The sequence below is a fragment of the Drosophila nasuta genome, chromosome 3 (assembly GCF_023558535.2).
Source record: "Drosophila nasuta strain 15112-1781.00 chromosome 3, ASM2355853v1, whole genome shotgun sequence".
In the NCBI taxonomy this organism is placed as follows: Eukaryota; Metazoa; Arthropoda; class Insecta; order Diptera; family Drosophilidae; genus Drosophila; species Drosophila nasuta.
Window position 1 is genome coordinate 54,365,016 of NC_083457.1, and position 72,089 is coordinate 54,437,104.

Below are 72,089 nucleotides of genomic sequence, written 5' to 3' on the forward strand. Positions count from 1 at the left end.
CTAAAGCCACATATGGGCAGAAAGAAGCAGAAGGGGGCGTGGGCAAATTAATAGCAAACTTGTAGCTGGCAGCTTGTAACCTGTTGCCAGGGATTTCTAAGCAACTTCAGCCAGAGCTTCAGTGGCACGATTGATAAGCTGCGTGCTGCGTGGCCATGTTCAATGTCCAAATGCTGGCACAACATGTTCTGGAACTGGTCACACACACACACACACACACACACACACTGGCGCATGAAATCAGTGCGAAAATTTATGTTGGTCTGATGGAATTTTAATGTGTGTTGCCTGCCAATGAGGAAGCGATTTTTGCATGCGCCGCTTTTGGCTTGCCGTTAAATGCCGTTTAATTGCGTTGCAAAAACCGTTTGCTTTTAATTGGTCACAACTGGCGGCACTCACAGTCAGTGAAATGACCAAGCAACCAGCCAGACGCCGCTTGAGTCTCTGTGCGCACATTATAAATGCCAGGCAGATAACTCAATAAATGTACAGATTAGTTACAAGCGCAATCAATCAGCGTCAAAGGCAAAGAGCCGCCACTAAATTGTCGGTGGCAAAATAATTACGAATCTATGACTTTATAATGCCAACGACGATCCAATCCTTTCTTTCCATCTTTCTTTCTTTCAATTGCTATGCAACAAATTGCAGGCGCTAAACAAACTGACCAAAACTGTATTCTTTGTGGCAAGTGCCACACAACTGCTTGCTGCTCGTAATTTCGCGTTTCGTTTTAGCCTTTCACAAAAGAGAGGCTCAACTTTGTTGTTGACAACGTTGAACATGGAAAACTGAAACAGCTTTTGTCGTCACGTCTCAGTCTCCTCCTCTCTCTGTCTTGTATCCACGTCATCGCATCTGATGTCCAATGTCCGACTGTTGGCAGCCCGTTGATCATCAGCGTATGTGCTGTGCATTTTTTACGAGCCTTGGGATAACTCTGTGGCCGCAGATGCAGCCGCAGTCTGTGAAAGGCAAAAATTAAAATGCGCTTATAAAGCAATAAAATTCAACATAATAATAATAACGAATAATGACAACATAATGAAAAAACGTCCATAGATACAGATACAGATACAAAAGTAGAGATGCGCTTGCAGCTGGCATAAAGTGTTGAATTTGTGAGTGCGTTAAATGAAAGGTAATTGCACTTACTTTCTAGTAACTCTTCGATTATAAATGTGTGTGTTAACTAATTAAATGCAGTCTCCGAAATGTATCTCATGCTGTACTTCACAGTTACAGATTGCAACAATATACTATATATAGATATAGTATAAAGCATAATAGTATATAGTATAAAGAATAATGAAAATATATTTATAGATACAGATAAAGATACAAAAATAGAGATGCGCTGAGAGCTGATATAAAGTGTTGAATTTGTGAGTTCGTTAAAAGAATGATAAGTTTACTTACTTTCTAGAAGAGAGAGAAGAAACTCAAGTATCTTTTGGATTATAAATGTGTGTGTTAACTAATTAAATGCCGTCACCCAAATGTATCTCATGTTGTACTTCACAGTTACAGATTGCAAATGTATGCCATAGCATAAAACTGCACGTTTACTCAACAATATATTATATATCGATATAGTATAAAGCATAATAATATATAGTATAAAGAGTAATGAAAATATATCCATAGATTCAGATACAGATAAAAAAAAGGAAATGCGTTTAGAGCTGATATAAAGTGTTGAATTTGTAGGATGCCTTAAATGAATGATAATTTTACTTACATTCTAGAAAAGAGAGAAAAACTCAAATATCTTATAAACTAATTAAATGCCGTCTCCCAAATGTATCTCATGACGAACTTCACAGTTACAGATTGCAATGTATGACATAGCATAAAAAAGAATAATGAAAATATATCCATAGATACAGATACGGATACAAAAATAAAGATGCGTTTAAAGCTGATATAAAGTGTTGAATTTGTGATAATTTTACTTACTTTCTAGAAGAGAGAGAAAAAACTCGAGTATCTTATAAACTAATTAAATGCCGTCTCCCAAATGTATCTCATGGTGTACTTCACAGTTACAGATTGCAAATGTATCTCACAGGCTGTCAACGGCAATTTGCCATAACATAAAACTGCACGTTTACACTAATACTCCACAATATACTATATATAGTATATAGTATAAAGCGAGGTGCACAGCAGGTGAGCTGCCCACTCGCCCCATGGTCAGAGCAGACCTTCACTTTTAGCTCGCATGCACAACACACAACACAACACACAACACACAACATAAATGACAAGCGTCTGGCGCCTGCCATTCAACACACGAATGCGAAAACGAATATGAATATGAGTCTGAATAACGAATAACACTCACTGCCAGCAATCGCTTTTCCTATTAGAGTTTTTCATGTTTTCGATTAAGTCTTCCATCAACTGGAGCGCATCAGAAGAGCAACTTGCAACGCAACAAGCGACAATACAAAAAAACAAAAGCAAATATTAATTAAATAATATAAACATTATATTATGCAGCTACCATATAATCTTCTCTCTCTCTCTGTGTGTTTCTTTTCTTATTCCCAGGGAGAAGCTTCAGCGGAAAGAAACTTCATCAAAATTTCACAGCACGTTTTACCGTTTGGAGGCGTTGCACATTTGCCGCTGACTGGGCGTGGCTGACTGTGTATCAGACGTAGCGTAACCAACTTGATACATTTTAATTTACTCGGCTTAATTAATTTCTTCAGCGCAGTTTCCAGTTGCCTTTTTTTTCTGTTGCCAATTCTGTGCTTAGCAATTTGGCGTTTTAATTAATTCTTTCTAAGTGAAAGAGAGCCTGTCCGCCTATCTGTCTGTCTCTCTGTCTGTCTCTCTGTCTGTCTTTCTCTCTGCCTCTCTGTCTGTCTCTCTGTCTTTCTGTCTGTCTCTTTGTCTCTTTGTGAAATGGGTCGCTTGTCAGCTGTTGGGATGCTGTTGATGTTGATGTTGATGTTTGAGCTGCACATTCGAAATTGACTTTTCGTCAAGCTCAATTGTGGCAGCCACAAATTTCTGTGGCACCAGGTGGCAAGCTGTGTGTTGACCCTAACGTGAGCTTGGGCCATAAACAAGCCAGCCTAATCAGTTTGCCCATTAGGCTGGCCGAAACGTCAACACTTTGCAGTCGGCTCGGCGATAAAAACAAAGTGGGCACAGCTCTTTCTAGCCAAATGGCAGTTCGTCAGTCGTCAGTCAATGGGAATGCGAATGCGAATGTATCTCGCAGATATATCGCAACGTGCATTCAGTCGATTTATGTGCGAATTCTGTGGCTCAGTTGCAGTTGACTGTGTGCTTTGTTGGCGCTTTGTATGCAAACTGTCAATCAAAGGCAGTCGTCGACGTCGCGTCCGTTGCCTGACTGCCTTCCTGATGCTAATCAGCGTACTGTCCGCCAGTTTATGTACTCGCCGTGGACTTTTGGTTGCCTGCCACAAGTTATGGCGCCATTAAAGCACTGAGCAGCTGCAAGGCAGAAGCAACTGCAGTTCCAACTCTGACTCTGACTCTCGAGTCTCGTGACATGTCACACACACACTCACACCATCCCAACACACATGTCAGCAATTGGCAATTGAAAAGTCTCCTTTGACACAGCGGGCGGCCGTTTTATTAAGCTACCGAATCAAAGTGGAAAATATCAAACAAAATTGATTTACGTCTCGGCCAGACAAGAGAGCGACAAGGCAAATAGCAAGCAACGACAAAAAAAAACAAAAAAATAAGCCCAAAAGGCAGCAAACATTAAATGCAAATCACGCTGCGATGTGGTTAACACTTTGAGGCGAATGTATCTAACAGATACTAAAGATTTGTAGCCAGGGCACAACGAAGGCAAAGTAACTTGGCAATCAAATGCATTTATTTTGCATATAATTGAAATGATAATTTCAGTGTGCAGCCAAGTGTTTTGTTGTTGTTGTTGTTCTTACTAATACCATTTCGATGTTGTTGTTGTTGTTGTTGCTGTTGTTGTTGCTGTGGGCGTTAAAGAGTCGTTGTAGCTGCGGCTATGGCTGTTGTTGCCTTTTCAAAATGTCAACTTGTGCAGTTCTGTCAGATAAATCAATCAAGTTGATTAGTTTTTTGTGTTGCAGCAGGTAATTAGCGAGGCCCGACTCAGCTCTCGACTCGACTCGACTCAAGTGTCTGTCGGGTGTGACTTTGCTCTATAAAAAACAGACACACATTCACAGCTGTATCTTTTGTATCTCCTCAGCAAGGCGGGTGGAAAATTATAGAGATAATTCAAGGTTAGAAGTCGGCAAATCGGAATTGTTTTAATTTCATGTGTGGATTGTTTGCAATTGCCAATTGCCAATTGGCAATTGTGAATTGCGATTGCCAATATATAAAATTTGCCAAGTGAATTGCGGTTAGTCACAACTGCAGCCAGCAAAGAGCTCACTACACTCTCAGTCTCAATCTCAGTCTCAGTCTCAGTCTCTGTTCTTAACTTTTTGCTGGCAGCTTAAAAAGCGAGCGTATCTGCTACTTTCCATCTTTTTATGGCTAATGTGCAGCAGGCATAAGTGTATCTCGATCCCCGTCGTTTTTGCTTCGACTCCAACCGGCGACGGCTAATGTGGAGATATAAAATTTTAAGAGCATACCCAAAAAATATCTATCTCTATCTTCTATACTCGCATGTATGTATCTATAAGCTCTTTTTTTTCCTTTTGGTGGAGTGCCTAGACAGACGGGCGACTGTTGAATCAATTTCGTTATTAAGCTGGCAAAAAGCACAAGCACAAGCAAGAATTGAAAGAATGTTGTCTATAATCCGTTTATGGCTTTAATTGCAGCTTAAAATTCAACAAAATTGACAACTCAAACACTGCGGAACAAGTGGGAGAAGCTTACGGATTGCCATTGGGTAAGTAGACATGTGACTTGCATTGTGCAAAAGTGAAACGAATTCGTCACAGCAAAAATCAAAAATACATAAATAGAAAAAAAAAAGAAAAAGATACCGAAGCCTCTTTACCATCAGCGAGGTATAGAGTTCCTACGTGCGCATTGCAATAGTCGTAGGAACTTAATACCGTGCTCTTGGAGGGCTGTCGACCAGCAAATACGAAAATCTAGAAAAGTGATCAACTAACTAACAAGTGATTAAGTGTATAAGATATACGGAAAAATACGTTAAAAGAGCTATTGAAAAAATATTTAAATAAATTACATATTTTATTATTGTTATATTCTACATATCTGTGATAAAGATTAATAAAAATAATACTTGACACTACTTGCCTTATAGATGAAAGTGGATAACTTGAGATTAACTTTGCACCATACAGACTTAATGGCAGACGCTCTTCAAGAATACATATAATTTACATAAATTTCCTGTAGACACAAGTTTATAATACTCTTCAAATTCATGGATAGCGGGTGTAATAAATAAAATTTTCTGATTTTTATACCTGCTACCCATAGGGTAGAAGGGTATTATAACTTTGTGCCGACTGGAAATATATGTAACAGGTAGAAGGAGACATCTCCGATCCTATAAAGTATATATATTCTTGATCAGCGTCAACAGCCATGTCCGTCAGCGATCTAGCCATGTCCGTCTGTCCGTCCGTCCGTCCGTCCATCCGTCCGTATGAACACCTAGATCTCAGAGACTATAAGAGATAGAGCTATAATTTTTTTTCGACAGCATTTGTTATGTTTGCACGCAGATCAAGTTTGTTTCAAATTTTTGCCACGCCCACTTCCGCCACCGCAAATCAAAAAAATCTAATAACAAGCGTTATTTTATAGCTAGAGTTGCGAATTTTGGTATATACAATAATAACTATAGTAGTTATGATTCCTGATTGCGATCAGACAAAAATTGTCGAAGTTATTAAAGAAATGGGCAAAAACGCCTACTTACTAGGGGTCTGAGTTTCTTTAACCGACAATCCAGTACAATGTGCCGTCTATGGTATATTTTGAATTGTGTATTAAATTGATATACCAAAAATACCATTTGGTATTTTTAGTATTTTTTTAGTATATTCGGTATTTTTTGAGCGGGTAGCGGGTATTTCACAGTCGAGTACACTCGACTGTAGCTTTCTTACTTGTTATTAACAATAATTGGAATATTCAACGATTTGTGATAACAACTAACTAATAAAAATAATATTTGGCACTTCTTGCCTTGCAGATTAAATTGGATAACTGAAGATTAACTTTGGACCAAAGTATTAAGATTTGTTTAGATACATTTGCATATTTCATATAAGCTTGTATGCTAAATAATATGAATGTGCTTTACAGATTTTGTATTGTCATGAGTCGTTGACAGTTTTATGCCTTTACTTTGTGTTGTACTTTACCCAATTTTGATGTCTCGTAAATGAAGTCTTTATTGGAATGTCAAATCTCAATGAAAGCTACATTGTAAAAAATTTAAATTTAGCCTTTCAAACTTTTAGTGCTATTCTATTATAGGTATCAATAAAATTATAAAAACCAAATCTTAAACAAACAATGATAGTAATAAATTCAAATTTTTTATGACCTTCATAAATTATTCTAAATTATGAGTTGCAGTTTGATAGTATCAATAAAACTCACTCACATCTCGTCAAATTTCTTTTGTTTCGGTATGGAAATATCGAAACCCTTTCTTTAGACAATAACAATTCTAAGACGGCATCTTTTTCGGCACATCATATATCAAATGTTGAGGTCCCGACATTGAGTAGGGTTGCCCATTCGATGCCTTTCGATGCGAGTATCCTGCGTGTATCCTGTGGGTCAGACTGCAAACAAAGAGAAGACAAATTGATGTGCAAGTTTCTTGGGAGTTCATCAACCTTTTGCCCGCGTTGCCCCTTGTCTTAGAGAGGCGCATAGAACCCTTAGCTTAGGGGCAACTCTATGCTTGCCACATACAATATGCAACTTGCAACCCCTTCAGCCCTTTTCCGCATCGAGCTGCCTATCGCTTGCACTTTATCTGTGGGCAAGGCATTTGCATTACAACGTTTAATTGCGAATTGCGAATGCAACGTAGATGCACGATGAACGAAGGATGCGTTTCACGCACCCGTTACGTAATTGATAACGGTTCATTTGGCCGACATTTGCGGATTTGCCCTGCGTATCTAGTTGATTAACGGCAAACGGCAAAGTAAACCCGCTCAGGGTTCACCTCATGTATTTACTCAGCCATCAGACAGCAAACCGAATGTCCCGTTCGATTTTGATGAGTTTTGCTGCAACGAAGCGTTAAGTTATGAATATGCAAAAGGTGCGGTGAAGGGGGGGGAAGCCATACAGGATTGAAAGATGACCCCGAGGAATGTGCAATTGATGAAATGTTCCTAAAGATCAAGATGATTTTCGCTAATCTAGCAAAAATTGTGATTTTACTATGTTAAACGCATACAAATTACATTTCTTAGTTTACTAGATTTAAAGTCTAAACTAATTAATTTTTAGCAATAAATTTCAACAAAAGATGTGAATGGAATAAATATTGATAAAAAATTTATTTTGTCTTGAGAATTTATTTATTTTAAGATTATTACTTGTGAAAACTTTCAATAAGTTATAAGTTAATAAAAAATTTAAAATTTTTGTAAATTCTGAAGATTTTCTTTAAATATTCTTTTTACTTCAAAATATAATATACAACAATTGCAATGTAATGTACATGAGATTAACGAATAAACAATAAATTTAAAAAGTTTAGTATTTCCAATTGAAAATAATTGAAATAATTGGAAAGCTATTTAATGTATTTTTTGTTATTATTTTTGTTATTCATTTTTTTATTATTTAGCGACGATTATTTCTTGTTATTAAACTGAAAAATGTTTACAAATTTAATAAAGTTTTTAAAGCAAGTTTTCTCCACTTAACTATTATTAATACCAAATAATATTTTATTGATCAAAATAAACGGTTTGTTAAACCAAAGGAAACCAAACGAAATCGTTGCGAGTTGTTAACTTTAACTTTAAGCGAAAGCATTAGTTAGATAATCTGGAACAGAGGACAATAAAAATTGAGTCGTTATAATTTTATTATTTTTGGCCTAAAGCATGTGCAGCTTGTGCAATTAAAATAAAACTGTAACGACGGGAAGTCTTCTCTGGCAATAAAAACAATGCCACAAACTAACCAACTACTCGTATGCAGCACGCTATCATAAATTGCGAAAAAACGCTGAACAGTAAGCATGAATGTAGTGTCGTCTCTCTTTCGCACTGTAATTGCAATTCCCAATTAGACTTAGATAAGTTTCACACCACATTTTCTAACACGCTTCAAATTTAAATTCAAATTCACATTCACAGTCGAAAAGTGCGCAGTTTGGCCGTTACAAGCGCTAGGACATAAAACGTAGTACGCTTTTCCGGCAATAGATGGCAGCAGATGGCGCGTTAAATACAAAATTTATCGCCGCGGGGTTGCAATGCAAAACACTTTTCACTTTTTTTTCGTTTTTTGTGTTTTGTTTTGGGTGCAGCGCTCACTCAACTCAACTGAGCTGAGCTCAGCTCAGTTCGTGGTGCCACACACTCATGCCACACACTTCACACACAATCTGCTCGCAGTCAAATTCAGACAACGTTGCACATAAAAATCAATTAACTTGCAATGATGTTGCAAATTTGTAGCGTTAGCGTTTGTTGTAATGAAAATCGCCAGCATTTATTGGATTTGCCAAATGCCAAGCAAAACAAATACGAGTAGAGAGGATGAAGGCAAAACAGGATGAACATGAAGAGGGGCAACCTGAGCTTTGACAGCCGTTTTTGCGTAGACGTTCAAATGAAATGGGAAATGGAAATCGATGGGGCTGCCGCTGTTTCAGTCGTCGGACACCTGCTGCGCCTTTGTCCCATTCCAAAAGGCGTCTCTTGTTGCGCGTCTGTGACACTAATCTCCGCCAGCATCGTCTGGCTGGCGCATCAATTATGTTAATTTGTCGCAGCAATTACAAGCACTTTTCTGTTGAAATTAAACTATGCGCTCAGATTCGATATTTTAAGACATCGTTTGACAGTTTTGTGGCGCGGCTAATGAAATGGAATGCTGCTCTCTACGATAATAAAGATAAATGATATTATGGCTAGGTTTAACATGAAATTTAATCAATTTTCAATTCGCATGCGACGTCATATATCACACGATTCCCACTCACTTTAAACTTCACTCAAAGGCGAGTTTAGCGAAGACACAAACCTGTAAATCACTGCATTTCCCTAGCAAGGTTTCACTGCGATGTTTTCTAAGGACCTGAGAACAGTTTCGCAGCGAGGCGAATAGAAGAACATCGCTCAAAATCATAGCATTTCCCCTGCGAAGCGTTGTCACTCAATGCGCACGAATAGCACTCAAAGCGAGAGAAACACGACACAATACAAATACAATACAAAAAGTAGGCGGAGCGCACTCGTCACACGCGAGTGAGCAGCTCAGCAGCAGCAGCGACAGCTGGCGACAGAAAACATCGCATAAACATCGCCGACGAGTGAAATGCCAACCACATGCGAGCGTGTTTGCTGAGTGAGTTTTTCGAGTGGTTTGGCTTTGAGCCAGTTAAGGGAAACCCTCCCTCAATCGCAGCGCAGTGGACAGCGAACAAAACAAAAAAAAAAAGGGAATGGAATATGGAATAGAATAGAATAGAATAGAGAACCCAACCCTTTGGCTAACCCTTAAACGTTGACACTTTTGTGCTGACCACACATTCCATCCACATGCCGCAGAGAGCGGGAGAGACAGCGATGTGAAGCGACGGCGACGTGAAGCGAAGCGAATGGCAGGAAAAGCGATAGAGCACCATTTCCATTTCCCTTTTCCCATATTCAGTTGGCTGAGTTGTTTTTAGTGCGTGCGTCGTTTGTTTGTGTTGCGTTGTGTTCTGTTCTGTTCTGTTTAAGCCTTTGGAACTCACCTCGCACATCCTCCCGCAACCCCTAAAACTCGTGCCTAACTGCGTAGCATAACGCGCTCAACCCTTTCCGTGTGTGTGCCCAAAAAATCGAACAAGTTTTGAGCGTGCCACAAACAACAACAACAACAACAACAACAACAATGGGCACGCAGCTTTTGCTTTTGTCTTCTTTTCTCAAGTGCCGGTCAAATTGATGCGTTTTTCCGCGACGGCGACGGCGGCAACAACTTTCGACACAAACACAAACAGTTTGCCGGCGTCGCTCGCGTTGAACAGAGAAACCCCAAAAGAGTTCGGCAACAGCGTCCGATAACGATAACGATAACCCCGATATACCTCAAAGGGTTAAGCATGTGGATGTGTGTGTGTGAGTGTGAGTGTTTAATAAAAGTGCGTAAATTTATTAAGCGGAAAATCAAAAGGGAGAAAAATCCAATAAAAATCAAATCCGAATTCAACGAGTTGAAGGACAATGGAAGTGAGTCATTTAGACACAGGCTGAAGGACATCACGAACTCAAATGGTAAATGAAAGAATCTTGAACGCGCAATTAAGCAATAAGAATTGACTTTCAATACATTTAGCATAATGAAGTTATCGGACTTAACAACTATTATAAATTCGAATTAAACTATCTAAAAATAAAACAGCAAAGCTTTCAAAGAGAGACAAAAGACAGAGTCTGAAACAACAACAAATGAACGGCAAAAACTAAAACCGATTGTCGCTTTTAATGACATTTTAATGAGCCGCAAAATGAGCACCGATTTGGACTGAAAATTAATTAATTTAATTAAAAATATGCATGCGTGTATTTTGTTGCTGTTTTTTGCTATACAAATTGCTATTGTTGTAAATTCATCATTCGATATTAGTTTATTTTAATTGCCTTCGTCGAGGCAACAACAACGAAAAAAAAAACAATTTGGACTTTGTCAAGCGAATGATTATTACATTTTGTGAATGGCCGAGGAGAGACACAATAGTTTATAGCCCCCCGCACCAAATAAAGCGAAACCAGATTAAAACGGCTATTAAACGTGAGCTGTGAGTGCGAGATTAATGATCGCAACCTCAACCAAAAATGGGAGGGAGATTGAGAAGAGAAAGAGTTCGAGGCTGGCTAATAAAATCACTTGCAACATTCAAGTTAATTAATCAGGAGCCAAGGAAACAGAGTCTGACATGTGAGACGCGTCTCCTCAACTCGCACGCTCCAACTTTATCACTCATACGCCATGTGAGCTGCTGCGTTCGCCTCTGGCAATCACTTGCTAAAATGCACACAATTACATTTTCAAAATGGCGTCAAAAGTGCAATACACAAGCCAAAAAAAAAACAAGCGATGTGAAATAGAGGAATTGCAGAAGCCGCAAAAAGAAAGACGACAACAACAACAACAACAACAAGCAGCAAACTACTTGCATTTGCTCGCATATTGAGAGGGAGGTTCATCAGGGGGTAGTATGAGTTACAGGGGTTGCTCTGGCTGCTCTGGCTGCTCTTGCTGCACTCTCGCATTCTGCAGAGAGAGCGAAGCACAAACTGAGTTTAATTATATCGAGGCTAACGAGTTTTTAGATGGCGCACAGCGACTCAGCGAACCGTTAATAAGCATTTAATTACTCAGAGCGTGCGAGCGAGCGAGTGAGTGCAAAGCGCCAGAGCGAGAAGGTGCGAGGGAGTGCACAATAGTACAGAGAGAGAGCGAAAGAGTGAGAGAGAGCGAATGCGAATGCGAAACACATCATCAGGCAAGAGCTCAACGATATGACGATGACACTCTCCTCTGTTTACCTCAGTCGCTGCTGTTGTTGTTGCTGCTCTTGTTGTTGCTGTTGCTGTTGTTGATGCTGTTGTCGTTGCTGTTGCTGCTGGCGCTGCGCCAGCGTTGCTACCTTCGCGCAGACGCTTGTCTTGAAAAGGGGGCGGAGTTTTTTTTTCCATTTCTTTTTTAGATATCAACTCTGCGCGCCACTTGACGTCCACCCACCAAACAGCCCTCCGCCTGCTGTCAGCCCCCTCCTCCCTCCTCTCTGCCTTCAGCCACCTTCAACCTCAGTCGCAGCCGCAGCCGCAGTCACAATCGCTATCACAGCCGCCCTTCTGCCGCTGCCTTCTGACGCTGCCGTTGCCAGGGCAAATAAAAGTTTCATGTACAATTTTTTTTTCCATCTCTCTTCCACCCTTCCCCCTTGCTACATGCGCTCTCGCGGCGTCGCCTTTGCTCTCAGGCGCTTTGGCAAATTGTAGCCATATTGGATTTTTAGTACATTTTGTTGTTGTTTTCTGTTTATTTTTTGCGCCTTCTTTCCAGTTGTATTTTTTTTGTGACTCAAATGCCGGTGGCTTCTGTGGGTGGTGCGCGAGGCGAGTCACCCTCATTTTGTGGCAGGGTGTCAGCGCATTTTTTCCCTTAAATCGCTCCCCTTCCCCTTCACCCATCGTTGTTGTTGCTTGCTTTTTTTTTGTATTCATGGCGTTTGCACATAAATTTTGTACATAGTGTGCGGCACGTGTATTGATGCCTGCTGTTGGTATTGGTGTAAGTGTGTGTGTGTGTGTGTGTGAGTATGTGTGTGTAAGTGTATGTGTGTGTGTGTGCGTGTTGCTTGCTGTTGCTAGGTGAGCTTTACAAACACTAACACTCTGCAATATTAAGTATACGTATTTTTATTCGCGTGACGCCTTCATTTGTGGCTTTGATTTACTTGCTGCTTAGATGCCGCTCTCTCTCACTCTCTCTCTCTCTCTCACTTTGCTATGCTCAGTCTGCTTTTGCACTTCTGTTTTCCCCACTTTTCTTTTTGTTTTTTTTGAGTGTTGAGCGCAACTCAACAACAAATTCGCTCGTTTGCTTCATTAGAAAAAATTGCCAGCTGCGCAGCGCAGTCGACGTCGACGCTGACGTTGTCCTGCGGTTAACGTCGCTGCCGCTGCGGCTGCTCCATTTTTATTTTCAACACCAACAAACTGCCATTAATTTGCATATATGCACCAGTGTGTGTGTCGGAGTGTGTGTGTTTGATTCTTTTTTTTTTTTTGGCGGTTTGCGCAACCACCAACACAACACAAGCCAACGACCAGGGCCATGGCCAATGCCACCCCCTTTCCTTGCCATTCTTCTCCTCGTTGTTGCTCTGAGTTGGACGCTGTCGACGTCGCGTCGCTTTGCCTTGCTCTGCATGGATCGTGCGCCGGCTACAAGTTCGTGCCCAGGCTCCGTGGTTTATCCTGTCGTTTGGCCTTGTGCAGTATGACAACAGCAGCCGCTGTTGCCAGTTGCCAGTTGGCAGTTTGCAGTTAGTTGCCGCAAGAGCGCGACAAATAAATCTTAGTCATAGTCAGCAGCAGGCTGTCCAGTTAGCCAGTCATCCAAACAGTCAGTGCCACAGTAAACCCCCAGTAAACCTGACACTTGCAGCAGCCAGAGCAACAGCAGCCACATCGAGACAACGAGACAACGAGACAACGACGACGACTTTGCAACTTGAAATTGATTTATGGCGCAAATTTTATTGTCTGGTTCGGGACTGGAAATGTGTGTGTGTTGGTTTGGCTGGTGTCTGGTCTCAGATTCAACTTGTTAGCTGAACTAACTGAAACTGTAAAAAGTGCGTATGTGTTGGTGAATTGTGCGCGTTTGTTGTTGTTGACTGAGTAGGGACAACACAAAAAGCGGAGGGAGGGAAATCAAATCAAATCACTGAGTGCAACTTTGTACAGCAAATCGTTATAAATTTTAATGGCGCGCGAGTTGCGAATAAAATCATAAATTCCAAAAACAAATAAACAACTGATCTAAGTGACAACTTTCGCTGCGACAACAACAACAACAACAACAACGAGAATCACACACACTCAGAATGGTCAACAAGTAAGTCCTAATAACTGCATAGTTGAAGCGTGACTCTTGTGATAATTGAATTTATATTTTAATACATATTAATAACATTAATTGGTTGCATCATTGTATATTTATGTCATTTAAAGTTCAGTGTTTGCTTCTCTCGCAAAAATTTGATAATTGAATTTACATTTTAATACATATTAATAACATCAATATGTTTGTATAATCATTATATATTTATGTCATTTAAATGATGCGCTATTAAAGCTCAGCAAATTATATATTTATGTTTGCTTCTCTCTGCTATTATTATGATTAATTTATAACAAATTTGCACTTGTATTCATTGGCTATTTTTAAAACGGATTTTCTGCTTTCGGTTTTTAAATAATTCCTGCGTTATATTGTTTGGCTATTTGCTAACCAGTTTGTTGTTCAATTGATTATTTATATATTTAAATCAATTTCATTTAATACACATGACATTTGCCTTTGCTTTTATCATTTTGTTATTAAGTTAAGTCCCTTTGGGAGTTCAAAGTGAATGTCAACTTGTTTGCACCTGTTTCTCTGATTTCTTAATGGAAATTGCATATTTGCTGAAAGAGAGGAAAACAACTTCGAACAATCTCACTATCGAATTAAATTGCTGGCTTGATTTTTCAACCTGTTCAATATTGATATTTCATCAGTTGAAGGTAAAAAGAGAATAATCACAGAGAGAAAAAGAAAAGAGTTCGTTGTGTACTTTGGTAAAGCGCATTACGGCATTCGCATTACGATGCCCAGCCGCTTATCAAGGACCACTTAAAAGCCGCCTCAGCTTCCCTTTACTCCTCCTCCTTCTCTTCGAGTCGAGTCGAGTCCAATCTGTTCAGAGTTTACTTTTTTGGGTGGTGCAGATTTCAGAACTGGACTTTTGACTCTCGGGGGATTTTGCAGCTTGGTAATGAAATGTTTCGTCATTAAAAAATACACACGAGGAGAGAAAGAGCGCAAGCAAAAAAAAAAAAAAGCAAAGAAAAATATGTTCATTTTGTGTATAAACAAGAAGAACAAGTGAAATGCGCTCTCATATGTATTTATGATCATCATCATCATGATGAAGTTCTCTGTGTGTGTTTACTGCGTAAATAAAGGCGTGTATTTCTGTCTGTGGCTGTGTCTGTGTCTGTGTGTGTATGTGTGTATGTGTGTATTAATTTATTGCTTGCATCAGGTGACGGTGACCCATTTAAAATTTGATGAAGCCGCCCTGAAATGCTCTTTGTGGTTGAGAGAGATGAGAAATGATTGCTGGGGAAACTGCAGCGAGATAAATTAATAAGAACTGCAGCAGAGATTCATTTCATCATTTCTTCATTTCTTCAATTAAATTCCCTTTTTTCGAGAACCTTATCAACATTCATCTGCATGTTTGGCATTCATTAGTAAAACTTTCCATTCAAACTTTTCTCTCATCAAGCAAACACTTTGACGGCCAACTTCTTTTGCATTTAATTTCATTTCATCTGCAGTCTGATAGCTTTATGAATCAATTGCCGCCCCCACCTTCTCCTCCTCTTTAAGTCTCTTGGAAATTTATTCCTTTTAGTGGCATTCACTCTTTTCAGTCAATAATCCTTTTTGCCTTTTCTTTTGCCTCTTTGTTCAACCACTTCTTCTTCTTCTACTGTACCTTTTGCTTTGTGCTCGCTTTGCTTTTAATTTTCAGCTGATTTTTTGATTAATGCTTCTCTATCTATATCTCTCTCTCTCTCTGTCTAAGTGTTTTTTGCTGACCGTTCTCGAGAGTTTTATGCAAATCGCCAGCACTTTAATTAGAAATAAAAAGGAGCAAAGAACTCCATTTGCTGTAAGGGGAGCAAGAAAAATGCCGTTAATTTGGCAACTCGCCGTTGCAAGTTTTGTCTTCCAACTTTTGCTCATTATGCTGATGATTTTTTCTCCTTCATCTTGTTGTTGTTCTTTTCGGGCTCTGTCGTTTTGTTTGTCATTTATAAATTGGAAAAGTTTTCTTAAGCAAATTATGGCATTTTTTTGTTTTTGGTGTTTGGAAACCCTTTGGTTTCCCTCTTTTCGGGTGGAAATTCGTTGCGCCTCGCCTCTCGTCATAAGACGAATTTATCTGCTGTAAATGCAAAGTAGCATCGCAACTGCGGCTAAGACCCTTTCGTCCTTGCCACAGCAGCAAAAATACTGAATACAGAACAGACATACAAATTAAAGGGGGATTATCATCATTTCATCTTGTTGCCCCGACTCCGCACTCCGACTCTTTTACTCACTCACGAAAGCAAAGCAAAAACCCTTCTCTGGCCATCGCTCAGCTGACGTTTCTCAACGTCACATGGCTGTTTTGTCTGCCACTTTTTTCAGTTCTTCCTTTTTTTGTATTTTGTATTTCCTACTGCGACTCAGATTTGCCTCTTAAGATTCGGACTTCGCCAGACGGCATTGAGGTAGGCAAGGGTTAAAATTGAGGCTTCAGGTTCCCAAGCGACAGCGACAACGACGACGACTTCGAAGACGACGACGACGACTTTTGCATCCGTTTGGTGCATTCAACTTTATGCCTTTGATTTATTGTCGCTGCCCCCCTTTCCGCTGGCAAGGCAACGAAGCCAAAACAATGGATGCGATGCGATTCGACTGAGAGAGAGAAACAAGCCCCTGTTCTTAAGCCAACTGTCTTTCTGTCTTATGTCTGTTTTCTGTTGTCTGTTGATCTGTAAGTAGGTCTATAGGCTACCGTGGCACTTTCGGTTTTCAGCCGCATTCACAAAACAAGAAGAACAACAAATACACGCTGCGTGGGTTTAGCACCGACAATGTCTGTGATTGTATTGTTATTGCTATTGTCTCTTTTGTGTCTGTGTCTGTGACTGTGTGTTCAGCTTCCTTTTTGCCTGCCCTGATGATGTAATAAATATATGCGGCGACCCTTTTGTGCAGCATGTGAAAATGGGAACATGTGTTCTTTGCCGCAAAAACACTCAACGATGTCGACGACTCGTCGAAGAAGGGAAGTGCCATAAATACTCGTTGAAAATCTGTTGATTAGTGAGCAAATAAATTCTTGTCTATTTTGTGGTCATCTCTCTCACAGATTATGTAATAAAGATAAGCAGAGAACTAAAGGAAGAACTGCAACAGACTCCTTGACTCTGTAATTAGCCAAGTGGCATGATGTTTTTCTGGGCGTGTGAGTTTCAATTTCATTCAGCAATTCGAGACCCTTTTGTGTGTGTGTGAAATCAGTGTCTGCCATGAATTCTAATGGTTTTCAGCAACTGCCAAAGTTTTGCCTGTTTTTGTCGGTTTTTGTGTGCTGCAAAAGTAGACCACAAAATTGTTGGTATTGCTATCACACTGCAACAACTTCCCCTCCTCCACAAAAAAAGTGCAAACAAATTACCACACAAATTGTGACAAGCAGCACAACAAAGTTTCTTTTTTTGTGTGGGGCGGAATAGCGTATACGCCGCGTTGTCTGTCTGCTTTAGCAGATGTGCAGCTGACAAATGCCAAGAGTTGTTTCTGTTTTGTTTTTGTTGTGGTCGTGATTGACTTGCCGCAACTTGATTGATGATTCTTCTCTTGTCTTGTCTTGTCTTGGCGCTGTGCGTTGTGCATTTGGTTCAAAAATCCAACTCGAATTGTTAATTGAATCAAAATTCAAAGTATTGACTCCAAGATGAATGCCAGGTGTTATTTATTGGACTGCGCTGTTTATGCTTGAAGTGAGCATCACTTTTGTTTACTCAACATGATTAATTTGGTGCATCACTTGAAGCTACTTTCAATCTACATTTGCTTTTTTGGGTATACTTCATTGAATTGGCATTCAATATTGCATAATAATCATATAATAAGATGTTTATTATAAAATAAATTAAAATACAAATATATTATACATAACAATATGATTTATTTTCATACAACTTTTTAAATACTTAATTGTTATTATTATATTTCAAAGTTTTTAATTGTGGTTGCATAATATTAATATAAGAAGGTGTTCACTACAAAATACATTTGAATAAATTTGAAATTTAAAACATTACCTTATTTATCTAAAGCTGTTTTATTTCAAGTAAATCTCATTACCATTTTAGCAATTAAACATTTAAAATCATTTATAATTTTGATTATATTTTAATGGCTTATTCCATAGCCTTCTTTTCTATATATTTAATGCTGCTCTTGAAGTACTTTTCTTAACATCCAAAGCACATTCTATTCCAAATTATTTTAGCAATTAAACATTTAAAATCTTTTACAAGTTTGATTATACTTAAATGGCTTATTCCTTAGCTTTCTTTTCTATATATTTTATGCTGCTCTTGAAGTACTTTTCTTAACATCCAAAGCATATTCTATCCCAAATTATTTTAGAAATTAAAAATGTAAAATCTTGTATAATTTTGATTATATTTTAATGGCATATTCCTTAGTCTTCTTTTCTATATATTTCATACTGCTCTTGAAGTACTTTTCTTAACATCCAAAGCACATTCTATCAGAAATTATTTTAGCAATTAAAAATGTAAAATCTTTTATAATTTAGATTCTATTTAAATGGCATATTCCTTAGTCTTCTTTTCTATATATTTTATGCTGCTCTTGAAGTACTTTTCTAAACATCCAAAGCACATTCTATCCCAAATTATTTTTGCAGTGCACTTTGGCATTTAATTGACGGCCAACGCTGCTCGCGATCCCGTCTCTCACATCAATCTTGTATCAGAATTCTTCACTTATTATTATTGCATGCAAATAGCAGCAACACTAAATGGCAGCAACACCCACAAATTATAATTGCAGCTGTTGCAGGCAGCAGCAGCAGCAAGTGGGTGTCGCAGAGAGAGAGAGAAACAATGCAATTGCCAATTGGTGTGATGATGATGTGAACTGAATGAGATTCACTCACAATATTCACTCCAACAGTGAATATTCACTCACTCACTCAACGTTTTCCCCTTTTCGATGTGCATTGTGCGCTGTCATGCGCAAATCGAGTTGTGTTTTGCTGTGGCAAATTTCCATGAGCTTTGAGCGCCTGGCGCAAATGTCACCTTCGATCGGCAGCTGAGTGAAACCAGCCCGCCCCATGTTGCAGTTGCTGTTGCTGTTGTTGCAACAAGAAACAAGAGTAGGCGCATCCAAGTCAAAAGGAAATGTCAGTCAGGCGACAAGCCCACAAACTGCTGCCACAACACAACAGTTGTTCTAGGGCTAATCCAGAGTCAGCAAAACACGTGCAACAGCAACTGCAACTGTGGCAGCAACTGTGGCAGCAGCAACTGTGGTGAGTTCAGCTGGCTACAAAGCTGCAAGGCAACAAAAGTCGGGCAACATGTTGCAGTTGCAGTTGCTGTTGCAGCAGCGACAAGCAGCAACTGCAACTGCAGTCGCAGCTGCTTGCTAAATTGCAATTTCACAAGCTCTCGACGCCAGCAGCAACTGCGACCGAAGCAGCAACGACAACGACAACGACAGCAGCGGCAGCGACTGCAAAAATTGTGCCGCCCGGCCTACAAGTCCAAAGCTGACGTTGCTGTTCGCTGTCGATTCCGATTGCGAGTCCGACACCGACAACGAAACAGAGACGGAGACCGAGAGTCGCTTTTTTAGCAACCCAGTTGCTGTTTGCCGCATTCGCATTTCGGCTTTCGTGCCGCGCGGCAGCCAAAAAAAAAGCAAACTAAAAGCCCAAGAGAATTCTCTACAGAACTTTTTTGCACGCGTGTGATTCAATCGAATACGAAGTTTAAGTATCCTAGCGGGAACTCAACCCAACTGTGTGTGTGTGTGAGAAACTGAACTGAAAACTGAAACAAAACTAAAACTAAAAACTGAAAACAGAAAACTGAATTGTTGTTCCATAATCGTGCCGTTTGCCAATTGGCGACGGCAAAAGTTTTGTGACCTTTTTTTGGCGGAAACATTTCGAGAGGAAATTGCATTTTGCACTTTGCATTTTCCACTTTTGCACATCGCATTTTGCATTTTGCATTTAACATTTCTCAAAGAGTCAAGTTCATAATTTTGACTCTGTGAACATTTTGTGAGTCGACTTGTTAAATATTCAAAACAAAATTGGTGAGTTTTAACTTATTAACTCGAAAAGCAACTGTGAAACAATATTAATTCTGAATATAACTTAATTAAAATTGCTTTATATGGAAATAATATTCTTATAAATTTCTAAGCAGAAGTCGAATCATATTTTAGCGCCAATTATATACAATTTTATATTTGCGCCATTTATATCAAATATTATATCAACAAAGTGTAGATTTTATTTATGGAAAATTATATTTATATAAAAAAATAAATAAATATGGCAATTCAACGTCATCGAGACTTTTATGAATACAAATATTTTGGTTATTTATTTAGTTTAGTATTTAATAAAAATAGCTCTTAGTCAGCATTTATCAATAGTTTATTCATCTGTGTACAATGCAAACCATAAATTTGCTTGTCATATTTTCTAAAAAAAAAAACGTCGATTTATTTATTACTTTAGTGTCTGGTTCTATGCTATAAATATATTCAAATAAAATGTGTATTTAATATGAAACAAATTTGTTGTGCAAATTCATGCAAGTTGCCATAAATTGGGAGACAAATTCCAGCTAAAAAGTTTTAGTTTCAAATATCATAACAAAAGCATTTTAAATTCGAATTGACAAGCTTAAATTTATAAATTTTCACAAACAATGCGTAAAGCGTTGTTTTGTGTACGATTTATTTATTTGCAAAGCATAAAAGAAAAATCGTTTAATTATTCTATTAATATTCAATTGGCTGTCAGAGCTCGTTTAGTTTTCGAAGACAGAGACGGAGACAGCTTAAGCTTAAGAAACCACATATCATCAGCAACTACGAAATTCTGTTGACTGCTTAGCAGCTGTCTAACAATCAGTTTCAAGATAAATGTCAAGCGGCCAAGCCAACTTCTTCTTCCGGCTGTGGTCGACTTCCAAGTCGAAATTCCCAGTCTCAGCCTCAGTCTGAGTCTCCGTCTTCGTCTTTGTAGCACACATGCGCAGCGAAAAGACCCCGAGTTCGACCCAGACCTCGACACTAATACCTCGAAACGAGTAATCACAATGCAGACACAGAATACACAACACATACAGATACTCGCATGTTGTTGGCTACGAGAGCCATAATCGTCAGCTTCCTTTTGGTCAGCGCCATGGCGCTGCTTCCTGCACGACAACACAAACAACAACAACAACAACAACAACAACAACGAGAACAGCAGCAACAACAATAATAAATAATGCTAGAGCATTGCAGTTGGCATCTCTATCTCTGTCTCTGTTCGGGGCTGTCTAATATAATTTTGAAATAACTCAACTAAGCAGCCACTACTCGAGTGGAGATGAAGACAAAGTCTTTGGGCCAAAAGCATGTTAGAAAACACAAACACAATGATTGCACTCGCAGTCGCAGTCGCAGTCCAACAACAAAGTTAACAGTTGCCCAGTTGCCAGGCGGTCGTCTTATTGAGCCACAGCCAAAGCTAAAGCCACGCCAAACAAAACAAAACAAAGTAAAAAGCAGCTAACTAAACTAACCAACGAGACGCAAACAACGACAACAACAAATGGGGAAAAAAAAAGGGATAAGCCGGAAAGCAACACGGAACCCAAATTAATACAATAATTGAAGCCAATTTAGTGTAATTTTCTTCAATTTCGTTACTGCTGCTGCTGCTGCCATTGTTGTTGTTGTTACTGTTGTTGTTGTATTGCTGTCTAGCCATTGACTTTGCCAACTATTATCGCATTTGTTTGGCATTTGGCCACTTCACCATCCCTCTCTCTCTCTCTTTCTCTCGATCTATCTATCTTCTTCCTTGCTCTCAAATAACTTCAACTTCATTTTCCAGAGCCATTCGCTTGTTCTCCTCCAATTGCAGCTGCAAACACACCCAAAACTTAAGTTTATTCACACATTTTAGTGTGCTCTGTTTTTGGTTTTTTATCGTTACCTAATTAAATTAAGCCAAAAACAAACAGGCTGCAGTTGCTCTTTGGCCAGGTGAAAGTGGCATCCACTCCAGCTGAGACCTTTCACAAACACACAAAAAAAAAGTGTTCGCGGTCATAAAAACCACCAGTTCGATAGAGAATTTAGTTTTATTGTGAAAGACTGTGGAAAATAAATAAAAATAAAAAATAAATAATACATGTATAAACAATTTATGCTCAAATTTTATGGTCGAAATAACATTCAAAAATTAAATGCAAATAGTAATAGGAAACATAAAAAAGTGCCATAAAAGCTGCAACTCAATAATATCTTTGTTGAGTCTCATGCATATTACTATTATTATAATTTTTATTAGCCAGCATTTCTTATGTCTAAAGGTATAGAAATTGTTGTACAACTTTTATAAGATATCAAGTTCTTAAGTTTGCTCTTAAAACTAACCATGACTGCAACTTTTATAATATCTCGCGTTCTTAAGTTTCCATTTAAAACTAACCATGACTGCATTAAACATCGCTATAAAAGAGTGTTTGTTATTAACATGTTCGCTCTCGTCAGCGTTAAGTAATCTTGTCACACGTCAATTCGAATCTCTCAATTCCATTTACAATGTAAATGCTGAACACATATTTTTTTAATCAGAGAAACCTCAACTCTCGAGTGAGCCAAAAATAACATGGCAACATGGGCAAATACAAGTATTAATAAAAACTGAAAAACTGAAATTAAAATTTGTGTTTTCCTTTTCATTTTTGCTATTTCCATTTTGTTTTTTTTTCCTTTTTTTTTTTTTGTATTTGTGTGTTGCGCTGCTTTTGCGAAAATTGTTTCAGTTTTTCGCGCTGCCATCGTTGTTGTAAATTGTAATTTGAAAAACATCACCGCAAACTGTCAAAATGCACTGACATTTACAAATTATTTTGCTGGCAGCAGCCGTGGGGTGCCCCTGCAACACAGCAGCGGCAAATGAAATGAAACCCATTGGCAGCAGCTTTGGGCAGAATGTTGAATGCGGACCGCGTTGCGCGCTTTTTGACGCTTTGAAATGCGAAATGCGAAATGGAAGCGGTCACCGTTAATTTGCGTCAACGGGCTAATAAAGTTTCGTGTCGCCTTTTTGCTTTTGATTTGGCTTTTTGGCATTTAGCGATATACACATGCGAGTATCTATATGTTTTTGGCTATTTGGGGACAGCAACGACGACGACAAACTTGCCTAATGCACAGCTATAGATACATGCAAAGTATCTTTGACTGCATCTGGCGAGTTATAGCCGTGTCTCTGCGGTATGCCAAATGGCCAACTAGCAAATTAGCCAAGGCAATCACACACATATGAAATGCTGACATTTCAATAGCTAGAAAGGAGCCTGGTAGATACTTCCGCTGACTGGACAACAACAACAAAAAAAAGAGCAAAGGGCCGCATCTGCATCTTTTAGTTCAACTTTGTAGCTGCCTGAGGCTCTTTATAAAATTCCGATTACCCATTAATTGCCTTTGATTGCGCACCTGAGCTGCTGTTGCTGTTGCTGCTGTTGCCGTTGCAACAAAGTATCAATGAACCTTCCTTGCGCCGCGGGCGATGCAACCGAATAAGTGAGGATCGTTTGTCGTTGTTGTTGTTGTTGTTGCTGGTCGTTGCGCAAGGTGCAAACTGGCTGCATAGATTGGACCTGAGACTGAGACTTGAACTGAGCCCTAGCTGTGCCCACATCTGCCTATCTCACTGCCAGGCTGTCTATCCATCCGTCCGTCCGTCCGTCCGTCCGTCTGTCCGTCCGTCTGGTTTATGGGTCTGCGTGCCTAGGAGTGGCCGTGCCTAATAGCAGATGAGTACACAGACGAAGCACGAAGATAAAGCAGCAGTGAGCAAAGCAAGAATACCAACCAAATATGTACAACAACAACAACAACAAAAAAACGAGAGAAAAAATGAATTATGATTTGACGGTAGGCATTTAATGGATGGCCATGGATCTTTGACTCGAAAATATTCTCGTTTGGCGCCAACAAATTGACAGCTGTAAGCGTCCGTCTCTCTCTATATATAGCTGCCTCTCTCTTTCCAGTCACTGCCAAGTTATTCTGCTGGACAGGTGAATGCTATTTAGTTAGAATGCCTTTTGTCTCGCTGTCTGTCTGACTCCGTGTTTCTCTTCTTCTTCTTCTTGTTTTTTTTTCTTCTCTCTAATTGAATTTACTTGCCACGACAGAGCGTCGCATTGTCTTGTGACGTGGCGTGCAATGTGAAAGGAAGTGCAACACCAGCAACCAACCAGGCAGCTAGGCAGCTAAGCAGCCACTGAAAAGCATTCAAAATTGGAGCATGACAGCAGAGTTGATGGATAGGTGTTGCATTGTGGTTGACTCGCGTTGAAAGTGCCACGCTGAGAGGCAGGTAGAAAGAGAGAGGTGAGAGCTGATCTAGTTGCCAAAGGTCAGAGAGCAGCTCTTAAAGTTGCAAGTGCAAAACAAACTCTAAACAAGTTGGCCAATTAGCTGATGTCTCAGTTTGCGGATCCTTTTACCAGCCAAGAACGCCCACACAGTTCAGATCTCTGTGGGAAGACGCTTGGGCGTTGCAAGTTGTTGTTGCAGCGACAATAACAATGGCAATAACAACATGTTTTTGTTTAGGGCTATAAAAATGTTGAAAACCCTAAACACATTTAATGGCCACAAGCAGCTAACTGCTAAATGCTAAAAGGGGCAACACCGCCCACCTATAAGACAGAGCTTATAAACAATGGCAATGCATAAATTTCGTTGCCACAAAGGAGACGAACTGAAAAAACTCATTAGGCGCATCGCCTACGAAAACATAAATGCAATAATATTGTTCAAAATTACGAGGCTAATAACATAAATTTCCAACCAGCGACGAGATACGACGACGACGATGTCGATGTAGGAGGAGGAGGCGGAGGCAACCAAATGCAGTTTTGTATCTATGAGATACGCACTGCGCTCAAGTTCATTATGTAGTACGCAGTCGCGACTTTATCCCAACTTATGGCACAGTAAATATGACCAATAAACATAAACTAGGCGAATTAATTGAGATGGCTAGCGAAAAGGCTCCGCTCGACCAGCATTTTGGAGTACACGGCTCATAAAGCCTTGAAATTATGCATTCTGTAGTTCACATGTTGCACCTGCAGCACACATTCGGATACATTAGAGTCGCGTTTGGCCAACGCAAAAGTCAAAAGCAGCTACCTGAAACTGAAACTGAAACAGAAACTGAACAAAAGGCCGCGTTTTTGGCCGAGGCCTCTAATTGAGTTTTGAGAGTCGTTACACTTCATCGCAATGGGAGTAAATTAAACTGTCATTAGTTTACCCTTTGGCACTTTTGTCGCCCCGCTGCCGTTCCCCTTGCCCCTTGCCCCTTCTCTCCACCTCTCCTCAGCTGGTGTTGCGAACCCGATCCAAACGATCTCAAACATGTGAAGTGGCGCGTTTTTTTTTTCGTCTGTCTTTTTTTGTTATTTTGTGTGTGTTATTTTTTTCGTCTTTCTTTGCAGCCGTAATAATTTTGTAGGTTTTACGAGTGCCGCCAAGACAATTAGGCATTTGTTGTGTGTACACACACATACAAGTATGTGTGTGTTGCCAAGTGTGGGCATTTTGTTTAGCGGCTTTTGACGCTTTGATGTGCGCAACTGAAAAACGCGCGCGAGACGCGCGACTCGCGAGTCCGCAACAAATCTAACGCCTTTTCAAAACTTTGTTAGCTACATGGCTTTTAACTTTTCGTTTCGTTGTTAGTGTTGTTGCTGGTAGTGTTAGTGTTAGTGTTATTGTTGTTGCTGCATGCTGAAGATTTATTTTTCCATTATAGTGTGCCGACATCGACATCGACATCCACATCGACATCGACATCATTGTGGGTGTCTGTGCCTTGACACAAGCCATTGGGCCATGACGTGCACAAAACAATAACAACAGCAACACTTAGAAGAACAACACTAAATACAACAGCCACATTTAGCTTGCCATCGAAGATGATTTGTAGAAACTGAATTTTGAGACTTTTGTCTAAGACGCGTGAGAAGAAAGCACTACAGAAAAAAAAAACTGTATTTAAATGCTAGTTTTAATCCATAAACATTTTAAAAATAGAACAACTAAATAGTCGGCACTAAGCGGAATTCTTTTGAAATCTAACCAACTAATTAGCTCGTTGAGCAAACATCCAACGATTCGACGCGTTTTTCACGCATTTCACAAAGCAGCGCGTAAATCAATTGACATTTTTTTTTTTGCTTGCCTGCACTTTGTGTTCAAAATAAAACAAAATAGCTATATTAGTTTTCATTTTGTATACGAATACTGCAGCAATTAGCCACGTTAGTTGCGCGTTTCGAAGGCGTTTTTAACCGCAGCGAATGTCGTATTCAAATTTCGCATTTTTACTACCCAAATCATTGGCTGGGCCAACGCGTTTTGTTGCGGCCTGTGGCCAATGCATAAAATTGTCCAACACCAAAGTCGTTTGACAGATTGAAGACCAAACTGACTGGCTGACATATTGACTAGCCCACATCAGACAAATCCGCAAGCAGTTTATTGCAGTGGGCCATAAAAAAGGAAGCCACCCAAAAGGCGCGCACAAACTAAGCCGTTATTGTTGTTCTCTTTTTTCTCTTTTTCTGTCGTTTTTGTTTGCCATTTTTATTTTATGACTAAGCTAAAAGTTATAAAAACCACTTTTTAATTCAAATGCGCTACAAAATGTTATAGACCATCAAATGATTTGCATAAACTGTTGTCAAGGCACGTGTCACAAACAAAAAGCACAAAAAGTACAAAACTGCAACTGAAACATAGATTTAAATGGGAACTTCAAATGCGAGTAGCTTATAGATTTATACGGCAACAGAAAAGATTTGAATGTATAACAATATTCTAAATGTAGTTATACAAATTAAGCAAATTCATAGCACAATTTGTTGTTAAGAAAAGGTGTAAATTAAAGACAGAGAAACTATTTGAAAAAAACCCAACTAATATTTGTTTCAGAAAAGTTTAGAGAAATGAAAAGAATTAAAATATATTAACACATAGTAAAACAGTATTGAAAATGTATTTTGACATTCAGAAAGGTTTTAGTAAAAAGTGTTATTAAATTCAAGATAGTGAAACTAATTTTAATCCACAAAAAATGTTTTAGAATATGGAAATGATTAGAATTAGAAGGCAACGCTGGCAATTTTATATTTAAACACTTTAACTATCCAAACACTAGGCAAAGAAAAATAAAATCTTTTTCGCTTTTTTTTTCTTGGCTTTGCCTTTTGTTGTTAATGATTCACTTGCCGTTGATATTGTTGATGTTGTTGTTGCTGTTAATGACTTGACAGTAAAGTAGCCTACACAATTTATGGCAAACTTGTCCGCCTACAATCAGTTTTCATTCACGAATAAATGCGAGTGTTTGTGTGTGTTTGTTGGCGAGTGTGTGTGTGTGTTTGTGTTTTTAATGCCTTCGTCTAGTTTGGTTTTTTAATTGAAACATTTTTGACCATATTTTCTTAATGATCTGACATGACATGGCGTCTGTTTTTTACTCTATTCATTTATGTGTGTATGTGTTTGCTTTCGACTTTATAAATTTAACGTAATTTTGGCTAATTTAAAACAGCAAACTAAAATACTATACAAATGGCTTTGACATATACTCACACACATACTCTGCTCACATGTATCATTATTATAATTTGTACATTGTGCGCCTTTCTCTATCTCATTTACTCACTTCACCTCTCTCTCTCTCTCTTTCTTCTCGTTTATTGCAGTCGCCAGCGCATACACGAAAAAAAACAACGCCAACGCCTTTGGGCCACAAGCTGCAAATGCTGGGTAAGTTTTCATTATTGTTGCCTTCAATGTTGTTGCTCTTTCCGAGCACTTTTATAGTCACTTGTCGTTAAAGAAAAAAATGTGTTGAAAATGTTTTTTTATGACACGAAATGAGCAGGGCCATAAAATTGAGCCGAGTGAGCAATATAACGATGTGCCTGCCTTGCGGCTTGTTAAATTCTGCAAATGGCATTTGCATTTCGTATGCAGCAGCCAAACTCAACCCAACCCAAAGCAAACAATATTCCACATCAACAACAAACATCAACGGACACTGAACTGCACTCCACTTGCCACAAACTGTGACTCTTTTGATGTTGTTAAATAAAACACAAAACCATATACAATACGCCCAGTATTATTTACACAATGAGGCATAAATCAGCATTTCAATAAAAAGTACTCAAATAAAAACCGCAAACATACTAAAAATATACCGAAAGACTATTTATGGTACTAAAAATATACCAAAAGACTATTTATGGTATATTTTCACAGTACAGTGTGATGTACTATGGTATATTAGTAATGTATCAATATACCTCAGATGGTCTTCGATATATTTTCAGTATTTTACGGTATATTAACTTCAGTATTATTTACACAGTGAGGCATAAATCAGAATTTCAAAATAGTTCCATCAAAAGTACTCAAATAAAAACCGCAAACATACTACAAATATACCAAAAGACTATTTATGGTATATTTTTACAGCACAGTGGCAAGTACTATGGTATAATAGTCATGTATTAATATACATCAAAAAGTCTTCGATATATTTTCAATATTTTACGGTATATTATATATTTTGTACATTTTCTAGCACTTTTGCGGTATACTAATTAAGAATATTTTAAAATCAATACTGCACTATATTGCTTTTATTCAAAAAGTATCTCACAATTCCAAATTCAAACTTAAGATTTTTATCTGCTGAGCCCTCTATTCAATATTAACAGTTCTTTTAAAAATACAATAAATCTCTCTTGAACTTCTATAACAAATTTAGTGTTTTATTCGTCGAAAAATTCAAAGAAAAACAATCGCAATTTATGACTTAATTTAATTTCCCATAAATCTCTTTAGCCCTGCCAAATGAAATCCAATTACATTCATAAAACAAAATTATTTAAAAGTAATCCCACAATTATATGGTTATTTTTGAGAGATTTGCAATCAATCAATGCAGATACTACAATTATGGCTGGTGTTGAATTTGCAACGATTAGCGCAACTACAATTATATTCGATGGTTTATTTTTAAGCATTTGACCTTAGCTCACATTGATTGACCTTTAAGACTGTTATCATTTGATTGATGATTGCGCTGTTGTGCGCCACTGTTGTTAAGCTGTGGCAAGTTTTGCTTCTGTTCAACTTTAAACCTTGCCAAATTGAAAGAAGAAGGCAAAAACAACAGCAATCGAGAAAAAAAAAGAGTATAAAGATAACGACGCAGATAAAGACTACCATAATGCCAACTAATTGAATTGATTTATGCATGTCGCGCATTTTAATGAAGTATTTTCCCGCTGCTTCGGTCACTTCAACGATTTGATTAATTTGAATTTATTTAGTTTCGATATTTGTTGCCGTAGCATAATTTTCGTTTTTTGCTCTATCAATTTCAATGATGATGGCACATTATAAGTTTCATCTGTGTTTGTCCGTTGTCTGTTTTGTGTCCACACTTGCTATTATTTATTTATTTATGCATAGCCCAGACTGAAGACTGAAGACTGAAGACTGTTGCCAGCTGAGTCAAATAAGAGAGGAAGAAAGAGAGAGAGAGAGACAGGATGGAGACGTAGGTGGCAGAGCGAGCTGAAGAAGGAGGCGGAATTGATTTATGCCTGGCACTTTTTATGGCCATTTTGTTGGTAATTTATTAACAAGCTTGTTAACAACGTCGTCTGGCCAATATGCAGATGCAGATACCAAAAAACTTGCAGTCTCAGTCTCAGAGTCTCTCAATGTGAGGTTAAAGGCCATGGCTGTGGCAGTGGAGTAGCTGCGAAATGGCAACAGCAGGTGGCTTACAGGCTTGTCCGGCATATTTATAGAAAGTTTTATGGCCAAGAGGCCTGCACACCTGCAGTTGGCAGTCAATTTGAACAAAAGCGCGCACTCTTAAATATTTAAACAATAATTTAAAGAGTCGCATAGAGAGAGAAGTGCGATGTGTAGTTCTTGAGTTCGATTCTCCGCATTCACATGATTTGTTTGCACAACCGCGTGCGCGGTAGCCAAGTGGAGTCAAGTGGCCAACTTGCTTAAAGTTGGTAGTTAGCAGTTGGTAAAGTTGGCAGTTGCCAGTTGGCAAGTTGGCCAAGGGAAGGGTGAACGATTGCTGCTTAAATATTCTAAATATTTGCTAAATAATAGTGAAGACAGCAATCGGAGTCGAACCAGTGGCAAGAGGCTAGTGAAGCGTAGGCAAACATGGCCCATAGCTGATGGCTGATGCCTGATGGCTAATGGCAGTTGCTTTTGGCCCGTTTAAATAGCGGCTACTATTTGCGTAGCAAAGTGTACCCAAGACCCAAGCGACAGGCAGACAACACACACGCTCACACACACACAGTTTTGACTGGCTGTCAAAAGACAGACAGAAGCCACTGTCGATATGGCCAAGTACTTGAGCTTTTAAGAGTTTTATGTTTTTACTTCACAAACTTTTCATTTCGTTGGGGTCAAGTTAAACAAAGATACAGAGAGAGATAGATCAGACTGTTATGCTAATGGCTATCCCTCGATTTGAGTTGAGCCGAGTTGAGTTGACTAACTGATTTATCAGTGCAACAATCTAATTTCAATTGTGTAGCTGAGCAGCTAAACGAATGGCTCAACGGCTTTAACGACTATCGGCTAACGGCTAGCGGCTAACGGCTTTAGGCCAACTGGCTTTGGGCCGTCGTGTCAGCGGCAGCGCCAAGTTGTCAACTTAATTTACAGCTAACATGTGAGCTACAAGTTCGCGGCGATTGAGCAAGCGATAAAAAGTATTAATTTCATAGCTCGATGCAATTAACATAAACCGGACAGAGAGACTGAATCGATAGTTATAAATATGCAAATATGTTTGGCTAAATAGTTCAGATTACCATGAGAGAATGCAATAGTATCTTTTGAGTATCGAGATCTTGCAGATACATTTTGTATCTATTGGTAATATTTCTGTTATTGATACGAATGCAGTTTTTATGCGGCACGAGCGTCGACATTTGGCTGACAAATGCGCTGACGTGTTTGACTAAATGGCAATGCATCGCAACACTTGCCAGACACTTGGCAAGTGCCAGAGAGGGGGCGCCATATATAGTATATACTACTATATAATGCTTGAAATCGAGAAAACGTATCATCAATTGGCATGCATTTGCATAATTGGAAGTGAGTTGCTCAAATGCCACCGCAGCCATAAAAATCACAAACTAAAGGTTAGCATATTCAGAATGATAATGGAATCGATTAATATAATTCGAATGCAACACACACACACACACACACACAGAAGCGCACACTTTGCAGCTTAACGCACACACACTCTCAATGAGGATATCACAACGGAAATCTTAAATCTAAATATTTGAAATCAAAAATCAGGTTCGGTTCACTCGAAATCAGGTTAACAAATCACAAGCACACACAAAACAATATTCCCCCGAAAATATATAACGAGCGCATAAAAATCGTATTCAAAATACATTAATTTTTACAGCGATTCGAACTATAAATATGCCAATAAATTGCCACAATATATAATCATAAATAAGTATTATTATCGACATACCCCATCCCATACTCATCGCCCAATATCTCCTCCATTCATTCTCGGTGATGTTTTTTGTATCTTTTGTTTTTTTCGAAGACTCAACTTGAGAGCTGTCTTATGCCATTTCAAAATCGAAATACGCGCACTTTCCGGCGAAATGACAAAATTGAAAGCCTCGACTGTAGACAACACAGTCGTAAAGTTGCGGTGCATAGACGGTTGAGACTAAAAGATACTCATTAATATGAGTATATGACAGCAGGAAGTGTATCTAATAAGCAGAAGGAAGTTGTCTTGGATGACAATTTAGTATATTTTAAGCTTTTTGGCATATTTCGATATGCCAAGTATGACATTTGGTATATTTTAGCATTTATGCTGTATATTATTTGGTATATTTTAAGAATTCAAAATGTCCAGTACTTCAACGATATACCCAATATGCACTTTGGTATATTTTAGTTTTTATTGTATAATATTTGGTATATTTTAGTATTTCTGTGGTATATCATTCGGTATATTTTAAGAATAATACCGCACATTCAAAATGTGTAGTAATTCAACGATATACCAAATATCGACTTCGGTATATTTTAGTATTTTTATTGTATGATATTTGGTATATTTACTGTTTTGCTTTTACTTAAAATGTGAAGCGAGTATTTCAAGGTCGAGCACACTCGGCTGTAGCTTTCTTACCTTTTTAACTTTATGTAGTATGTTAAATGTATTCAATATTTTTATCATGCACATCAGCATTATCAGCACATTCAACTTTTCTCTACTCGTATTCGAGGGTATCCATATTTTATCAAGTGTATGACTCGCACTTCAGAGCCCGACAAAAGCGACAACAGCAGCAGCAACAACACAATCGATAAACAATTTCAATAAATCGTGCTAGTACAATAAAAGTAAATTAAACGCTTTTGGTTGCCGCGCTTCTGTCGAGTTGTGTCTCAATTTGCCGGACCGGTCAGTTCCAGTTGCAAGTTGTGAGTTGCCCATTGTCAGTTGCCAGTTGCGAGTTGCCAGTTGAAATATTCACGTTCATTGCCAGTGGCCAGATCTGTGATGAGGTGCCGCAATATGCGTAAGTTAAGTGCCCAAACGTGGCCCAAAGGAGGCAGCCGCAACAACGTCAACATCAACTTGAGCTCTTCACACAATTACATGGAAGCTGCCAAAAAGCAAAAGAAAAAAAAGAAGCTGAAGAAGAAAAACAACGAACAAAGAAGAAAAAAAAACTTTCTACATTTTGTCGGCTCAAGGGCTAACCAAAAAAAAAACAAGTAAGAAAGCTACAGTCGAGTGTACTCGACTGTGAGATACCCGCTACCCATTTTGAATAAAAGCTATATATTTTGCATTATATTTCTCAAAATATACCAAATATACTGCAAAAATACTAAAAAATATACCAAATGGAATATGTTGTATATCGATATAGTACCGCATTCTAAATATAACATAGACGGCACAATATACCAGATTGTCAGCAAAAGCAACTAAGACCTCCAGTAAGTAGGCGTTTTTGCCCATACAAAAGTATTTCTTTAATAACTTCGACAATTTTTGTCTGATCGTAACCAAATTTTCAGGAATCATAATTACTATAGTTGTTATTGTATAAACCAAAATTCGTAACTCTAGCTTTAAAATTACGTTTGTTATTCGATTTTTTTGATTTGCGGGGGCGGAAGGGGGCGTGGCAAAAATTTGAAACAAACTTGATCTGCGTGCAAACATAACAAATGCTGTTGAAAAAAAATTATAGCTCTATCTCTTATAGTCTCTGAGATCTAGGTGTTCATACGGACAGACGGACAGACGGACGGACGGACAGACGGACAGACGGACATGGCTAGATCGTCTCGGCTGTTGACGCTGATCAAGAATATATATACTTTATAGGGTCGGAGATGCCTCCTTCTACCTGTTACATACATTTCCTGCCGGCACAAAGTTATAATACCCTTCTACCCTATGGGTAGCGGGTATAAAAAATACAATAACAACAACAAGTTTGAGACCCTTTTTGGCTTTTTATCTTTTGCTGGGGCGTCAATGAAATGCAAATGCTTAGCCTGCTTCTTCTCCTCGTTGTTTTTGGCTGCTTATCAGAAATCTATTGGCCAAAAATGTTGGCCAGATAAGCAGCGGCCTTTCTCTTATTTCGTGTTGCTCCCTTTCGGCTGCTTTTGCGTCCGTGTTGCTATTAAGCCATAAAACGCATGCAAATGAAGGCGTTGAAATGCGCATGGCCAAGTCAGCAAAGGAACTCAGTTCTGGGCCATTTTGCGCCTGCTTAAAGGGCGCAAAAACTAACGCGCTTTGCCTGCAGATGAGAAGGCGACGAACACAGAGGAGTGGAGAGGAGAGGAGAGGAGAGGAGCGGGGCAGCTGCCGTCTGGTTGCAGTGGCAGCTTTGCTGGGGGTAACTCGACTGTTGTGCCACCGGCTGACTGGCAATTAATTATGGTCATAGCTTCAGCTCAGTGGCTGACTGGCTGACTGGCTGCCTGGCTGGCTGGCATATGTTTATTTACTTAATTTACTTAATGACACACATAACAGAGCAGCAACAACAACAACAACAGAATGTATCTCAAAGATGGGCACGAGTCGCGCACATTTGGGTGAGGTCATCGTGGTTCTATAAAAGCATTTGTATCTCGACGTCTCCTCTCCATTCTCTATGTGTGTTGTGTCTAATAAATAACATTATTAATTACCAGTGCAATTAACTATAAGTACACCAACATTCGAGCGAGGGACGCAGCGGCGACCCCAAGGCGACAAAGCAGAAGACGACGCCTCAATTTCATCTCATAGATACACACACTCATACACTCGCAGTTGCTACATTTGCTGCACTTTGTGACCCAATTTGAATTTTTCACAAGTTTCTCTCTCGCAGTTATTAAGGCAAAATTTTATATTTGTTTTTTAGATCGCACTCGTTAAAGTTCTCGCAGAGTTTGCGTCTTCGTTCTTGTGTTTTTTTCTTTCTTTTTTTAATGGTTCATTTCGTCTCATATTGAGTGATATATGAATGCATTAATCTTTGTTTATGTTTACGAGCATATGTTATGGGCGCGTGAGTTGTCTCTGAGTTGTGCTCTGTGCTTTTGAGTATCGAGTTTTATGCAAAACGTTGCAATACGATCGCTTATGTTATTATAACAGGAATTAGGCATATACACGATTTATGCCAGCCATATAACGTCGTTTTATAGAGCTGAGCAGAGATATTAAGTTAAAGATTTGCCCGCCGAAATGATTTACAGCTGCAGTTAAAAGAAAGTTCAAATTAGACGAACAAAAAGATACTTTTTGTCAAGAAAAGAAAATAAAAATCTATACACTATATATATATTGTATATACATATCAACTTTTATAGATGTATGAAGTTAAAGATTTGAAGATTAAAGAATGCTTTTGTTAGAAGAAAAGATACTTTTTGTCATGCAGTTGGAAGAAAACTCCATAACAATATTTTGAAAATAAAAATCTATACACGTAAGAAGAAATTAAGTTACAAATTTGCAGTTTAACGAGACTTAAGAGAAGAAGATACTTTTGTATCTTTGCAGCACTTATTAATCATGCAGTTGCCAGATAAAGTTTTCAACAAAATTGTAAACTTGAAAATGCGCCAAGATAAAAATATATACAAGATTTACATATATAGATAGATATAAAAGGTGTTAGTGTGCATCTTTTGTTGTCTGTTCTGTTGTGTTGTGTTCTAGGAACATTGCTTCATTAATCTTTTGGCTTTTCTCTTGTCTCGTGCTGCTTGTTACGCTTTAAATATTGAAACTGTCAAGTGCATAATCATCTGCCCCGGCCAAAGACAAAGACAAGAACAACAACAACTAAAATTACAGGGCAACTAAAAATGTTTCAAACATTTAACCCGAACTGCAGCAGAAGCAGCAAAAGGCGAAAAACTTGACTGCTTCTTGTCTGTTACTGCTTAGACTCGAATGTGTTCTGTGCTCCCCTTTTTTGGTTTTTGGTTGCCTTGCGGCTTGCACTCGTCTGCTGCTGCCGCTGTTGCTGTTGCTGGCTGTGTCACAACGCTTAATCTTTATTAATTACAGTGGAATAATAAGGCAGCAACGAGAGAGAGATAGATGGCTGGCTGACTGGCTGACTGGCTGGCTGTCATAGAGCTCTGCTCATGTGGCATGGCGCATAGTTTGGCAGCCGCCAGACAACAAGGAGAGTCCCATGCCAGGTCCGTCAACTGATTAATGCCGCAGCCAAAGAGCCAACATGCCACATGCAACACCAACTTTTGGCTGGTGGAATTTTAGCTAGGGTTTTTGTTTGCTTTGCTTTTGGTTTTCTCGGTTTTCGGTTTCTGTTTCTGTTTCTGTTTCTGTGTTTCTAGCTTTTGACTTTTGGGAGCAAGTGCGTTGTAGTTAGCATACGTGGCGTGGCATTCATCAACGTACAACGCACAACATTCAACGATGGCGTCAACAAATGCCCTCCACATGCAAAACAAGACTCCGAACGCTGCCAAATGCACAGCGGGTCGTCGAGAATAGAGGAAAACGGCATATAAAAGGCGGCAAGGTAAAATTAGATAGCGGAGAACGCGGCTATAAAAACCATTTGATCCTTTTGTGCGACGCACCGCACCGCACCGCCTGTTGTCGACCTTTTTCTCTCTTTCTCTGTCGCCTAATTACGCCTCTATTTTGGGCTAATCAGCAGCATTGACCCCGACCCCGACCCCATCCCCTTAGAGGACAAGGGTCAGCTGCCGTTGTCGTTGCTGCTGCTGTTGTGGCATGTAAATGAGGCAGCTGTAACAAAGTTGCAGCTAAAATAGTCTCGAATGTTTCCATCTCCGATTCCTATTTCGATTGTCACTCAGTTTTCGGGTGCTGTGCAAATATTTGTCAGCATTCTGCGGCCGTTAGCATATTTGCACTTCAACTTAATGCAAATGGAAATAAGTTTTTCTGAGAGAGCAGCTCAGCAATTAAATATGCGCATAACTGTTGATAATCATCGAATCAATATGCTGACAATTTTCTCACGCACAAAACTCTCTTCTTTTTTTTTGTGTTGTGTTGTATCTATCAGATACGCCAGTCGCTCTACAGGACAATGACATCAACATCATCCACAGCATCATCATTATCATCATCGTCTTCATCGTCTTCATCGTGTCGGGGTTCAGATCGAGCGCATGAAGTCAACGAGGCTTAGAAGGGGTTCGAAAATTAAAAGCAGACCAACGAAAAAAAAAAATGAAATGAAAGGAAGGGAAAAAGGATTTGTAATTTGAATTTTAAATAGACGTCGCGGCAGGAGCAGCAAAAGATGCCTGCTTGCCTGCTTGTAAATTGTATTTACTGCTGAATTAATTTCGAACATTTATTTTCATTTCTTTTTCCCATTTTCTGTGCATCGATTTCTAAAGGAAATCGCAGTCATCCAACAACTCTTTTTTTTCTCACTTGCCATCTCTATTGCTCTTGCGTGTTTGCTTAGGTTTCTCTATTAAAAAGCAAAACCTTTTTTTATATATCGCTTATATTTTTTGTCCATTCGTTTTTCGGTGTTTTCTTAAAAGTTTCTGACAGGCGCAGTCATATGTAAATATATGCTTGAGAAGCCCAAATGAAGGCGAGTCGCGTCTCAAAAATAAAAAGGGTGTGGCCATATCGAAAGGGCGCAAAGACTCAAGACTCAAGACTCTAGAAGCAAGACGCAACTCGCAGCTGCCTTTTAGCTCGGATTTCAATTAATAATTTCCAATGAATGTAACGGTCACAAAAGATCTAGGAGAGTCATTAAGCTACTCAATTGATAAATATATTTTTGTAATTAACTATTAGATTATTATGAAGTTATTTCAGTTTTAAAGATATCTTTTAGTTGCATTTCTGATTAATAAATATTCTGTCAGAATGCAAAGGAGTGTGCTAAAAGTTTAACACAAGTCAAAGTATCTCCAGGAAGAATGTCGAAGAAATGACACGAACTTTGCCAGAAGTCATAATAACTAATAGAGAATGATTCATTCAATAGATAAATATAATTCAATAAAACTATTAAACTATCATGGATTCATTTCATTTATGTATATGTTTTTTTAAATAGATACATTTCTGACTAACAAATACTTTGTGAGAATAAACAAGAATTCCACAGAAGTTAATCAGAAGTCATAGTAACTGAGAATCATTCAGATACTCAATTGATGAATATATTTCGATTTAACTATTAAACATTAATCTAATCATTTCTTTTTTGTTATGATATCTATCAAGTTTCTAGACTTCTGGTTGATATATAATTTGTCAGAATGCAAAAGAGTTTACCAGAAGTTTGCGGGATTCATTAAGCTACTTAGATAATTAGATAATAATTAATTCAATTCAATTGAAATAACTGAAAAAGTCATTTCTAACTAAAGCAACTACATAAATGCAGCATTTTTATTTAATAATAACTGCTTTATCATTTGTTCTTAGTCAGCTAGAATTTGCAATTGAAATGCTTAAATTATGAGTTCAGTTGAAAGTTGAATTGTAACTCGCAAAGTTGAATTGAGATTATTTACTGAAAGCCTTTAAAATAAGTGAAATTGCGCAATTTCTAAGGTTTCGCCTACTGTGCTGTTCAGTTCAGTTGAGTTGAGGGAATCAATTTAGTTTCGTGTGTGTGGCCTTTGAAGGGATTATCCAGGAGCCAGGCAACGCCCAAGTCCTGTTAGCAGCTCCTGCCAACTGCAATTGCTTCGAATTGCTGCAAAATGCTGAATTGCAGCAATAATATTGCAACTGACATCGATATGTGCCATTTGATTTGCATAATTCTAGCAGTCAGCACACAAAACGCAGGACGATGACAAGGACGAGGACGAGGTTTGTGCCTAACCCTTCTCGTGTGTGCCCAGCCCAAAAAGAGACAGAGTAGTGTGTGTGTGAGAGAGAGAGAGAGAGAGAGAGAGAGAAGTTCTGGGCAGGACCTGGGCAACTCGATTCACTCGATGAGTGAACAGCTTAAGCTGCCAACAGCCGCGCCCCCTTTTTTGTTGTATCTCGTTGTCGTTGTCGTTGTCGTTGTCTGTTTGCATTTTTGCAAATTCATCGATAATTGGCAATTTGAAATGGCAACAACAGAGACAACAGACAAAGGCGCGACGTTTGTGTCGTGTGTGTGTTTTATACCCGGGGTTGCTTTTCTGACTCTTTGACTTTGCCTTTGCCTTTTACCCCTCGAACGTGTGCGAAAAAGGAAAACAACAAAAAAAGAAAAACAATATCGGGTTATGTCAAGGGCGCATTGCATTTTGGCAAACAACAATAAGCGATCACAACAAACCTCTCATAATGCCAGCCGATAATAACTTAATGACGTTTTAATTGCACACAACAACAAGTTAATTAAATTCATTGTCCCTCTCTCTGTATGTATGTGTGTGTGTGTTTGTGTTTTAGGTCCGCCAGTCAAAAGCAATTCCAATCAATGCCAAATTCGATAACTTGTTGACGGTCGCCAAAAGTGTTGTTGTTGTCTGCACGGTGGCAGCAATTAGTGTCAGGCATTTAATTGCCATACAAAAGATATATTGAAATTATTAAAAATGCATTTAAAAAGCAATACGAAACGAAACGAATCGAGAGATGAGTTGACTTTGAGATTGAATCAAGTCAAGTTTTGTGGAGCTGCATAAGACCAACAAAACCGGACGCAACTTAAGCCCCAAAATGCGAGAAGCCATAAATCGTTTATAATTATTTCACAATGCGGAAAAAATGTCGAGATATTGAAACATTCTCAATTGCACTGACAACTTGTATGACTTTAAGTTTGATACTCGTATTGAGACTTCACTTTCGGGACGCTGTTAAAGTGGTTCCGAAACTCTAACACAACAGACAAATTAATAGCCCACGTCTTGTTGGCAAATGAAATCGATTTGTCTAACATTTCATAGTTGATTTTTTTTTTGTTTCGTTGTTGCTGGCAGATTACTTAAAGTCATGATAGATAGATAGACAGAGCCATAGAGATACACAGATATGCATGTTACTTGTTGTAAGACTCGCAATCGAAACATGATCAGTTTATTTGATGTATAGTATAAGTTTTTTTTTTTTGCTTTACAGACTTCATGTGTAATAATTTCTAATGAGAATCTTTCGTTTTCAGCACACAAAACTGGCAGAAACTCCTCTTTCGAAGGTAAGCATAACTACAACACAACAGAAAAAAAGGGCAAAACGCCCCAAAGTGGCAATAACAAAGAGAACAAACATTGCCAACTTTTAGTTTAGTGAAGAGGGAGTGAAGAGTGGGTAGTTTGAAGAGGGGGGAAGAGTGCTCTTTGGGGGCTTCGAGTCGAGTCTTGGACCTGGTCGACGTCTCGGCGAAACTCTTTCAAGTTTTTTTGACAGCTGCTGTCAAATGTTGAAAGCAAGCCAGGCCCCAGCCCCATATATATGTAGAAGCGAGAGAACAACCATACAGAAATATCTAAAACAAGTCAGCCACAGCTACAGCTACAGACTTGGCCAAGAGTCAGGCATAGAGTCAGTCATGGCCATGGCCCAAAGTGCCCCCAAAGTTTGTGGCCTCCCGCCTCTCTCTCTCTGTCTCTCGCATATCGGAGAACATCTCTATACGAATACACAACATTCTTATAGCCTTCTTTAACTCTCTAAGCAAACTTTTCAAAAATGAAACCAAAACAAAAAGCAAAACCAAAACGAAAACAAAAAAGCAGAAGAAAAGGAGAAAAAACAACAGCAACGAAACATAAAACAATAAAACGATTTTATAGTTTTCATGCACGAAGTCCACGAAATGAAAAATTCTACAATTTAAACTGACATTTAAATTGATAGTTCAAGAGATGCACACGACAGATACCAAGCTAGAAAGAGAGAGAGGAAGAGAGAGAGGGATTGAGAGAGAGAAACATACAAAACGAAACGAGACAGCTACTAAGAGAGGAGCGAGAGGGGAACGAGAGGGAGCAGCATAAGCTGAAAAGTATATACTCATATATGATGCCATATAGAGGCGTGGCGGAAGGGGCAGACACACACACACACATACACACACACTTGCAGCTGCTGCAATGGGTGACGTACTACAAGTTGTTGTTGCGGCTGCTGCTGCGGCTTTTTGGCGGCTGATGATGATGCTGATGTGCTGAGCTCCCCATTGTTGTTGTTGCTGTTGCTGTTGCAGTTGTGGTGGCAACAGCAACATAAAAAAAAAACAAAACAAATTCATACAAATATTTCAACTTGAATTGCAGTCTCTGGGAAAAATAATAAAGAAAAACAAAACAGCAAAAAAAATATAATTTAAAGCGAGAAAGTGCAAAGACAAAAGAGTGTTTCCAACAAATTTGATAAAAAGAAATGCAAAATTAATGCACAATATTTTTGGATTCAACAGGAAACAAAACAAGCAGAAAATATCTAAAAGGGTTTTAAGAGATTTTTGTGTAGAAAGGTGATAAAAAATTACTAGAAGCAAATGTATTAGCGACAAAAATAAAATCAAAAATTGCATGAAAACAAAATAGAAACTAAAGCATATATGAAATGTGGTATAATGAATTTATGCAATTTGCATTTATATAATATACACTAAATCACTAATTATTTTAAGTGAAACATATAAAAGGATTTTAAGAGGTTTATTATAATATACCTAAATATAAAAAAACTTGCTAAAGTAACAAAGTAATTCAAGTGAGAAAGAACTGAGATACAATTAAATGTGAAAATAGACGAATCTGAAAAGAAACAAGTACGAAAATATGCCAAATATACCAAATTAATATACCGCAAAAATAATAAAAATATGTCAAATGCTATCTATAAGATAGTACTACATGCAAAATATACCATCGAGTGAAAAATATACCGCATTGGCACGCAAAATATACCATAGAGTGAAAAATATACCGCCTTGGCACGCAAAATATACCATAGAGTGAAAAATATACCACATTGGTACGCAAAATATACCATCGAGTGAAAAATATACCACATTGGCACGCAAAATATACCATAGACTGCAAAGTAAACCAGATTATCAGACAACGCAACTAAGACTCTTAGTAGGTTAAGGTTTACGGACCTGTCTATATTGTCTCGGCTGTTGATCATGAAAAGAAAGAAAGAAGAGAACTCAAATTATATTTTCCAAAGTAGAATATATCTAAAAGGGTTTTAAGAGCACTTTCATTCATTTTTTTTAACAGCTTTTAAAAATAAAGTAAACTCGAAAATTCTTTGAAAACAGGTTGAATCAGTTTGAAATGTAATTGAAGAAAATAACTATAATTTTGGAATGCAATTACAAGCTAAAAGCTTTCATATTTCAAGCGTTGTCGGCAAGTTCTATTGAGTCACAGCCGAGAGTTGGAAAAACTCTATAAAATGTATAGTATTAGATATATGCTATAAATCATTTGTTGGCTGGTTGTGGCAACCAACAGCGGTTACGCGATACATATTAAGCGTGTTACCAAACATACGTACATATTATCTAACACATTGCTCGGCACACATAATATTTGTTAAATAAACATTGCATTTCCACAGTTTGCATTCGCATTTTCAAGTATAAAAAGCGAATGCGAATGCGAATCGCAATCGCATTCGAATCGGCAATCGAAATCACAATCGCAAAACGCGATCTAAACTCGAAATGCGAAATCGAAAACCAAATAAATATGGCAAGATGTATCTGTAGATGTAAATGTATCTGCAAGCAAGCAAATGTATCTGTGTGTTTGGCCTGCCAACTCGCACTCGACATTGTTGTCAACAGTTGTTGCCGCCTTTGTCCCGTTGCGTGAGCGCTATCAGCCAAGCTGAGACCGAGACTGAGATGAATGTTGAGATACTCGCGACTTGCGACTTGCGACTTGCGACTCCGCGGCGCATAGTTTGTACTCTGCACTAATCTTATAATTAGCATTCTTGGCAGATAACAACAACAAAAACAACAGCGAGCGTTGCTCGTTGCTCGCTTGGACTACAAATAACAAACACGTTGCAATTACGAGTACAACAGCAACAGCAACTCGACTTGAGCCAAAGTCGAAGTCGAAGTCGAAGTGGAGTCGACTGTTAATCGGATTGCATGATAACTGCACATTAATTAAAAAAAATCAACTAATACTTTTATGAAACGAAACAGTGCTAATTGAATTATTGCTGCCATGCACTCGCCTCGTTTGCTTTCATTTCATTTCGTTTCGTTTCGTTCACTCATTTTCTGTATGTTTTCCCCTCTTCTTGGTTGTTGTTGTTCTTGTTGTTGTTGCTCGTTTAATTGGAACTTTGCTCTCTCACTCCCAAAACTGAAATTTAGAACCTAACGAATCCCGCACCCGCAGCGACATATTGCTTACGTTTCCAGGAAGACTTAAAAATGCCAAAACCGAAAAAGAGACTCGCAGACTTAGAGAGTCAGAGAGAGAGAGAAAGAGAGAATGCGAGTGTACTCTAAGTTTTTGGGATATATGCCGACTTCTAACGGTAACCAGCTAAAGCCTGCTCAAACCAGTCGAAGTTCAATTTTTTGGGCAATCCATAAACCAACCCAGCAACAACAGCAACAAGAATGTCAAGCTCAGTTTTCAATTGCAACTACGAGGCTCATATGTTGTGCCTCCTGCTTATTTTCTTTCCCTCTTTTCTGTTTTTTATTTTGTGTTTTTTTTTTTGGCATGTAATCCGAGAGCAACTCGAACAGCAGCAGCAACGAAAACAACGACAACAACGACAACAACGACAACAATTTAAAGAGGTAGCCAAGTAAGCAAAGCAAACATTGTTTTTGGGGCAGAAAAGTGCGGGCTTAGTCATTTGGTTTGCTGCTCTTGCTCCTTTCATGGCCCGGCATATTAGTTTTCAAGTCTCTCGCAGTCGCATTGTTGTTCACTCTGATGAGCCAACGAACACGAAAGACCGAAAGAACAACAACAACTGGCAAAAGACGAGCCCAAAAACAACAAAATTGACAATGGACGTTGACGCTCAAGTATCTGCAAGTGCACGCAATGTATGAGTACGTTTTGTATCTTCTGGATACATGCAACGAACTGTGCAAAGGCTAACACACAAAAGGGCTGACAAAGGGATGAGGGAGGGGGCGGCATTTTGAATTAAGGCGTTGCAGACATTTCAACAGCATGTCGCTTCATTTAAGTTTTTTGCATCAATGCACTCGTGACAATTTGTCATCAAAAAGAACAACAGCGGCGAACAAGATATCATAGCAAAATGTATTCTGACGTTCTGCCATATTATTTTAAATTAATAATAAAAAAACACAGATAAAGTGAAAGAGAGAGAGAGAGAAAAGAAAATGCCAGAGATTACTAATTTTGAGTTTTTACGAGCGAGAAAATTTAAGAACTGCATATAAACAATCCGTTTCTTTATCTACCCAAATTTGTTGTAATCTCTTCTCTTCTCGATTTAATAGCCGCAACACTTGAGTAGCTTAATGAAAGCCTAATTACATGAATATAAAAGCCATCTTTGGTCAACTTTGTGTGTGTGGTCTTTCCATATGGCGACGACCTCTCGCTGTGCGTTTCCGTATGCGTCATGGGAATGGGAATCGAAATGAAAAAACAAAGTCAGAGTAATAATAATAAAAATAATAAAGAACAGGCAGCTAAATGTCAGCTGTGTGTTGCCCACTTAAACTTAAACTTATGCATATTTATATAATTCATTTTTAAATATTTAAAAATCTGCCATCAACAGCAGTGGCAAAACATGCTCGTACTATATATTAAATATCAAGATTTTATGATGCATAATGCGAGCGGAGAAAGAGAAACAGAAAGAGAGAGAAGGTGGATTTTTATTACCAATAATTTTGAAATTTGTTGCGACGAGTGCAAGCATTCAACTCGTTATAAATATAACCACAGATCGACATATATATATATATATTTATATATACACACACACACATACACACATCGATGTGTGAGTGTGCAAGTGAATTGATTGTAAAGCCGCCCGGCCCCGTCCAACGCGATTATTTACGGTTTATTTTCAACGCTTCAGAAATAAACATGAGAGTAAAAAAAAGCAACACAAAAAAAAAGCGCAACATGAATTTGTGTTTGTTTTTGTTGTATTTGGGTTGGGAACAAAAATATTGCATACTAATTTTAATATGTAAGACGCGGGCTTTGAAGGCGCATCCAAGCCAAAAATAGATGTCAAGTGAAATGAACAAGAAAGAAAGCCAACATGTGTAAAGAGGAAGGTAGAAGATTCTTTATTTATTTATTTCTGTGGCATGCTGTTGCTGCTGCTGTGGCAAAAGTGTCAAGCGACGACGCAGCGCGTGTATTTTCGAATTTGTTGGCAGGTGGAAGCAACGACAAGTGCCCCAAAAGCGGGCCCCAACTGCATTCATATTTCAATATTTTGTTGCTCGTTTGCTTTTATTTGTTGTTTTCCATATTTATAAATAGCCAACGCTGCTTTAGTCTTCTTCTTCTTCTTCTTCTCTGCTACTGCTGCTGCAGGGGAAAACAGTGAAAATTAATTTCCACATAATTTTTATGAGGCAATTACTCATCGACACACTGTGTGTGTGTGTTGTTATTTTATTAGTTGTGCATTTAAATAGAATTTGGCCAAGAATTCTGTTGTTTGTTGATTACACATGACGTATACGCAATTTCAATGCCCATGCGAATTCATGCTCTCTTTATGCCCCATTCTTATTCTGTGTTGAATAATTAATGAATTGGGCAAACTGTCAGCTTATTACCCCCGTTTTTATACCCGCTACCCATAGGGTAGAAGGGTATTATAACTTTGTGCCGGCAGGAAATGTATGTAACAGGTAGAAGGAGGCATCTCCGACCCTAAAAAGTATATATATTCTTGTTCAGCGTCACAGCCGAGACGATATAGCCATGTCCGTCTGTCCGTCCGTCCGTATGAAACACTGGATCTCAGAGACTATAAGAGATAGACCTATAATTTTTTTTCGACAGCATTTTTAATGTTTGCACGCAAATCAAGTTTGTTTCAAATTTTTTGCCACGCCCACTTCCGCCCTCACAAATCAAATAACAAGCGTAATTTTAAAGCTAGAGTTTCGAGTTTTGGTATATACAATAACTACTATAGTAGTTATGATTCCTGAAAATTTGGTTGCGATCAGATAAAAATTGTCGAAGTTATCAAAGAAATACTTTTGTATGGGCAAAAACGCCTACTTACTAGGGGTCTTAGTTGCTTTGGCCGACAATCTGGTATATTGTGCCGTCTGTGGTATATTTTGAATGGTGTACTATATCGATATACAAACATACCATTTGGTATATTTTTAGTATTTTCGGTATATTTTGAAAATAATACCGCAATATTTTGCCTTTATTAAAAATGGGTAGCGGGTATCTCACAGTCGAGCACACTCGACTGTAAGTTTCTTACTTGTTTTTTTGGACTCTTTGCAATCATAGGGTATTCATATGCCCATTACTGGGTACATAATTACGCAGACACGCCCCACTAAATATATTTTTAAGAGTAATACACCACGGCTATCGTCGACTATCAACTATTCATGTGACGTGTGGCAGTTGCAGTTCCATTTCTTTTTTCTACATTTTGTGGAAATGTGTTGTAATTATTTGGAAATGCTTTCTAGCGATAATTGCGGGTGCCACATTTTATATATTTTCTGTATTTTTTTCTTTTCTCTCCCGTTCTGTGTGTACTATTTGTCTTTGAGTTGAGGTTCGTTTGTTCTTCAGCTGGTTTTTTGTCAAATTATACAACATTTATCATCAATTATCGCAGCGCTTGGCTTGAGAAATGCCTGTCCTATGTGACGCACGCGAGAATATCGCTATGAATATGACAGAGTGCGAGTGTGTGTGTGTTAGAGTGTGTAGTAGTGTGTGTGTGTGCGACATCGTGTCATGAAATTGAATAAGCAAATGACGTGCTGAATGCCAGTTGAAATACGTTTTTGTTGTTCTTCTTCTCTTTGCGCGTTGCCGTGTGGCATTCACCTCAGCCGTGGGGCAACCGCAAAACGCAGTTTAAGTGTAGATACAAATGTATCTAAATATACATATTTGTGTGTACTTGTAACTGTTACATTTCATGCCAAAATGTAGACAATTGTCAATTTGTGGCAGCCACAGAACGTTTCAAACACCCCTTTTAGCGACAGAAAAAAAAAGACCGGCAAAGCACTTGACTGCGAATGTATCTCACAGATACATAGATACTCGTATGTATGCATGTATGCGACGCACATGCTAAACGAATGTTGACAAACAATTATTATTTTATTATTATTTGTTTGTCTGGCGTATGTTTCGGCTTCAGCTTTCCCTTCGCCTCGATGGTTGTTCTGTCAGTCCATCCATCCATCTATCTATCTATCCAACTGTCTCTCTGTCTGCTCGTTGTCAGTTAGTTCGCATGACTCCAGAATTGAGCGTCAGTTGTCGTCAGTTCGTCTGCATCGCTCTCGCTCTATTATCTGCTGTTTGTTTATTTGCCTAACTGCTTTTGTAATACGATTCGTTCGTTCATTCGTTCGTTCGTTCGTACATCGCACAATATTTGCACTGTTGATTATTTTTTATTAATATTTGTATCATTGTTTGAACAAATTTCCACATGCAATGCTGCTCTCTTTCCACAACTAAAATTAGCCTAAACCAACATGTGAGAGAGCGCAAAGTTGGTAAATATAAATAAACAAACTTTGACAGTTGCAAATCAACATTGAATTTGTTCGTTTCTTTTTCCTTTTTTCCTTTTTTTTTATCATCGCCACACTAATTGTGGGCAAAATTTTAATGAAGTTTTCAACTGTCACTCAGCTGACAGGCTTCTCACCTGCTCCGTTGTTGTTGTTGTTGATGGGGGAGTTGGGAATGTGCAACATGTTGCAAGATCATCTAACAAGTCTCACAAATTGATTCTATGAGAGGCTGCCATACACTTTTCCAGCTCAAGCGTGTCTAATAACTTAATTCGTTGCGTTGCGTTGCGTTTCGTTTCGTATTCGTGGAAATGCATTGAGAGAGCATTTTCCTTCTCAGTTTCTCAGATAGACAAAACTTCGGGCGTATCTAAACACAGAAATCTAAAGCTTAATGGCTCATTAAAATAAAAAAACAACAGAGAAAAACACTAAAGAAGAAGAGGCAGCAAGTGGGGCACACACAAACACACACACACACACAGAAAGTATCTGTGTTTTGATTACAAATTTATTGTTGGTAATATGAATAAAAAATGAAAATGAAAATTCTTTATATCTCGCCACTCGACTGAGACTCGAACTCTAGGCTGGCTGCTAATTATGCATGCCACATATGCGGAGGCAGCCAAGCGCTCTCTCTCTCTCTCTCTCTCTCTTTCGCTCCCCATTAGAAATGCAATGCGATGCAAAAAACAGAGAAAAATAGAAAGGAATTATAATAATAATGCATCAACAAAATAATGAAAAATACAAACAGCGAATCACGCAGTTGGCCTACGAAATGAGCGCCAACATTCGCATCGTGTGAATTTCAATTAAACTAGCGGCAACAGTAGCTGCTTGCAACATCGACTGCTGCAACATCGACTGCAACAGCAACAGTTAGACGCACTGAGAGTCATGAGCTTACTGCTAATTAAATGCAGCATATGCTGCTAATTAAATTTATGGGCCCGTCGCAGCACAGCTCTGATTATCAAAAATTATTTATGCAAAATCTGACAGGAAATAGCTGCGAGCAACCGACAGCCAACAGCCAACAGCCAACAGCCAACTGGCAACTGGCAACTGGCGATGCATGGCTGATAAAGATAAAGCCGCAAGCCAACAATGTGAACTGCAACTGCAACTCTATCTAGTTGCAACTCCATCTACACAACTCCGAAGCTGGCTAATTTAATTGTACATAGTTTTTGGTTGCATATTTAATTATGTTTCACTTGCAACTAGCTGAGGTTGCTGTCAGCTCGGTTGCTGCTGCTGCTGCTGCTGCTGCTGGGGTGCATATTATGGCCATGGCTAATAAAACAGCCTGTTGCACGATGACTGTACTTTCAAGCTTGTTTGCACAACCCCAAAGTCAGTCTCAGTCGCAGTCTCAGATATTATCTAGATTGAGCTATTATTTAAGCACAGTCATTGGCATCGAGTATCTAACGCAAAGTCTATATTTAGTTGGCTAACCAAATGAAGTTCTTTTTTCTTCAAATTGCCATTCGCATTCGATTATAACAATTATTCTAATCATAGCCTCTGGCTTGTGTTTGATCTACACACTTAACAGATACTTTAATTCAAGTAACTTTAAGCTAACAATCAATTTTGTGGCGTCTTCAATTTGCATTTGAATTCTTTGTGAATTGTTTTGAATAAAGAACTATGTTTTACATTTAACAGATGCTAATTATGATGCGTCTTCAATTTGCATTAGCATTGTTTTAAATAATGAACTTTAATTTGTATCTATCAGGTACTAATTATGATGCGTCTTCAATTTGCATTTTAATTTTAACGGTCAAGTTTAAGTCTAGCTATACGATGAGAATCATTTTGAATATATGATAACTAACGAACTAACTAACTACTTGATCTATTAATTGTTTTTAACAGATACTTCAATTCAAGTAACTTCTATATAATAAACAATTGTGGTGCGTCTTCAATTTGCATTTCAATTCTTTGTGAATTGTTTTGAATAAAGAGCTACCTTTTGTATTTAGGAGATACTAATTATCATGTGTCTTCAATTTGCATTTGATTTCTTTGTGAATTGTTTTGAATAAAGAACTATGTTTTACATTTAACAGATACTAAGTATGATGCGTGTTCAATTTCATTTGTATTGTATTAAATAAAGAACTATAATTTGTATCTATCAGGTACTAATTATGATGCGTGTTCAATTTGCATTTTAATTAATAGGAATAATTGAATAGGAATCGTCTACAATATATCTAACATTCATCAGTTTATGAGTAGCAGATACTTCAATTTAAATTTAATTTAATTTTCTATTCGCATTTCAATTATATGTGACTTTTTTTGAATATATCTTTAAGTATGTAACTCTCCAAGCCTCATCAGCTTATCCACATACAATATATTAGATAAAGTTGTATTAAGAAGGTATATAGTATTACTAAGTCTTCCATTTAAATTTGAATCCACAAAAACTTAGTTCTAATATCTCTTTTAGTCACTCTTCAATCAATTGGGAATTTGTTGTAATTTAAAACCAACTTTATCCTATAAAAAAACACGCTTTAGTTTATGATATATTTGTATATTGTATTTAACAGATATCATAATTCAAGTAAGCTCGGTTTGATTTTGAAGATATTCATTCTAGCCATAAATCGATTGTGCTAAGTCTTCGATTTGAATTCTAATTAACAACAACTTAGTTGCAATATATTTCTTAGTCACTCTTGAATCTATTGGGAATTGTTTGGCATTTATAAGCAAGTTTTTCCTCTACAAAAACTCTGCTTAGTTTATAAGTTTATTACTCAATCTATATATTGTATTTATTATGCGGAATTGTATCGCTCGATTGACTTGCCAATCGCTTTGTGCATTCCTCAATGCGTTTGCTTGCTCGCATGATTCTATGAATGACAAATCCCACACGCAGGCAGGCAGGCACAAATAGATACATATGTATCTATGAGATACTCGTGTTTCTCTCTCTATCTCTGTGGCTCAGCAATGTATGGCAAACACTTGCACTATGCGCATAATCGACCAAGTAAAAAACAAACGAAACTCTTACATATTTATTGTGCCAAGGCGACGAGCCACACGAAATGACTCAGCATCGAATGTTGTTGTTGAAGAGGGGCAAAAATTCCACTGCTGCTGATGTCTTTATACTTATACACGTATGTCCACTCTGGTCAGTGTGTGTGTGTTTAATTCATTAAATTAAAATTAATGTTTATTTACGCGCAATTTTACAGCGTGCCTGAAATGTGGCGTTGCTGGCCAAAAGTATTGCCAACGGAGCATAAATTAAAATATATTACAAGCAGCAGCAACAACAAGTGAAACTTCAGCCCAAAAACTTGTTGTTGCCATTTAAAATTAGCAACTGCAGCAGCAGCAGCAACAGCAGCAACATCATTATTATTATTATTAGCAACATGAGCAACAACAACAACAATAACAAGTGCAGTTGTATCTGTATCTGACAGATACATTCGCAGAGCGTTTCCTTTCTGTGTGCGCTTATCTGCACATTGGAAATCTCGCATTTGCTTTTCATTTCACATTTAGCCGTTGGCTGCTGCCGTTGCCGTTGCTGCTGCTGCTGCCTTTTGCCTTTTTTGCGTAATTTAATTAGTATTCTGTGGCCAGAAATCCGATATTGTTTATGGCTCGGCTTTTGCACTGACATTGATTGACAGCAAATAGTATAATTTCAGTATCTACACTCGTCTCTCCCTCTCTTCTCTCTGTGTTTGTATCTGTATCTTTGCATCAAGATGACATTTCATAAAGTCTTCGCTTTGTTGTTTGTAGCGACTGATTGGCTAATGGTGCCCAATAATTTTCGTGCTGCAGCTGCAACTGCAACGACCCATTTTAATCAGTGGCAAAACATGAGCTCACACAATCAGTTGGCGATCAAATCAATTTTGGATCACACTGTCAACAGTTTTGTTGCACCAATGCAATCCAATCGCCACTCAGAGGCGTCGTTTCCAAAAGGGGACCACGTAATCACCTGATAAACTTTTGAATTCGAATTGAGTCACGTTTCCTGTCTTCTCTCACGAATGGTGAGTCAATCGCTCTCCTCTCTACAATCTACGCCTGTGTGGAGTAGCAGCTAACTAAATACATTTCAAGCACTATAATTAAATGATCGTTGGTCAGCGATAGGAAATTAAAAACGTTTTAACAGCGATACAAACTGATAAGGCCTCGGACCAAAGCCAACACACAAGCAAACGAGAAACCTCAAGAAAAATGTATAACAAAAGAAAAAACAACAGCAATGACATCGACAACAACAGCAACAACAACAACAAATGTGTAACAAGCGCGAGAACAAAACTAAATACAAACATATTTGACGATTAGTCCCATTATGTGTTTTTATTTCTCTCTCTCTCTCTGTGTGTGTGTGAGTTTGTCATTAGAAATGCCAATTGAACGTAATACGTCAAATGTTTAGTGAAATTATTTTTAATGAAATGTTGTGTCATTAGTCGACGGGCAGCAGAGTGCGAACGAGATAGAGATACACGTACTCAGAGATACAGATACACATTCGACAATGCAAAGGGGCGCGTCCGACTGAGGTCGTCATCGCCCCGCGATTAGCCGCATTCCCTCCCGCTATCTCTTCTCCCTCTTCCTCGCTCTCTCTTGAGTTGAGTATGTTTTGTTAATTTAGCTAAAAGTCCATTTAATATTATAGTTCTTATGACGAGCACATGCCAGAGAGCTGCCACTATTAACGTAATTGTCTCTAAGCCGGCATAAGCCTGCATTCCCTCTCTCTACTATATATGTGTCTCCATACCTTTCTCTATCTCTCTTTCTGTGTAATTGACATGATGTGTGACATGCAACACCAACAGGACAGTCATCATCATTATGGACAACAGTGCGTATTAATAACTGATTTTTAATGCAGCTGGGGAAGAAGTTAAAACCTTTAGATGTGATTTGAAGAGTGTGCAATTTATATAGTATTTATAGTATATACCATTATATAGATTATAGTATAGTATATATGTAGTATAAAATACTAAGTACTATAGTAGTTACAAACAAAGAGAACAAAGGGAGCTCTAAGAGATTTAAGAATACTTACGTGTCTTAGTTGCTTTGACTTAAAAATTTTGGTATATTTTTAACTCTATGGTATACTTTGAATATAGTCAATAAACAAAATGTGCCATATACCATATACAGCTGTTAGTATATTTTGGTATATTTTTAACTCTATGGCATATTTTAAACATAGTCAATATACAAAATGTGTCAATATACCATATGAAGCTGTTAGTAAATTTTGGTATATTTTTAACTCTGTGGTATATTTTGAATACAGTCGATATATAAAATGTGTCAATATACCATATACCGCTGTTAGTATATTTTCAGTATTTTTTTGGTATATCAATTTGGTATATTTTTAACTCTATGTTATATTTTGAATATACTCAATATACAAAATGTGTCAATATACCATATACTGCTGTTAGTATATTTTGGAATATTTTTAACTCTATTGTATATTTTGAATATAGCCAATATACCAAGTGTCTCAATATACCATATACAGCTGTTAGCATATTTTGGTATACTTTTAATATTATGGTATATTTTGAATATAGCCAATATACCAAGTGTCTCAATATACCATATACAGCTGTTAGTATATTTTGGTATACTTTTAATATTATGGTATATGTTGAATATATACAATATACAAAATGTGTCAATATACCATATATAGCTGTTAGTATATTTTCAGTATTTTTCGGTGTATTAATTTGGTATATTATAAAATGAATTCTAGACTGTTTTGGCCCAATATCCAGTATATTTCACATTCCATGGTATATTTTGAATGTAATCAATATCGCACACCTTTTTTATGTGTATGCAAGATTCTTTGCGTTTCATGTCTAATGCATGATGTAGGCATCAAATTAGATTACTTTGCACTTGTTTACACCAAATTAGCGTGCGTCTAACTCTTTGACAACCCACGCACAGATCGAGGGATATATCCAGAGATATAGACGGAAAGACAGAGAGAACAGACCGACAACAATCACTGGCGATGGCTGTAAAAGTCAAGCACTCAAAGAGAACTCAACACTTGCCTCGTTTTATGACATTTAGCAACGGTTAGTTGCATTTTACAATCAAAGTGATTTCCCCCCCTCTGATCCCTTCTCGCCACAGTACATTCGATTCAATTGGCGACTGGCGAGACTTGGTCTTCTCTCTAAATGCCTCACTTTACTTAAGCAAACAGATTTTTATCATCGCTGCCGTCGCGTCGTTTTATGAGCATCATCAAAAACTAATAAAAACTCAATGCGTTCTTTATTTGCAGGCGACCGAAGCAAAGAGTCAACAACAACAACAACAACAACAACGAGATGAACTTCTCGGCAACATGTTGCACACACTCGTGCAACTCGCCCCAGCAATTTGCATACAAATGTTGCCGTGTGGCACTTGAAAATGCATTCGCAATCACTGGAAAGGAAAAGAGACCACGAGTAAAACGCTTTGGCAGCGGGGGGCATGCAACAGACGATGCAACAGCAGCAGCAGCGGCAGCTGCCCCGTTTCATAATTTGATATTAAACATGCGCCTCGTATGTAGAACTTGTAAATTTGCAAATTGCTAAAACGCATGACAGCCGCCACAGCAGCAGCCACAGCAGTAGCAACAGCAGCTGCCCCTTCCTCCAAAAAAAAAAACTCTCTCATTCTTTACCTTTCTCCGGGAGTTCAAAAGGCATTTTAGCCGCGAGCGCTGCGTGAATTTGCATTTACATTACAAACTCGGAGTCAAACTCAAACTCAAGCCCGAAAACCCGCCAAGAACTTCAATGCAACCTCGTTCCTTCTCCTCTTCTCTTCTCTTCTCTCCCCTCCTCTTCTCAAACATTGCTCAATTGACTTTCAATTGCAAAACAAACAATACGAAAGCAAATCGTATAAAAAAAAACGCAGCTGAATTTATTTAAAATGTTTTCGCATTGTTGTCGATATGTTGATTTCCAAGTGCTCACAATGCGAGATATGAGCTCGTCTATATGTAGTATATATAGAATATCTGTTTGACATACTCATGTTTCCCGATCAATTGATCGCCTGGGAATGGAAGTGGAAGCTTTGCTGCCAAGTGTTTACTTAGCAGTTTTTTTTTTCTGTTTTGTTTTGCAAGCCAAAATTTGTTAATATAAAATTATGCTTTTGGCTCTGAAGTGTGCACACTTTTATTTATCTCAATGGGAAAGTTGGCTCAAGGTGTGTTTTGGCCTTTTGTCTTAATGCGCCTCAAATGCGGCTTATGAGCGAAGAGTGCAATTTAGCTGGAAACCTCTTAGCAAACTGCAAAAACTCTATAACAAAATATGCTCTTGATTTAAAAAAGGCTAGAAGAAGCTCTTGTGGGTATTAAGTCTTGTGAAGTTAATGATCAATTTTGATGTAGATTTCCAAATTTTTTTTAGTTAATATTTATTGTATTTAATATCTTGCTGCGAAAATTTGGCAAAGAAACAAATCTTAGTAAGACAAAAAAATATAAAAGAAAGCTAAAAACAAAGGAATATTAGATTAGTTTTTCACATTCGTAATTCGATTTTTATAGTAACTATTTTTAGTCAATTAAAGAGAAGACTTTTTAGGGAAAGCTTTCAACGGGGTGTATATTAATTATATATGTCTAAAATCACTAGTAAATTTAGCTTATTTAGCAATAAAATTCAGAGCTGTCTGAAATGTTTTATGGATTTTATTTTATTCCATAAATATTTAGAGTAAGACACGAATGAGTCTGCCCTTCATATTTAGGATTAATTGTGTACTGCTTTATGATAAACTCAACTTCAACTTTAATTTAAAAGTTTATCCTTATTATGATATACTATATATTTTATATATATTTCATATCAAGCAAACCTAATATTAAACTTCACGTTTGCAATAAAAAATTTCAAAGCCGTAGAAAACTATCTTGTGATATAATTTTATTCTATAAATATTTGGAATTAAACTTATAGTTTTGTGCCCACCACAATCAGGATTAAATTTGTATTGCTCTGAGATCAAGTCAGCTTCAAGTTGAGGTTGCAAGTTGCTCCTGGTTATGCTTGCAGCTGGTGTCATTGGGGCAGCAGCAGCAGCAGCAGCAGCAGCAATAGTTTGCCAACAGAGTTTTTCAAGACTTTTTCCGGTCCAAGCACGCAATTAGGCATAAATCATTTTTATGAGACATTTCCCTTAACAGGCAGCAGCAAAAGCAGCAACAACAACGTTAACTGAATATTAAATAGTCACGCAACGCGGCAACAAGGAAAACGCAGCTATCGAATAGGTGAAGGAAAAACATTTTGCTGTGAAAATCCATAATTTGAACGCAGCTAGAAAAGGATAACGATAAAGGTCAAGGCAGGCTGCACTGCTCGCACTCTCTGCGTGGAAAATGACAAGCAAATGGAAAACAATAATCAATAGGAGAAAACAGGAATAAGAACAAGTACAACAACACGAGGCAATGGGGAAGGGAAGGGGAAAAATGCTGCAGGGGAAGTTGGGAAAAACTCGGAGCCAACTGTCAGACAGAGGAGGCAAAAAAAAGAACACAACATACAGAGAGGAAGTCAATGTGCCACTTAAGCATGCGTGTAAGTGTGTGTAGTATGTGTGTGTGTGTGTGTGTGTGTGTGATGTGTGTGTTTTAGCCACCCCCACAGGACTCGAATGTGAGTGCGAATGCGAGTTCTTTTCTGGGTAGTTCATAACTTTTGTGACTTTTCTGTTCGTGGTGGTTTCTTGGCCCAGAGCTAAGGACGCAGGACTGCCATATTTGTGTTAGCACACACACACACACACACACACACATTCGAACACTCACATGTCGAGTGTTGATGTCTCGCTCTTACATCCGCGCTCTCTTTTTCAAAACTGTGCCAAAAACTTGGCAAAGAACTTGGCAACTGGCACACACACACACTCTCACACTCACACACTCACTTACACACACACACTTGCTGTAAATGGGTGTAAAAGTTGTGGCAAACTGAACAGTTATATATAGACGGTTATGGTTTATCGTTGGATGTGTTTATTTTTAGAGTTGTCGACAAAGACGCGGTTCAGAGAGCGCGTCAATCTTATCAGCGAGTACTCGCATTCGCACACTCACACATTCACTCGTATTCACACTCACACACACACTCACTTCGGGGCTTCGACACGTCGTCTCGATGAGCAATTGGAAAGCAATAAGCAACCGTTGCGAAATTTAAATGATGTCAGACCACAGACGGCAACGACTGATACTAAGCCGATGTTATATGCGTTATGTATTATGTATTTTTCCCCCCACTGATAACTGATAAGAGACCCACAGAGCCACAGAGAAACTCAGAGTTATCTGCAAGTCATTAGCTGGTGCGTAGGATTCCTCAACAGCTGATTTATGTCGTAAGTTCCATTGAAATTCATGAGTGATCAACAAGAATTATATTCAAACTGAAAACATAATAGCCAACACACACACCGAAAAACGCACACACATATTTCTAAAACGAATTTTCGAAAATGAGTGGAGAAACAAAGTCAGCAAAGTGGGGAAGAGTCTGCCCAACGCACAGATACGCTGTAAAGAAATTAAACTTTGAGATAGAGCAATTAGCTTGTTCAATTTTCAACAACTATTTCACAGACAATAAGATTACAATTATAAAAATATAAATGTTTCAATTAGTGGAAAAATATATTTATAAATGTTTATTTAAAAAGAAAATATGAGAATGTATAAAGTATGCTTTCATAGTTTAGTTGTGATGATTTAAGATTATAAGAAATTTTACCAAGAAGCATTAAATTTGTAGATTTTAAATAATTGCGATTATATTAGAAATTGTAATCTTTTCATCATTATAGGCAATATCTGTAGTTTTTTTAAATTTTGTTACTTTATCTAGGATTGAAGTCAGGAAATTTATAAAGTCAAGTATAAAATTGTATACGCAAAGTTCAGAACTAAAGATTAAAGGAAAATTGAACGATAAACAGAGAATTGATTAGAAGACTAGAAATAATTACGATTATACGAGAAATTGTAATCTTTTCAAGAGATTAAATACATCATTATTGGCAAGATATTTCCTTTTTTAAATTTTGTTCCTTTATCTACAATTGAAGATTAGAAGATTATCAATAATTGCGATTATATGTTAAAAGTAATCTTTTGAAGAGATTAAATACATCATTCTAGCCAAGATATGTACTTTTTTAAATTTCGTTACTTTATCTACGATTAAAGTCAGGAAATTTATTAAGCCAAGTAACAAAATTGATATTCAACGCCAGGAACTTAAGATTAAAGGAAAATTGGGCGAGAGATTAGCGATAAATGATTTCAATTCCATTTAGAGATTTTATTGTTGATTAGATTGCCAAGAATGAAATTCCAATGGGATATAAAATCTTGCTGGGAGATTAAATATATGCTGAATAACGTGCACCTGCCGCATCTCGAGATGAAGCATTACTTTCCTGTCGATATACCCTCTCTGTAAAAGTTTACTGGGTATGCAGACCTTAAGAAACGGGGCGTGCTACGAGCAATGAAAATGTGTGGCCGTTGTGGCTTTGGTTTCTGATTTTTTTTTTTGGCTTTTGCCTCTGCTTTTGGCTGCACCTACGCGTCGCGTCGCTTAAGATTTATATATATGGGGGAAACAACAGACTAGATACACACACACACACACTTAGACATAATAACGCCCTATGCTTTAGCATATAAAACAAATTATAATTTATATATTTCTCGCTTGATGTTTTTTTTTATTTGGGAGTTTCGACAACATTTGACAACAACACAGGCATATTAAATGTGTAAAATGAAGAAAGAAACAAGCAGAAAAATAATATTTATTAATAATAATAAATAGAAACCTGTCCATAGATTATGAAAGGAACTGTTGATGTATGAAATGTATGCGATGCGTTCGTATAAGCATAATCATAAATCTATTGGGCCCCGTCAAGGTGTGCGCTGAAGTGTCAGCCATAAATTTCAAATTTATGTTCATCTTTTCGGCCAAAGTCAAAGCACAGAGCACAAAGAAAATGCTCGCTATATGGCAAAGTCGAGTGGGGTCGAGACATTGCGATGAGGGGGGGAAGAGGAGACTTTAGTTAGCCATAAAATCGTATAATTTCAATTAAATGCTGCCACGACAGTTGCGTCATTTCGTCTGACACATTGGCCCGCTTATGGCGTTAATTTCCCCACTCCCCGCACTCGTTCTTTCTTTCCCCTATTGCCTGATTCTACAAGTTGTCTTGTGAAATTGACGAAATTGACGCTAATCGCTGTCATTTGTCTTTATCTAGGGGCAAAATGCCTGACAAATAAACCTAGCAAGACTTGCTGGCAATTTTAATGTGCTTTCGAAATTTTACAAATTTTAATGTGCTTTTTTATTGATCAAACTCTTAATACGCAGAGCTTTAGGCTGTTAGTAAGCCATAATATACTTTTAATCCTCTATATGTGCTTTTCGAGAACATAAAAAAGTGTTTTCAACATATCACTGCAATTGACATCGCAATTTTAATGTGCTTGACTATCAACTTTAAATACTTTTTGTTAATCTATAAATATTTGCGATGTGGCCAGGAAATCTTTTGAATCTAAGAGGTTAATCTCTTTAATAAGCTTTTGGAGGGTACTAAAAGCTCTTCTAGAATATTTTAATGTGCTTTTCAATTTTAATGTGTTTAGCTTTTAACTTTAAAGTACATTTTATTAATCTATTTCTCTCAAATATTGTTTGGAACTCATGTGAATCTAAGAAGTTAATCTATTTAATGAGCTTTTTGAGGGTAACAAGCTTTTTAAGAACTTAGAAATGTGCTTGTCGCGTTTAATGTGCTTGACTCTCAACTATAAAGTATTTTTGTAAGTTGACAGCTTTCGAGATCTTTAGAATGTGCTTTCAATACATGCAACATACGAACAATTATGCGATCTTTGCAACTTTAATGTGCTTTCTTTTAATCTACAAATCTCTTTAATGAGCTCTTTGAGGCTAACAAACTTTTTAAGAACTTAGAAATGTGCTTGTCTTGTTTAATGTGCTTGACTCTCAACTATAAATTACTTTTTGACAATCTATTTCTCTCAAATATTGATTTGAACTAAATTGAATGAAAGTGGTTAATCTCTTTAATGAGCTTTTTGAGGGTAACAAGCTTTTTAAGAACATAAAAATGTGCTTGTCGTGTTTAATGTGCTTGACTCTCAACTATAAAGTACATTTTGTAAGTTGAAAGCTTTCGAGATCTTTAGAATGTGCTTTCAATACATGCAACATACGAACAATTATGCGATCTTTGCAACTTTAATGTGCTTTGTGTTTCGCCAAAATCTAGTTGACTGCTAATGTTGTTGCTAATGACATTTTCAGTTAAGTTTTTGTTTATTTTTCGCTTTCATTCGACGGCCAACAGTTCCCGTTGCATAAGCATTAACAAGCCAAGTCATCAAAGAGCCCAATTCTCACACAATCAGCCCAGCTATCCACGCAAACGGCTCATTAAACTCACAGACAAAAAACGAAAATACAAAAAAAATTGAAAAAAGCAAAAACAAAACAGAAATACATAAAATAAAAGTTGACCTTCAAAAACGCACAGAAATCAAACAACAATTACAAAAACAACAAAGCGACTCAACCAAGCGAAAATCAAACCCAAATACACACACTCACACACACTCAGGCGTAAGCGTATGCAGATGTGTGTGTGTGTGTGTGTGTGTCGTATACATAGATGGTGTTTCGCTTGGAAACAGGTTGTTGTTGTTGTCTGTGTGAGTGTTTCTTTTTTTTTTTTTTTGTGTTATTGTTAACATTTATTTCATTATGCTTTTTTTAAGAGCCAAAAAGTTGAGTTGAGAGCTACGCAAACTTTCGCACACACGCAAATAGTCATCACACACACACACACACGCACACAGAGAGTCAGTCAGTCAGTCAGCAAACAAAGAAACTGAAATTGGCGCAGCAAAAGTAACTTAAATATAGAATGGCAAAAAATAAAAGAAATAAATAAATGACAACTGAATTTGATTGCACTTCAATTTGAAATAAATTTTGAATGTGGCCAACGATTATTTTCAAATAATCTACAAAAAAAAATTGTGCAATGTCTCTGATGTCATCCACAACAAACGATTTTTTTTTTATCTCTGTAAGAAGCGGAAAAAAAAAGATATCTTTAACGTGCCGAAGTGCAAATACACTTACAGCAACTGAAGTCACAATCAGAAAAATAAATTTTGTTGATGGTAGAAACGAGGCACAAAAAGCTTTTAAATACTAAAACTATTTTTTACTTATTTTGATAGTGCCATTATGTTTTATATTCTTTTTATTATGAATGTACAAGTCGTAAAAAATATTACACGATAATATGATATGATATATGTATGATGGAAGAGAGACACACACACACATCAATATAACTGCCGCGAACACGTGCCGAATTCGCTAATGAATAGGCAAAAAAAAAGCAACGGCTTTGAGGTGTTAATCAGACGTTGAAAAAAAGGCGCCAAAAATTTGTTAGACTCGCGCAGCCAAATTCTAATCATAAATGGACGTTGTTTCTTCTGCTCTTTCCCACTTCAAAAGTCGTGTGCGTGCTTGTATTGCTGTTGTTGTTGATGTTGTTGTTGTCGCTTTTCTCTTGCGAGTGAGTAAGTGCGTACTCTTGTGTGTGTGTGTAAGACTGACAAACGCGCGCGCGTATCTAGATAAATATCGCTGACTACAAAAGCATACAAACATATGCGAGAGTGTGTGCTTGCGCGTGAGTGTGTGTGAAAATACACTTGAGGCGTGCTACTGTACATACGCAACGTTGGCTGCGCAGCCAGCAGCGTCTCGTATAGGCCTATGAGTAAGTTCGTGATGGCAACGACCAACAACAACAACAGCAACAACAAGGCGCAAAACAATCGTAAACAGATCATCGAACTCCCTTTTGCAAAAGCGTGTGAGTTGTCGTTGTTGTTGTTGTTATTGTTCCTGCTGCTGTTGGCCTTGAAGTGTGTGCGCTTTTTGTATTTTTGGTCACTATTTAATTTTCATTAATTAAAAGCTGTTTTTTTTTCTTTCCTTTAAATATTAATTGAGTTGGCAACGCGTGCGGCGCCCACGCAAAACAACAGCAACAAACGATTGCAGCAGCAACAACTTCAAAGCGACAAGCAAAAACAGCTTTCACCGTTTGCCTTCGCTTGCGTCATATTCGATTTGCGTGCGCGACAAAGCTACACGAAGTCGCTGCTGCATCGGCATGTTGCTGCTGCCGTCGCTGCAGCAGCAATTCAACACAGCAAAACACAACACAGAGGGCAACAAACCACCACCAAAACAGCAGCAGCAGCAGTGGCAGAGCATTGACAGCGACAGCGACAGCAGCGGCAGAGGCAGCGCAGTGGCAGCAGCCAACCAGCAGCGGCAGCGACAAGCCGACAAGCGAGTTCGGCTTCGGCTTTTTTGTCGCTTTGTAGCGCGTCAGTCGCTGGTTGACGGCGAACGCGTTCAGTTGTGTTAACGGTAAAACGCATGCTTGCTCCTGCCTGGTCGTGGTTGTTGTTGTTGCTGTTGCTGCTGTTGTTGAACTGGAAATTCTTGATCGCTCGTTTCGTATTCGTGTTCGTGTGTGTGTGTGTGCGAGTTGCACTTGTAGCGCTGCTGCTGCTGATGACTGCGACGGCGACTGCGACGGTCGCTGCTGCTGCTGCTGCTGCTTACGTGCCCAAGTGAACGTCAACGTTTTCTAATCTGACGATTATCGATTGATAGCAAGAGCAGCAGTCGCAGCAGCAGCAGATAAGCGAACGTCTAGGCTGCAGCAGCAGCGACAGCAACAGCAACACACATACCCTCTTGCACACACACACACACACACTCGACGATCCCGCGACAGCGACGCCGCCGCGCAGCCGCAGTCGACGCCGCCCGCTTTCGAGTTATTTTCTGCGCGACTCTGTTGCGTTTGTCTCAGTTCACTTTTGGAGCTGCCACTAAACGTTAACAAATCGCTCCGTGTTTTTTGCTGCCGTCGCGATGCGAAATTTTCGTTGCGCGTTTCGTTTTCTCCATAATATTTCGTACAATAAAAAAAAAATACAAGTTGGCGAAAATAAAATAAAAATTACACAAGCTAAATTCAATTTGAAACCCGTTGAAAACTATTAAAATAAAATCTCTTTGTGTTTAAAAAGATTTTCTTTTAAATTAACAATGTGTTGCAATAAGAAAAATATCGAATTAATTCAAATGAAACGACACAAAAGTAAAGTCAAAAGAATAAAAAACGAAAACGAAACAAAAATCATAAATAAGAGAAAAAGCCACAATATTTCAATCGAACCTAAAAATAAATTGCCATAAACTTGCCGTAAAAAATACGCTATCAAAATTCAAAATCAATCGATTAACAATTTTGCATCAAGTCGTAAAAAACACCAATAAAAACTTGAGCCTTTTTTGGCAATAACAATTAATCTTGTAAAACGCTTTTGACGTCAACTAATTTAGTAATTTAACAATTTATTTAAAAAACTTACAAACTGAAAACAGAAAAAGAATTCCGAAAAAAATACAAAGTGCAAAGAACTTTTCAAGAAAAAACACAAGAAAGTTGCAAAACAAAAAGAGAAGCAAAAAAATATGTTGGAATCTTCTGAATCCAAGTGAAGAGAAGAGAAGAGATGAGAGGAGATGGAAAAAGAAGAATCTGAAAAAAATGCTACCTGGTTTTTGCCATCAGCGAGGTATAGAGTTCCTACGTTCAATTTAAATACTCGTAGGAACTTCATACCGTGCTCTTGGAAGACCAAAAAACAACAAAACAAAAACAAACTACAAAGTAATACATACAACAACAACAGCAGCAACAAAAACGTAAGCAAAAACCACAACAAGAAGCTAAAGAAAAAAGAACGCGATTTAAACCGCACAAAAAACGCTAGCGACTTTTGCATGCAGTGAAACGTGCTTAAAAAAAAAAGCAAATCTGAAAACTAAAATCTGAAAACTGTTACGTGTCGTTTGAAGCCCACAAAACAAGTGCTAAATGACCATAAAGCATAAGAGAAACAAAAAAACACACAACAAAAAAAAGTATGAAATGTCCTCTACATGCCACATGCAACACGAATTGCAGATTGCAACAGCAACCGTTGAATGTTTTTGAAAAGCTAAGGACATGCTCAGCGATGACACATCCATCGACATCAACATTAGAGATGTGAGTTTAAAGAGAGAAACCCTAAGAAATGGTAAATATAGTAGATTCGAGAAAGAATATCAGAAAAGTAGAAAAGAGGAAATTATTCAAATGTTCGTTACTATAAAATTTGAATAAACTGTAAAGTATTTTAATAAAATAATTAAAATTTCACTCCAATGGATATTCATATTCATATTCATGTATTAGAGATGTGATTTTAAAGAGAAAGAACTAAAAAATAAATTTTTGGAAACTGCAGAAATGATAAAGGAAAATAGAAAAGTAATAGAAAAAATAGAAAACATGTTTTTTAGAACAATCTGTTTATAAAGTATTTTACAAATTTATTAAAATTCACTCCAATGGACATTCATATTTATATTCAGACATTAGAAACGTGAATTTTAAGACACAATAAATAAAATATACTTTCCATAACAGCATTAGATATGACATATCAAAGAGAGAGCAAAGAAAAGATACTTTAAGAACTTTAGAAAATAGACTGAAGACTAAAAATGAATGAGGAAATTTCAAAAAATGTTTGTTAACTAAAATGGAAATATTTTAGAAATAAATTCACTCAAATGGATATTCATATTCACATTCACATTTAGATTAATAGACAGCAATTTCTTAGCTAACAGTTTGAGTACATTAAGCAACAACAACAACAGCAGCAGTTAATGGAAAATGTTGATTAACAAGAAAATTGTGTAATTACACTCGTCGGTCACATTCCAAACTAGATGCAGAGAGTGAGATGGAGATAGAACTTAATGTAAATTGTGTGTTACGAGGCTTCGAGGCTGGCAAAACATTTCCCTAGTCGCCAGATACATTAGCCTGTAATAAAGAGTTTCCCACAATGAGTTTTAGATTGAAAGTATTTAAGATATTTCGATAATTTAAAACAATTCCCCAGTGCAATCTCAGCGTTGTTGCAAAGACCTTCGAATGTTGTTGCAATGTCAAAAACCTTTCGGCAGGCAGGCAGAAAGGCAGCTTGACAAAATGAGAAGAAAAATAAATTGTAGCATACGAGGAGAGTACAAGAGAAAAATGCAGCAAAAATTGCTGTGGCTGTGTTCCGAGATTCGACTCAACTTTCAAAAAGTGCAACAACGCGCCAAAGCCAAAGCCAAAAGCAACAACCATCGAAAAGCGCAGTTCGAGTTAATGGCCCAGCAATAAAACTGCAAAACTGGAGGCAACCACAGGGCACAGCAGCAGCAACATCATCATCATCGTTCGTTGTCGTCATCATCATCATCATCCAGACAGTCCCCAGCAATTGCACACGCACATTTTTTGCAGCTTTTCAGCTTCAGCTTTTGGCTGTCGTCGTCGTCGTCATCGTCGTCTGTGAGGCACATGTGCGACCAGTCGAAATAAAAAAAAAGCGAACCAGAAACATAAGCAAAAGATATGCATTTTATAGATACGCCTCAAGCTGAAGCAGTCGCCACAGCAGCAGCAACAGCAACAGCTGTTGTTGTTGTTGTTGTGGTTGCTGTTGCTGTTGAACTGATAGCAGCAGGCACAAGCTAAATGCATACAACTTTATTTGTGCGCTATGCCCCGATAAGAGGAATAAAATATATACACACAGATACTGCACACGCACACACACACACTCCACACACTATCGCAGCCACTCGCCTTACACCTTTATCAAACGAAAACCAAAAAAAAAAAGAGGCAAGAAAAAAAGTATTAACTATGTATATTTTCGCTTTATCGCATGAGGCAATGAGCAAGGAAAAGGAAAAGGGAATGCGACAGCAACAACAGCAACAACAACAACAGCAACAACAACAACAACAACGACAGCAACAACAACGACAGCAGCAACAGCGAATGGCAATTGCAATTGCAATTGGTTTCCTTGTGACTCTGAAAATGTTGCCGCTTGCAATTTTCGCAGCTTCGTCAGCAACTGCAACAGCAACAACAACAACAACAACAACGACGACAACAACAGCGACAAAACTGAGCAAAAATAATAACAATTTCTGTTGGTTTCTTTTCGCTTTTCGTTTTTCGTATTTATTTTTATTTCGAATGCTGTCAGTGGGAAACTGGACAACGACAACCAACTTGGACTTGGGGCATTGCATTTTGTTGTCCATTTCAACGCTTTAAATTCTTGCGGTTGTCGTTGCTGTGGCTGTTGCTGTGCTGTTGCTGTTGCTGTTGCTGTTGCTGCTGGAGTTGTTGTTGTTGCTGCAGCAGTTAATTTAATTTCAGCTCATAAATCAAAACTGTGCCGCGCAAAATGTTTGCTTTTGACGCGGCGTTTTTGTCGCCAGCCTCAACCAGACAGACAGAGAGAGACAATTTTTCGGTCACATATTTTTATACCCGCTACCCTTAGGGTATTATAACTTTGTGCCGACAGGAAATGTATGTAACAGGTAGAAGAAGGAATCTATAAAGTATATATATTCTTGATCAGCGTCAACAGCCGAGACGATCTAGTCATGTCCGTCTGTCCGTCTGTCTGTCTGTCCGTATGAACACCTAGATCTCAGAGATTGTAAGAGATAGAGCTATAATTTTTTTCGACAGCATTTGTTATGTTTATATATACCATTTGGTATATTTTTAGTATTTTTGCAGTATATTTGGTATATTTTTAGATTAATAGTAGCGGGTATCTCACAGTCGAGTACTAGCTTTCTTACTTGTTTTTATACAAGAGTTGTGGAGAGGGGAGAGGGGAAGGGGGAAAGGATGGAGAGGCAGCCGGAACTGTTGCTGAACTTCGACTGGGGGCTGGAGCTGTTAAGTTAGTCAACTTTACAGCCGCTTGACGTTTGACAAACAATGCCAACAACAACCACAACAACAACAAACTGTCTTAACTTGGTCAACAGGGAAAGACACACACACACACACACAAACAAATTGCAGGCAGCTGCTTTTTGGCCACAAACTGTGGATACAAAAGAGACCGAAATTAAGCTGTTCGCCAAAAGTTTTGACCGAAAAAACGAAAGTCTCTAACAGTTTAATGGAATAACTAAGAGCAACAGACTATCAATAATTATTTCGTTAAAATTGAAAAGTTTTGTTCAAATTAATTAACAAACTTTGTTCAACAGGCGGACAACAATAAAATCTAAATAATTTGTTGAGTCTTTTTTTTAAATAAAACAATTAGAATTATTAACTAAATAAGCATTTAAATTATTTAGTCATGTGAACAATTATATAAAATTGCCTAGAGTCAGTAGAATATTCATTAAATATATTAGCTATTAACAAGCAGTACGTTATTAAATAATTAAACAACAGCAAAAAATATAATTTGAAATATTATTAAGCAATTTCATAAATACCATTATTAAATTATAATATTTCTATTAAAAACCACAGCAACTATCAGAGTTTTATTAACAAAAATGTAATTGTAAATGAAAAATATTTAAAAATTGAAATATATATGACTCAATCTATTAATATAACATTTAATTTAATTACAACATTAGCTTCTAGTTTTATATGTTTCAAAAACGCTAAATTTTATTGCCAAATTTAAGATGAAACCGAACATTTATCACATTAAGAAAATGCACAAGAAAAAGTAAATTATTAAAACTATATTTAATTTTTATATTTCCTTTTTAGAACACTGCTAATCTATCAAATAATCTATCAAAATATTCTTTTATAAAATAAATAGCATATTCATATTTAAAAAACACTGAAACAAATTACATTTTTACTGTTAAATTTATGATTAATCCAAGCATTTAATACATTAAGTAAATTAATTAGTTTATAATATAATAAAGATTATGAAAAATATATTTTGTTATAAATACAAAATTTCATTTTGAAAAACACACTACAAAATACATTTTAACTATCAAATTGAACAGCAAGCAAACATTTATCATATTGTGTTTATTAAAAGCAAGAAAAATTAAAATAATATAAATACATTATTTTATTTTAGAACGAGAAACATTAATCAAATCGAGCAAATGGACTAGTTCATTATGTACAAAATAAAAGTAAATGAATAAATAAACCTTTTGTGATAAATACGAACATTTGAAACAGAAAATATATATATTTGTGGTCAAAGCTAATATAACTTAAATGCTTACAAAACATTTATCAAGTTGTGTTTATTAATAGAAAAATCTGCTTTAAAATATATGTATAAAAGCATAAATGAACGAAAATGTGTATTTATTGCGATAAATCTAAAGTTTGCACACTTAATATATTATACAAATTTGATGAGCAGCGAGTGCCAAAAGGGAATTCAATGATTTTGGCTGAAATGCGAGTTTGGAGCAATTACTTTTCCAGCATTGAAATGAATAGAAGAGGCGACTGACTTTGGCTTTCCTCTCTCTCTTTGTCTATTGCTCTCTCTATGTGTGTTTCATATAACTAATTGCATAGTAACAGCAACAGAGTAATTGATCTGAGTCCCTGGCCCAGCCCAGTCCACATCGACATCCACATCCACATGTTGGCCCAGCCCAGCCCAGCTATTTATGCCCATCGACATCGACGTCGACATCGTCAGCTTGAAGCGCACTTGAGAGCGTGACAGTAAATAGTAAACTAAATGACAACTACTGGATAGATAGCTGGTACTAACACACACACACATACACACACACATACATATATTTGCTGGGTGTGTTCTGATGCCAAAATGTTAACCCTACAATGTCCAATGGGGCGCTGGCAATCACATTGAGGAATGAGCAACGAACAACGAACAACGAGCAATGGAAATGGATATGGAAAATGCGAATGCGAATGTGAATGAGAATGGGAACTTAAACTCAAACTTAAACAAAAGTTAAGCTAAAACTCGTAGCTTGCAAAGTCGTTAAATGTTAATCGTTGACACGACCAAAATGCTGACTAAGTCCACTTCCACTTCCACTTCTCGTAAGTGGACAGCGACATCGACAGCGACAGTGACAGTGGATGACGATGCCCATGTTGATGTCGATGTCGAAGTCGATGGAGATGGAGATGGAGGCGATGGCCGTCGGCAAAACTTCTATAAAGCAAACAAACCTAAGGCAAATAAGTAGACGTACTTATAACTCAGTTTGTAGACGCAACTTGCTGACAGGCGGCAATTCCAAATACCCTGTAAATGTTGTTTAAAACAAGCAAAGGGTGGGATAAAATAAAATGTGAAATTCCATAAATGAATATTCTTTCAACTTACATTTAAATTATTCAGAAATATAAGCATGCAAAATTCTAAACCTTTAAAGAAATGCTTCATAAAACACTTTGATTATGTCTATGTGTTGCTGTTCTTTAAATTAAACTAAAGAGCATGATAAAATAAAATTCGAAATTCCATAAATGAACATTCTTTTAACTTACATTTAAATTATTTAGAAATAGAATCTTTTAAAATTCTTTACCTTCCAATACTGTTTTAAAAAACTGCATCATGATAATTGTCTTGCTGCTCTTTAAATTAAACTGAAGTGCATGACAAAATAAAATGCAAAATTTTATAAATGAATAATCTTTTGACTTAAATTGTAAAGAAATATAATTTTATAAAATTCCATACCTATCAATACTATATAAAAAATCTTCATTCCTTGCATTTCTGCTACTTAAATTAATCTTCTCCTTTTCATCTTATGTAAAACATGTTGACTTGTGAAATTTCTTTATATATCATTGTAAAAAAGTTGTCTACTTTTTTCAAAATAGTTTACACATGCAACTTGTAAGTTTCCATTTCACTGCCTCCAAAAGTCATTTGTCATGGCCTCAAAAATATAAAGTGTGTAAACACAATCTAATAAAGAGCATCCCACATACCCACATGGCAAGTTTTTCCATTTCATTTGTATAATGTCTGTGGGCCAAGTTTAGTTTGCAGTTGAATTCAATACCCGTTTCCCAGTCTCCTTCCCAAGTTGAGTTGAGTTGAGCTGAGTTCAGTTGAGCCCAGCCCAGTTTTCAGCACAAATGCTGACCCATATCAGCACAAAATATGCTAATTACTGGTACCAATGGGGCTCCAGTTGGGTTAGTTGGGTTAGTTTCGAATCGACTCGAAGCGACTGAGAGACAAACAATGTCGACGGTCAAGGCTATTGGGCAAAACAATAATAAAAAAAGAGCAGACAAGAAAAGGTTTTTACAAAGCCAAAGCCGACAAAAACACAGACACCAAAGAGTTACTCAGATTGAGACAGAGACTGCGACTCAGATTTAGACTCGAAACTGAGATTGTGAATATATTTTGTGGAACTACCAAGTATATAAATTAGACTCATAGTTGCGTTATAAATCAGCCACGTGCAATTGAGTGATTCAGTTTTTTGAATTCAAGTTGAAGTCGTGCTGTTGGCAGAGATTTGTATTTCGTTTTTCGTTTTTTTTGCTGTGATCGTTTTTATGTAATTAACGCTGACGTCAGACACAACGGCAATTATATACTACAAGAATCAATTTTCCATCGATTAAGTTTTTGCCAGGCGCAGTAACAACAAGTTACTTACGAATACACTCACTTATTAAATGAATACGAAACGAATGAGAATGCGAATGCGAATGCGAACGGAGACCCTGGGGGCCAACTTGCCGGTTGTCACGTCGGAAGTTGAGTCAGCAAAATAAATGGCTAAACAGAACCTCCAACTTCCCTCTCCCTCTCTCTGTTCCCTCTTGCCACCCTCTCGTACAGCGTTTAGATTGTAGCAAGTATAATTCGCAACAAAATTGGTAGAATGTATCTTGCCTACGTGTGGACCAAACAAATCATTTAACTCATTTGTAATTCATTAAAATGAATTAATACTGAAAGCTGGCAACATTGTAGCTGGCAACAAGACAGCCAGCCAAATAGATACAGATACATTTGTATCTTTTGGGGCTCTCCTCCACATGTGATTGTACAAAAGCATTTCATACTATTTCACTGTCGGATTTTGGGCCAAAAGCTGCGAAAGCCGCGCATTGTTTGTAAGCCGATTTCAAGCTAGATACGAGAACTATATTACAAAGAGTATCTCTGAGGGACTCGAGCTAACGAGTATCTACATACTCGTACATATATGTAGTATATGTCTAACGGTCGGCGACATAAGCTTTGATGGATTTTGACATAAATATGAGTTGGAATTCGGTGTTCAGTGCCCAGTTTGGCTCTTAGAGCTTATCAGGCCGCAAGTTCCAAATAAGCCATCGACATCGCCTTGCGATCGAACCGACGATCGATCGATCGATCGATTGCCAGCGAAAAAGTGACGACCATTTGGCAGGTCAGAAAATAAAACCACAAGCCAAACGCCAAACGCCAAGCTTGGTTTTAGCCTCAGCTTTAGCTTTGGGTCTCTTTGGGTGTCTTGGTTTCTTGGTTTCTGGGCATAGGCCCGGCTCACAATTTATGCTAATCCGTGCGCCATAATTTGTTTTGTTGTACTGCGGGCAGGCCGAAGAGATTTTTTCAATGTTGTTGTTGTCGCTAAAGCAAAATTTTTTTTTTCTGGCAGAGCGCGTGTTGCGCATTTCCAAGCAGGCTTCGAATAGTTGTCGGCCCATTTGGGTTGAATGATTAATTTACATAAATATTTTTATGATTTGCCAAGGCGGACAACAACAACAAGAACAACAAACATCGCCATAGCCAGCACGAAAAACTACAGCTAACCTTTTTTCTGTATTTTTGCTAGCTGGCCAGCTGCCAGTCTTATGCAATCAGCTAACGAAAAGTTTGCGCCCCTTTTTGGCCACGTGCCGCTCTGGGCTCTAACATCGAACATCGAACATCGAACTGGCCTTAAAACAAAAGCTACGAAAAATAAAAGGGAACTAGTTCAAGCAACTGTAAAAAAGCGTAGAAGCAAAACGCGGCGGCTTTCGGTGTCATCAACCTTTTGGGAGAAGGAATGCAAACGTCCTTTTGTCTGGCAACAGATGACAGCAACATTCACAGGACGTGCAACACATGCAACTGCCACTCTGCTGTATATGTATGTGTATATATAGTTGTAGTATATATTAACGCTCAATTCATCTGGCAAATGCCAATGAACTCAGCAACCAGGAAGCTTCCTAGCAACAGGTGTCTGTCCTCCTTGCTACCTGTTAGCTGAGTTTTGTATCTGTGTGTGTGTGTGTGTGAGTGTTGTTCTTGCATCGTTTTCTGCGCTTATCAATAGACGCACTTTTGCACTTTACAACGATTTCATTAGCATGACAATTTATGGCCATCTCTCCGTGTGTGTGTATCTTCTATGGCGCTCTCTCTCTCTCTCTCTGTGTGTTTGTATCTTGTGGATACGCGTGTAATTACACCATAAATATTGAGATTGCCTATCTGCATATTAAAGTAAATATTAAATATTTATGGGCATTACAGAATCATCCCAGGAGACTATCTTTCTTCGCCTTGACGGTAAATCAAACAACAATATTTTTGTTGTTATTAAGCTGCAAATAATGTGAGCAGCTCTTGTCATTGGTTGATAAATACACGAACTATAATAAAGAATTATTTATTTATTAGTTGAATTTATGGAATACTTGAGGCGTTATTTGGTGGCCCCACCCGATTGTGGC

At 37.7% G+C, this 72,089-nt stretch overlaps 1 protein-coding gene across 2 annotated transcripts; it reads left to right on the top strand.

The window, feature by feature from the left end:
* Nucleotides 1–13,197: 13,197 nt before the first annotated feature.
* Nucleotides 13,198–53,890, top strand: LOC132792368 (uncharacterized). Of its 2 annotated transcripts, XM_060801710.1 has the most exons (4): nucleotides 13,198–13,803; nucleotides 27,594–27,657; nucleotides 39,621–39,653; nucleotides 53,569–53,890. In XM_060801710.1, exons 1-4 carry the CDS (start codon nucleotides 13,793–13,795, stop codon nucleotides 53,695–53,697), a joined length of 237 nt encoding a protein of 78 aa, XP_060657693.1. In that variant the 5' UTR covers nucleotides 13,198–13,792; the 3' UTR covers nucleotides 53,698–53,890. The 2 variants fall into 2 exon arrangements, 1 of the variants encoding a protein (XP_060657693.1); XR_009632995.1 differs by lacking the exons at nucleotides 13,198–13,803; nucleotides 53,569–53,890 and adding an exon at nucleotides 19,372–19,881 and having other exon boundaries at nucleotides 39,621–40,965.
* Nucleotides 53,891–72,089: the final 18,199 nt, after the last annotated feature.

Coding starts and splice junctions, on each gene's coding strand:
- LOC132792368 (XM_060801710.1), top strand. Junction 27,658..39,620: donor CCACAAGCTGCAAATGCTGG/GTAAGTTTTCAT, acceptor TTTCGTTTTCAG/CACACAAAACTGGCAGAAAC. Junction 39,654..53,568: donor CAGAAACTCCTCTTTCGAAG/GTAAGCATAACT, acceptor CTTTATTTGCAG/GCGACCGAAGCAAAGAGTCA.